We start from the raw sequence: 72089 nt of genomic DNA, 5'->3' as shown, positions 1-72089 counted from the left end.
AATTTTAAGGGTCCTGATTTGAAGGAGTGGAAATGCGATGGGGGGGGGGGGCTTTCATTTTACACCCTCCTAGACAGTTTGAGTTTTTATTATATCTTATTAAAAATAAAATTAAGACCAAAAAAACTCAAAAAAATCCTCAAAACCAAAAACTCAAGGAGCATCACTTTTAACTTTTTTGACAATGAACATAGCAAGCAATACATAGTAAGGAATACATTTTACATCATAGACCAGAACATATATATGTATCTATATCTATATCTATAACTAAAATAAGTTTCACAGAATACTACATAGTATGTGCTCTACTATCTTCTATCCTATTATATTCTACTCTATTTCATTTTTTTAAAAAAAACTTTGATTACTACCCACTAAAGTGATCTCATATCCCAAAGTAAATCCTGACTTGTCCTGCAGACATGGGTATAGGCCCAACTAGATAAAACTAGGAGGTAGCCCTAATTTACACAACAGACCATGTCCAGCTATCCTAGTGCTTACCTAAACCACAAACCCAGATATTCCCAGCCCAATTAACAAAAGACACTGCTTTCCTAAAATAGCACAGATGCAGTCTCAGATCTTTTCAGTTTAAGGGATTTATCCCATTCTTCCCATTCCCAGTCTCATATCCCAAAAGCTACCTAGACTTTACTGAATTGGGTTCCCTGTTTGGCAGTAATACTTTTTGACTCAGCTACCTGTAGTGTGACCTGATCTAATTCACTAAGGAGCCAAAAAAAGTTGTTTCTGTTGTTTGTTGTTTTTTTTTTTAAGATTTTATTTATTTATTTGAGAGAGAGAGAGAGTGCGAGAGAGAGCATGAGTGGGGGAGAGAGGCAGATGGAGAGGGAGAGACAGACTTCCCCACTGAGCAGGTAGCCTGATGCGGGGCTACATCCCAGGACCCTGGGATCATGACCTGAACGGAAGGCAGACGCTTTACCGACTGAGCCACCCTGGTGCCCTTGTTGCTCGTTTGTTTTAACATGACTTTTTTTGTTTTCTTCCCAGTGTACTACCAGTTCACATACCCAAATTCTTATTTCCCCTATTCATATAATGAATATTCATATAATCCATAAAATCATATTCCTGATTTACTTATTCTGAGATTGTGCAAAGTAAAGCCAAGCTTTCTTGTAGGCAGCAATAACACATTTTTTAAAAGCCCCACCGAACCCAAAGATGTGGGGAGAGTTTGGTTCACCAAAAAATTTAAGTGAGGCATTAGATTATTTAATGTGGAACCCAATTTTAAATTGTACATCATGTGGTTAAGAAAATGCTTACTTTTTGTGGTTCATGTGAGCTTATGTAAAACTGCCTTGTTAAACTATATAGGTAAAACAAAGTTAAATAAATAGAACACTGAGGAGAAAATACAAGCTATTTTACATTTTTAACATGCTTTTATCAATAAAGAGTACATTGGCACTATTTAAATTTTAAACAAATATGAAACAGTGCATAGTTCTTGAAATAACCATTCTGGGAGAACCGAAAACTTCAGTCACTCTCATGCCTAACCAATACATTGCTGCAACAGCCCTAGACTTTTTTTTTTAGTTAACAATTTTATTGATAATATAGTTCACATACCAAATCCACAGATTTAAAATGTACAATTGAATGCTTTTTTGCATAGTCACAAAATTGAACAACCATGACAATAAATTTTATAAATTTTTCATTACCTCAAAATTAATAAATAAATAAAAACGTATTAGGAATCACTCCCCATTTCCCCACAAACCCACCTCTAGCAACCAGGCTCTACCAACCATTATTCTGCCTTCTGTCTCTACAGATTTGCCTATTCTGGACATGTTATATGAAAGGAATTATATAACATGGGACCTTTACTGCCTGGCTTCTTTCACTTATCAGTTTTAATGTGAATCAGTACTTCATTCCTTTTAATTGCTGAATAAAAATCTATTGTATAAATATATCACATTTTGTTTATCCATTCATCAATTGATCATTTTGATTCTTTCCACTTTGGGGCTATTATAAATAATGTTACTATAAAAATTCATGCAATAAAACTAGACATTAATAACAAAGGATAAGTACCAGATCACATATATTTGGAAAAAAATTACATATTAATAAATAATCCTTTAGCTAAAAAAAAAAGCATAAAGGCAATTAAGAAATGTTAGAATAGAATAATAAAACTATGCATGTCAAAATTTGGGTGCCATACCTGAAAAAAGCTATATAAGTATACAGGCCAAAATTTATGACATTAAATAACTTGAACAGGAAACCAGAAAGATTAAAAACAAAAAAAGTTGAACATTCAAATCATAAATTGGGAAGAAGTGCATAGAGAAAATACTAGAAAAGAATAATAAGGATAAGGGAAAGAATGAAATAGAGAAGAGAAAAAACAACAGAGAAGATTTACAAAATGAATTGCTCCCTTAAAAAGATTAATAAGATAGAACTTGGGCAAAACTAATTGTTTTTTTTTTTTTTTTTTAAAGATTTTATTTATTTATTTGACAGAGAGAGAGCGACAGCAGGAACACAAGCAGGGGGAGTGGGAGAGGGAGAAGCAGGCTTCCTGCCGAGCAGGGAGCCCAATGTGGGACTCGATCCCAGGACCCTGGGATCATGACCTGAGCCGAAGGCAGACGCTTAACGACTGAGCCACCCAGGCGCCCCCAAAACTAATTCTTTAAAAACATTTCTCCAAAGAAGATATACAGATGGCAAACAGACACACAAACAGACATCACTCATCGTCAGGGAAATGCAAATCAAAATCACAATGAGAGGGGCACCTGGATGGCTCAGTTGGTTAGGCTCAGGTCATGATCCTGGAGTCCCAGGATCGAGTCCCGCATTGGGCTCCCTGCTCGGCAGGGAGTCTGCTTCTCCCTCTGACCCTCCCCCTTCTCATGCTCTCTCTCTATCTCATTCTCTCTCAAATAAATAAATAAAATCTTAAAAAAAAAATCACAATGAGATACCACCTCACACCTGTCAGAATGGCTGAAATCAAAAGAAACAGCAAGTATTGGTGAGAATATGGAGAAAAAGGAACCTTCATGCACTGTTAGTGGGAATGTAAGCTGGTGCAGCCACTGTGGAAAACAGTATGGAGGTTCCTCAAAAAGTTAAAAATAGAACTGCTGTATGATCCAGCAATCACACTACTGGGTATTTACCCAAAGAATTAAAAAACACTAATTCAAAGGGATACATGCACCCCTATGTTTATAGCAGCATTATTTACAATAACCAGGATATGGAAGCAACCCAAGTGTCCATTGATTGATGAATGGATAAAGAAGATGTGGTATATACATATACAATGGAATATTATTCAGCCACAAAAAAGAATGAAAATTTGTCATTTGCAATGATATGAATGGAGCTAGAAAGTATAATGCTAAGTGAAATAAATAAGTCAGAGAAAGACAAATACCATATGATTTCACTTATAGGTGGAATTTAAGAAATAAAATAAAGAGTAAAGGGAAAAAGGGGAAAGATAGAGACAAATCAAGAAACAGACTCTTAATTATAGAGAACAAACTGATGTTTACCAGAGGGGTGGAGGTGAGCTAAACAGGTGATAGGGATGAAGGAGTGCACTTGTCATGATAAACTCAGGGTGATGTGTGGAATGTTGAATCACTATACTGTACACCTGAAACTAATATAACACTGTATATTAACTAACTGGAATTAAAATAAAAACTTAAAAAAAGAAAATAATTCCATATACAATTTCACCAAAAATAATAAAATACTTAGGAATAAACATAATTAAGGACGTAAAAGGCCTATACTTTGAAAACTATACAACATTGATGAAAGAAATTGAAGATGACACAAAAAAATGAAGAGATATTCCATACTCATGAATTGGAAGAACAAATATTATTGAAATGTCCATACTATCCAAAGCAATCAACAGATTTACTGTGATCTCTATCAAAATACTAACAGCATTTTTCAAAGAACTAGAAAAAATAATACTAAAATTTCTGTGAAACCACAAAGACCCAGAATAGCCAATGCAATCTTGAAAAAGAACAAAACTAGAGGTATCATAATCCCAAATTTCAAGTTATATTACAAACCTGTAGTAATCAAAACAGTTTGGTACTGGCACAAAAGTAGACACATAGATCCATGGACCAAAATAGGGAGCCCAGGAAGAAACCCACAAGTATATTGGTCAATTAATCTTCAACAAAGGAGGAAAGAAAGTGAAATGGGAAAAAGACATTCTCTTCAAACATGGTGTTGGGAAAACTGGACATCTACATGCAAAAGAATGCAACTAAACCTTTAAGAAAAAAACTCAAAATGGATTAAAGACCATCATGTGAGACCTAAAACCATAAAAGTCCTGGAAGAGAGCACAGGCAGTACTCTCTTTGGTATTGGCTATGGCAACATTTTTCTAGTTATACCTCATAAGGCAAGGGAAACAAAAACACAAAGAAACTAATAGGACTTGATCAAAATAAAAATTTTCTGCACAGCAAGGGAAACAATCAACAAACCTAAAAGACAACTACTGAATGGGAGAAGATATCTGCAAATGACATATCTGATAAGGGATTAGTATACAAAATATATAAAGAACTTACACAAGTCAACACCAAAAAACCCAAATAATCCAATTTAAAAATTGGCAGAAGACATGAACAGACATTTCTCCAAAGAAGACATACAGATGGCCAACACACACATGAAAAAGTGCTCAACATCACTGATCATCAGGGAAATGCAAATCAAAACCACAATGAGATATCACCTCACACCTGTCAGAATGGTTAAATCAAAAACAGAAGAAATACAAGTGTTGGGTAAGGATGTGGAGAAAAAGAAATTTTCATGTGCTGTTAATGGGATTGCAAACTGGTGCAGCTACCATGGAAAACAGTGTGGAGGTTCCTCAGAAAATTAAAAATAGAATTACCATATGATCGGGGCGCCTGGGTGGCTCAGTTGGTTAAGCGACTGCCTTCAGCTCAGGTCATGATCCTGGAGTCCCGGGATCGAGTCCCACATCGGGCTCCCTGCTCAGCAGGGAGTCTGCTTCTCCCTCTGACCCTCTCCCCTCTCATGTGTTCTCTCTCTCTCTCTATCTCAATCTCTCTCTCAAATAAATAAAATCTTTAAAAAAAAATTACCATATGATCCAGTAATTCCACTACTATTTACTCAAAGAATATGAAAACACTAATTTGAAAAGATATATGCACCCCTATGTTTATTGCAGCATTATTTACAATAGCCAAATTATGGATAAAGAAGATGTGGCACACACACACACCTCCCCCCCACCCCACACACACCATGGACTATTACCCAGTCATAAAAAGAATGAGATCTTGCCATTTGCAACAACATGGATGGATCTAGAGGGTATAATGCTAAGTGAAATAAGCCAGTCAGAGAAAGACAAATACCATATAATTTCACTCATTTGTGGAAGTTAAGAAATAAAACAAATGATTAAGCAAACAAAGCAGAAGCAGACCCATGAATACAGAGAAGAAACTGGTAGTTGCCAGGAGAAGGGGAGTGGGGGATGGGCAAAATGGGTGAAGGGAAGTGGGAAGTACAGGCTTTCAGTAATGGAACAAATAAGTCCTAAGGATGGATGGTACAGCAAAGGGAATATTGTCAATGGTATTGTAATGGTATGGTGACAGATGGCAGCTCCACTTGTGGCTAGCATAACATAACATATAGAGTTGATGAATCACTATGTTATACACCTGAAACCAATGTAACATTTTGTGCGAAGTAAATCTCAATTTTTAGAAAGGTAAATTAACCTGAAAATAATGCACAACACCATTGGTTATAAAAAATGCAAATTAAAGTTTCAGTGACGTACTGCTACACACTTCCAAGAGTGGCTAAAATGAAAAGGTCTAACAAAAACAAAACAACAGTTAGAATAATAATTTACAGTCAATGGATTTAACAAGGTCATAGAACACAAGGTTAATAAGAACATTGATTGTATGTTTACATACTAGCAAAAGAAATGTGAAAATTTTTTTACAAATCCAAATACAGTAAATATAAGTGGCAAGAAATAAATTTTTAAAAAATATCTAAGATCTGTACATTATAATCTTCAAAAATATTGCTAAGGTAAATTAAAGAAGATCTAAATAATCTAAAAGCTATACTATATTCATGATTGAAAAATGTTTAATTATTTAATATTGTTAAGATGGTAATTTTCCCCAAATTGATCTATAGATTTAATGCAATCCCAATAAAAATTTCCACTGGCTTTAAAAATATAAGTTAAAAAGCTAATTCTAAAATTTTTTTTTTTTTTTTTTTTTAAAGATTTTATTTATTTGACAGAGAGAGACACAGCGAGAGAGGGAACACAAGCAGGGGGAGTGGGAGAGGGAGAAGCAGGCTTCCCGCGGAGCTGGGAGCCCGATGCGGGGCTCGATCCCAGGACCCTGGGATCATGACCTGAGCCGAAGGCAGGCGCCCAACGACTGAGCCACCCAGGCGCCCCTAATTCTAAAATTTATATGGGGGATGGGTGAAATATGTGATGGGAATTAAAGAGTATGCTTATCATGATGAAACAAAAAAATAAAATGATAAAAAAGGAAATAAAATTTATATGAAAATGCTAAGCACCTACAACAACTAAAGACATTTTTAAAAGGGACAAAGTTGAAGGACTTACCTTATCTGATTTCAAGATTGAATGTACAGCTACAGTAACAAAGGAGTTGGTATTGATGACAAAAAATAGACACATAGATAATAGAATGAAACAGACAGCACAGAAATAGATCCAGACATCTTTTATCAATGAATTTTTACAAGGTGCAAGGTGATTCAATGGGAAAAGGCAGAATTTAACAAATGGTTTTTAATCAATGAGAATTAAATGTGGAAAAAATGAGTATCTACATCATGCACAATTAGCTGAAAATAGATCATAGACATAAAAGAGCTGAAAACTATAAAATTATTAGAAGAAAATATAGAGGCAAATCTTTGTGACTTTGAGTTAGCTATGACAGCAAAAGGACAGCAACAAAACATTGGACTTCATTGAAATTTAAAGCTATTGTTCATCAAACAAAACTATCAAGAAAGTGAAAAGAAAACACATAGTATGGGAGAAAATATTTGTAAATTATATATCTTACAGGAAAAATGTATATATAATATGTAAATTACTCTTAATAACTCAACAATAAAAAATACAATAATTTTTAAATGGGCCAAAAGTTTGAATAGACATTACTTCAAAGACCATGGGTAAAATGCCAAAAAGGAAGTGAAAGATGTTCAACACCAGTAGTCCTTATGAAAATGCAAATCAAATCCACAATTAAATATCACTTCACACCCACTAGATGACTATAATACATATACAAAAAGTATATAAAATAACAAGTGCCTGCAAGAATGTGGAAAAATTTAAACCCTCATAAACTGCTGTTGGGAATATAAAATTGTGCAGCCATATTGGTGAACAGGGTGGTAGTTCCTTAAAATGTTAAACATAAAATTACCATATGACCCAGCAACTCTACTTTTAGGTATATAAAACTTATGTCCACATAAAAGCTTTCATGCAAAAGTACACAGCAACATCATTCATAATAGCCAAAAGAAATGGAAATAATCCCAATGTCCATGAACTGATGAGTGGATAAACAAAATGTGGCTTATCTATACAATATAATATTACTCAGCCATAAAAAAGAATGAAATACTGATACATACCTCAACACGGATGAAACTTGAAAACATATGCTAAGTGAAAGAAGCCCACATATTGTGTGATTCCATTTATATGAAATGTCCAGAAAAGGAGAATCTCTATAGAGAGAAATTAGGTTAGTGGTTGCTTAGGGCTGGGAGTGGGCAATGGGAAATTGACAGGTAATGGCTACAGGATACATGATTTCTGTTTGGGGTGATGAAAGTTTGTAAAATTGATTGTGGTGATGGATGCATAACTCTGTGAATATACTAAAAGTCATTGAATTATATACTTCAAATGGGTGAATTATATGATATGTGAATTATATCTCAATAGAGCTGTTACAAAAACCCTTGAGGGTTTTTTTTTCAATTTTTTCTTTTTAAGATTTTATTTATTTGCGAGAGAGAGAATGAGAGACAGAGCATGAGAGGGAGGAGCCCGATGTGGGACTTGATCCCAGGACTCCAGGATCATGACCTGAGCCGAAGGCAGTTGCTTAACCAACTGAGCCACCCAGGCGCCCAACCCTTGAGGTTTTAATAAAGATAATTTCAGACAGAAAATAGATGAAATAATTTATCACTAGTAGGCCTACACTACAAGAAATATTAAAGGAATTCCTTCAAATGGTAGACAAATGATACCAGTGGGAAACCTTGGGCTACACAAAGAAATGAAGAACACCAGAAAGGCAGAAAGGGTAAATATACGTATGAATATAAATAATTCCTTTCTTGTTATTTAAATATGTTTAAAGGATTATTGGCTGTTTAAAGAAAAACAACCATGTATGACAGAGTTTATAATATATGTAGAAGTAAAATATATGAAAGCAAGGGCACAAAGGCCAGGAAGAGAGAAATGGAAGTGTTATAAGATTCTCATACTGTAAATGAAGCAGTATACATTACTTGAATATATCACCTGACTGTGATATATTAAAGATATTTAATATAAACCTTAAAGCAACCACTGAACTAATAGAGCAAAAAATTATAGCTATTCATCCAAAAAAAGGATAAAAAATGGAATGATAAAAAACAGTGAATTAATGAGAAAGAAATCAGAAAAAGAAGAAGAGAGAAACAAAAATCAAATGGAACAAATAAAAAACAAATTGCAAGATGGTATATATAACACCATATATATCAATAATGGAAATGATCTAAATATATCCATTACAATACAAAGATTGTCTGATTAGGTAAAAAAGTAAGATCCAGCTGTATGCTATTTAAAAGAAAATTACTTTGAATATAAAAATCTATATGTTCAAAGTAAAAAGATAGCAAAAAATACCATGCAAACACTAACCAAAAGAAAGCTGGAGTACCTCTACTAACCTCAGAAAAACTAGACTTTAGAACCAGGAATACTATCAGGAATAAAGAAAGATATTACATAATGGTAAAACTGTCAGTTCTCCAGGAAGACATAAAAATCCTAAATGTGTATGAACTTGCAAAATATATAAGGCAAAAACTGATAAATCCGAAAAGAGTGATAAATAAATTCACAAGTATAATTGAAGACTTCAACACTCCTTTCTTAGTAATTGATAGAACAAGTAGGCAGAAAATATTAAAGAATATAGATTACATGAACAACATAATCATTCGGCTTGACCTAACATTTATAGAGCACTCCACTCAACAAAAGCGGAATAGACATTCTTTCCAAGTACACTTGAAGCAATCACCAACATAGACCATATTCTAAGTAATAAAACAAAAATTAAATTTTAAAAGGATACAAATCATGCAAAATATGTTCTCAAACTATAATGTAATTAAATAAGATTAATAACAAAGTATCTTGAGAAATTCCCAAATATTTGTAAATTAAACAACACACTTCTAAATATCTGGCACATCAAAAGGAAGAATCAGGGAAATTTAAAATATTTTGAACTAGGGGCACCTGGGTGGCTCAGTTGGTTAAGCGACTGCCTTCGGCTCAGGTCATGATCCTGGAGTCCCTGGATCGAGTCCCGCATCGGGCTCCCTGCTTAGCGGGGGCTCTGCTTCTCCCTCTGACCCTCCCCCCTCTCATGTGCTCTCTCTCTCATTCTCTCTCTCAAATAAAATCTAAAAAAAAAAAAAAAATATTTTGAACTAAATGAAAATAAAACATACCATTTTTTGTAGGATGCAGCTATCACAGTGCTTAGAAAGAAAATTATAGCATTAAATTCTTACATTAGAAAAGAAGAAAGACCTTATGGTGGTATCTTAAGCCTCTAATTTATAAAATTAGAAAAGAAAGAGCAGAAGAGAATTGAACCTAAAGCAAGCAGAAGGAAGAAAATAATATAGATTGGAGGAGAAATGAATGAAGCCAAAAATAGAAAAATAATAGTGGATATAAATGAAACCAATAGATGGTTCTTTCAAAAGATCAATACAATTGATAAACCTCAAGCAAATCTGAATAAGAAAAAAAAGACACAAATTACCAACATCAGAAATGAAAGAGATCTCTACTGATTGCACAGATATTAAAAGGATAATAAAGAAAAATTACTACAAACAACTCTATGCCCATAATTTAACAACTTAGATAAAATGGGCCAATTCCTTAGAAGAGATCAACCATCAAAAATCACTCAAGAAGAAATAGCCTAAATAGTCCTGTGTTTATTAAATAAATTGAATTTACAGTTTAAAAAAACCCCTTCTATCGGCCATCAAAAAAATGAAATCTTGGGGCACCTGGGTGGCTCAATAGGTTAAGTGCCTGCTTTCAGCTCAGGTCATGATTCCGGTGTCCTGGGATGGAGCCCCACAGCAGGGATCCTGCTTCTCCCTCTCCTTCTGCTGCTCTGCTTCTGCTCTCTCTCTCACTTGTGCTCTTTCTCTCTCAATTAAATAAATAAAAATCTTTTTTAAAAAATCTTTTTAAAAAACTTCCAAAAAAGAAAATTCAGGCCCAAATAATTTCGCTGATGAATTCTACCAAATACTGACAAAGAAATTATACCAATTCTAAACACTTCCCTACAGAAAATAGGATATTGCACACCCTATCTCATTTTATGAGGTCAGCATTCCTTTAATACCAAAGCATAAATATTAAAAGAAAACTGCAGATCAAAATCTTCACAAAACGCTAACATCAAATCCAGCAATATGTAAAATGGATAATACAATACCACTAGGTAGGTTTCATCTTAGGATAGCAAGACTGGTTCAACACTTGAGAAATCAATCAATGTAATTCATCATTTTAACCAGACTAAGTAAGAAAAACCACACGATCATGTCATATGGTGTGCATTTTCTGTAATCGATGCAGAAAAAATATTCAACAGAACTCAACACCTGTTCCTGATAAAAACTCTTAGCAAACCATAGACAGGAACTTTCGTAATCTACTAAAAGGCATCAGTGAAAAATCTACTCTAATGTCATACTTAATTAATTTATGAGGAAATCAAGGATGTCCTCTCTCACCACTCCTGCCCAATGTCATACAGGAAGTCCTATTATGTGCAAAAAGACAAGAAAAAGAAATGAGGCATCTAGATTGGAAAGGGAGAAATAAAATTGTCCTTATTCACAGATGACATGATTGTTCACCCAGAAATCTAAATAAATCTACAAAAATCTCCTAAAACTAACAAATGAGTTTAGCAGGATTACAGGATAAAAAGTCAATATAAATACTGGCAATGAACAGGTAGAATTTGATATTTTAAAAATACCATTTACAATAATGCTGGAAATGAAATGCTTAAGAATAAATTTAACAAAAATATGTACGCATTTTGCTGAAAACTAAAAAATATTGATGAAAGAAATCAAAGATGTAAATAAATAGATATATTCTTTTTTTTTAAGGTGTTTTTTTTTTAAGATTTTATTTATTTATTTGAGAGAGAGAATGAGATAGAGAGAGAGAGAGAGCACATGAGAGGGGGGAGGGTCAGAGGGAGAAGCAGACTCCCTGCTGAGCAGGGAGCCCGATGTGGGACTCGATCCCGGGACTCCAGGATCATGACCTGAGCTGAAGGCAGTCGCTCAACCAACTGAGCCACCCAGGTGCCCAATAAATAGATATATTCTATATTCATGTGTTTGAAGCGTCAATACTGTTAAAAATGTCAGTCCTCCCCAAGTTGACGTATAAATTAATTGCAATTCCAATTGAAATCCCAACAGGATTTTTGGTAGATATAGACAAGCTGTTATCATACCAAAATTAAACAAAACAAAATAAAACCATTCCTTAATCTCATCAAAAATATCATCAGTATTGAAACTTATCCAGATTGTCTCAAATCGTGTTTTTTTTTTTAACTGTTTGTTTTTTTGAATCACGATCCAAGTAAAATTCACGCATAGCAATTGATTTTTGCTTTTGAATTTATTTTCAAAGTTGGGACTGAAGAAATGTTGAGCTTTTGAGGATACACCACAAACAGGTTGTTTGTAGACTAGAGTTTCCCTAAATTCAGATTTTGCTGATTGCATCCCTATGGTAGCATTGAACATGTTCCTCTGCCTTCTGTATATCTTGTAAACAGGTAGCTAGATCTAAAGCAGGAATTGGCAAACTACAGCCTGCAAACAAAATCCAGCCTGCAGACTGTTTTTGTGCTGCTGCTTAAGTCAAAAATGGTTTTTGTGTGCTATGGTCTATAAGTTTGTGTCCCCTCCCTCGGATTCATATGTTGAAATTCTAACCCCAAAGGGGATGGTATTAGTAGGTGGAGCTTTGAGGAGCTGATTAGGTCATAAGTGTAGAGCCCTCACAAATGGGATTAGCACTTTTATAAAAGAGAATCCACAGTTCTCTTGTCCTCTCTGTACACTACTTATACTCACTGTGGGCTGGGGGGAGCCCCTTTTCAGCACGTCAGTGGCAGCCCCCCTCCAGTTTCAGTGTCACTGTTAATGTTTATCCAAAAGCAACTTCACTGGGGGTTTTCTTAAGGGGTAAATGTCTTTTCCCGAAGCTAACCCTTCCCCACATGTGGTAGAATATGCTGTTCTATATCTACTCCTCAATAAAGCATGTTCTCTGCTAAAAACAAAACAAAACAAAACAAAACAAAAAACCCACAGAGCCCTCTAGCCCATTCCACTATATGAGGACATAGTGAAAATGTGCCAACTATGACCAGAAAGAGGGCCTTGGTGCCAGTGCTTAGATCTTGGACTTCTAGCATCCAGAACTGTGAAAAATATATTTCTATTGTTTATAAGGAACCTAGTCTGTGGTATTTTGTTGTAGCCGTTCAAACAGGCTAAGACACTACATTTTTAAAGAGCTGTAAAAATTCAAAATAAAACAAAAAGAATATGCGAGAGAACCAATAGGTCTTCAAAGCCAAAAACATTTACTATCTGTCCTTTTACAAATAATATTTTTCAACCTCTGATTTATAGAACTGATTCTCTGACTATTTAAAGTATGTTTTTTAAAAAACTGGGGACCAATACTTAAATCATACAAAATAGACTTTAAAATAAAGACTGTAATGAATCTCACACACACACACACACAAATGTAGGTTTTAAAAAGGTGAAAATTTACTAAGGTCTGTAGTCTAGTTCTCTAGTTCTTGGTAGTCTAGTTCTCTGATGTCAATTTTCTGGTTTTGGCATTGTACTACAAGTATATAAGATACCACTCTGGGGTCAGAATTACCTAGGACTCTTTTGTACTTTGCAACTTTCTGTAAGTCTATACTCATTTCAAAATAAAAACAAAAAAAATTCTTTTTTAAAAAAATCACCTTTAGGGGTGCCTGGGTGGCTCAGTCTGTTAAGCATCTGACTTGGGCTCAGGATGTGATCTTGGGGTTCTGGGATGGAGCCATACATCAGGCTTGCAGCTCAGCAGGGAGTCTGCTTCGCCCTCTCCCTCTCCCCCACCCTCGCTCATGTGCTCGCTTGCTCTCTCTTAAATAAATAAATTAATTAATTAATTAAAAAATACTTTTTAAAAGTCACTCTTAAAAATGTTAGAAAACAAAGTGAAAAAGTAAACAAAAATAATATTTTAAAATTTCAAAATATTTAAAGTTGATAAAGTGACATCAGTTTAAGTTCACAATATTCATGGGATTAAAATGGGATTTGGTTGGATTCAGAGTGAAAAAGTGATCTGTCATCCCATCACTCAAAACCGCATGTTACCTACATGTGTGCACAAAATACATAAAATTAGCAATTAAAAAAAACTGTAACAAGAGACAAAGAAGGGCATTACATAAAGAGATTAATCCAACAAGAGAATATAACAACTGTAAATGTCTATGCAGCCAACATTGGAGCATGTGACTACATAAAGCAATTCTAATGGACATACAGAGACATGAATGATAATAAAATAATAGTAGGACAGTTTAACATTCCACTTCCATCAATGGATATTCAGGCAGATATTCAATAAATTAACAGTGTCTTTGAATGACACATTAGACCAGATGGACATAACAGATTTATATAGAACGTTGTATCCAAAAACAACACAATACATATTTTTTTAAGTGCACATGGAACATTCTCTAGAATAGATCATATGTTAGGCAACAAAACAAGTTTCAATAAATTTAAGGAGACTAAAATTATACCATGCATCATTTTCAACCACAATGATATGAAACTATAAATCAATCACAAGAAAAAAAACTGGAAAAAAACACAAACACATGGACATTAAGTAACATGTTAATAAAAAAACCAATGTGTAAATGAAGAAATTAAAGAAGAAATTAAAAAATACATGGAGAAAAATGAAATGAAAACACAAATGTTCTAAATCTTTGGAATGGGATGAAAGCAGTTCTAAGAGGAAAATAAATAGCAATACAGGTCTACCTCAAGAAACAAGAAAAATCTCGAATAAACAATCTAATTTTCCACCTAAAGGAACTAGAAAAAGAAGAACAAAAAAGGCCCAAGGTGAGTAGAAGGAAAGAAATAATAAAGATCAGAGCAGAAATAAATCACATAGAGTAAAAAAAATAAAAATAAAAAAATCAATGAAACCAAGAGCTGCTTCTTTGAAATGATAAATAAAATTGATAAATCCTTAGGTAGACTCATTAAGAAAAAAAGAAAAAGGACCGAAAAAAATAAAATCAAAAAAGAAAGAAAACAAGTAAAAACAGACACTACAGAAAAACAAAGAATTATAAGAGAATACTACAAAAAAATATGTCAGTATATTGGACAACCTAGAATAAATGGATAAATTCCTAGAAACACATAATTTTCCAAAACTGAATCAGGAATAAATATAAAATCTGAACAAACCAACTAGTAACAACTAAATTGAATCAGTAATAAAAACAAAACCAAAAACTTAGAAGTCCAGGACCAGATGGATTCAAGATGAATTCTGCCCAACATTTAAAAAAGAGTTAATACCTATTCTCCTCAAATTATTCCAAAACAGAGAAAGGGAAGGAAATCTCCAAATACATTCTGCAAGGCCAACATTACCCTGACACCAAAACCAAAAACATCACAAATGGAATTTATTCTAAGGATGCAAGGATTATTCACTACCTGCAAATCAATCATTGTGATACATCACATCAACAAAACAAAGGATAAAAATCATATGATCATCTCAATAAATGCAGAAAAGGTATTTGACAAAATTCAACATCTGTTCATGATAAAAAAAAAATTCTCAACAAAGTGGGTTTAGAGGGAAAATACCTCAATATCATAAAGACCACATATGAAAGAAAAACCCACAGTTAACATCATATTCAATGGTGAAAAACTGAGACCTTTTCCTCTAAGATCAGGAACAAGACGAGGATATTCACTCTCACCACTTTTATTCAACATAGTACCGGAAGTCCCAGACACTTTAATTAAACAAGAAAAAGAAATGAGGCATCCATGTAGCTAAGGAAACTGTCATTATTTGCAGATGACATGATACTATACATAGAAAACCCTAAATACTTTACCAAAAAAATTATTTGAAGTAATAAATAAATTCAGGAAAGTTGCAGGATACAAAATTAATACCCAGAAATTGGTAGCACTTCTATGCACTAATAATGAAGTAGCAGAAAGGGAAATTAAGAAAACAATTCCATTCATAATGCACCAAACAGAAGAAAATAGCTAGGAATAAACCTAACCAGGGAGGTGAAAGACTTATACTCTGAAAACTATAAAGCATCAGTGAAAGAAATTGAAGATGACACAAACAAATGGAAAGATATCTATGCTCATGGATTGGAAGAATTACTATTGTTAAAATGTCCATACTACCCAAAGCAATCCACAGATCTAATGCAATCCCTATCAAAATACCAACAATATCTTTCACAGAACTAGAACAAATGGTCCTAAAATTCTTGAATCTTGAAAAAGAAGAACAAAGCTGGAGGTATTGTCATCCTGGATTTCAAGATATACTACAAAGCTGTAGTAATCAAAACAGTATTGTACTGGCACAAAAATAGACACATAGATCAACAGAACAGAGTAGAGAGCCCAGAAATAAACCCATGCTTATATTTTCTTTTTTTTTTTTTAAGGTTTTATTTATTTATTTGACAGAGAGAGACACAGTGAGAGAGGGAGCACAGGCAGGGGGAGTGGGAGAGGGAGAAGCAGGCTTCCCGCGGAGCAGAGAGCCTGATGCGGGGCTCGGTCCCAGGACCCTGGGATCATGACCTGAGCCGAAGGCAGATGCTTAACGACTGAGCCACCCAGGCACCCCCATGCTTATATTTTCAATCTACAACAAAGGAGGCAAGAATATCCAATGGGAAAATTGGACAGTGACATACAAAGAATGAAACTGGACTACTTACACCATACACAAAAATAAACTACAAATCATTAAAGACCTAAATGTGAGACCTGAAATCATAAAAGTCCTAGAAGAGAACACAGGCAGTAATTTCCCTGACATCGGCTGTAGCAACATTTTTCTAGGCATGTTTCCTAAGGCAAGGAAAACAAAACCAAAAATAAACTATTGGGAATACATCAAAATAAACTTTTTCACAGCAAAGGAAACCAACAAAACAAAAAGGCAACCTACTGAATGGGAGAAGATATTTGCAAATGATGTATTCAATAAAGGCTTAATATCCAAAATATATAAAAATTTAATCAACTCAAAACCAAAAAACCTCACAAATAATCTGATTTAAAAATGGCAGACACTTAAATAGATATTTTGTAAAGAGGACAACAGATGTATGAAAAGATGTTTCACATCATTAATCATCAGAGAAATGCAAATTAAAACCATAATGAGATATTACCTCACACCTGTCAGAATGGCTAATATCAAAAAGACAAGAAACAGGGGCGCCTGGGTGGCTCAGTCGTTAAGCGTTAAGTCGTTAAGCGTCTGCCTTCGGCTCAGGTCATGATCCCAGAAGCCTGCTTCTCCCTCTCCCACTCCCCCTGCTTGTGTTCCCTCTCTCGCTGTATCTCTCTCTGTCAAATAAATAAATAAAATCTTTAAAAAAAAAAGACAAGAAACAAGTGTTGGCAAGGATATGGAGAAAAAGGAACCCTCATGCACTGTTGGTAGGAATGTAAAGTAGTGCAGCCACTGTGGTAAGATTTGTGGAGGTCCCTCAATAAATTGAACATAGAAATACCATACAATCCAGTTATTCCACTACTGGGTATTTACCAAAAGAAAATGAAAACACTAATTTGAAAAGATATATGCACCTCTATGCTTACTGCAGCATTATTTAGTAGCCAAGATATTGAAGTAACCTAAGTGTCCATTGAGATAAATATCGTGCAATGTCACACAGCCATAAAAAGGATGAGTTCTTGCAATTTGCAACATCATACTTGGACCTAGAAGGTATTATGCTACGTGAAATAAGTCAGACTGGGAAGGACAAATGTCACGTGATTTCATTCATATGTGGAATCTAAAAAACAAAACAAATGAATAAACAAACAAAAAACAGAATCAGACCTGCAAATACAGAGTATTGGTGGTTGTCAGAGGGAAGGAGGAGAGTGGGTTGTACAAAATGGGTGAAGGAGAATGGGAGATATAGGTTTCCAGTTACGGAATAAATAAATCACAGGAATAAAATAGCACACCATAAGAAATATAGTCAATGATATTGTAATAGCATTGTATGGTGACAGATGGTAGCTACCCTTGTGGTAAGCACAGCATAACATATAGAGAAGTCGAATCACTATGTTGTACAACAGAAACTAATGTAATACTATGTGTCAGCCATACTCAAGTAAAATATTTTTTAAAAATACAATATGTTATTACAAAGGTATTGTTCTGACAAGGTTTTTTAAATCCTCCTGGGGCAGTTTCGATTTATATTTTCCTAAGAATCTATCCATCTCTTTGATGTTTTTAAACTTGTTTACATGGATATGTATATAGTATTCCTATATAAATTAAAAAAAAACTTCATTATTACTCTTGGCCTTAATTTTAAGCCCACTTTTTTTTTTTTAAGATTTTTATTTATTTGACAGAGAGAGACACAGCGAGAGAGGGAACACAAGCAGGGGGAGTGGGAGAGGGAGAAGCAGGCTCCCCGCGGAGCAGGGAGCCCGATGTGGGACTCGATCCCAGGACCCTGGGATCATGACCTAAGCCAAAGGCAGACGCTTAACCTCTGAGCCACCCAGGTGCCCCTTAAGCCCACTTTTATCACTACAAAATTTCTGAGCAATTTGGAACAAATCACTTATCTTGTTTTAGTCTCATAGTCTCATAAAATGGGAAGAATAATAAAACTTACCTCACAGAATTTTTGTGAGGATAAGATGCAATAATGTATGTGAAATTGGTTTCTAAAATAGTTGAGCGCAAGTTGAGGCTAGTTGTTATTTTTAACCTGCTAGGTTATTTGTTATTTTAACCAACTCATTTCATTTATGTAGACTTTTCCTTTTAACTTTGACATGTTGCCTTTGAGTGGGAAGATAAGGGATTGGATCTAGTACACGAGTGAAGGGGGTTAGCCTTATATAATAATGATATTTGTCAGGAGCAAGGGCAGAGAGTGTGGTTACAGATGTTTATAAGTGGGTAGTTGTGGTGGTGAAAGTCCGTAGAAGTTCTCTTTTTATTGCTTTTATGTTAGTCAAGTTGAAGGCAAAGTTGTCGTGTGAAATTCAGGACTAGAGAGAAAATGTTGAGGAGACAGAGGTATAATAAAATACTCGTCTAAGCGATTGGGTGAGTGACTGGACTTACAAAATATGTGTGATCACCAGGCAGCATTAACCAGTCCATAAAGCTTTGTGGTCATTTAAAGTGAGACCAGTCAGCATAGTTGCATGCTTTACTCCAATCACACTTAGCTGACTGTGGCAGGCACCAAGGAGATCTGGTGTTGCGTTCAACCGGGGCTAGACTTTTGCCACATAGATATGATGAAGCGAAACAGGGCCAAAGGAGTTGAGAGTTTTGCAAGGGAGTGAGTATAGTGATCATCAATGGAGTTTGAGCCGTATAAGTAGGGAAGAGAAGACATCAGCGGGATGTGGGACAGTGAAATATCAGTAGATCAATTAATTTTAAGTCCCAATCAAATCAAAGAATAGAAGGAGTGAGGTGGTTTTGTTTCTCCCTGAGCTTGTTTCTTGCTCATCTCACATACATTAAAGCAGTGGGCTTTTCTAAGAATTCACACATAAACAGAGGTAGGAAATAATTTGGTGGGCTGAACTAAAGAATTAACTATATTTTAAGTTCTCATACAAGTAGTTCAGATATTAGTGGATTATGTATGCTTCCTTAGGGACTGCAAGATCTAGGAAAATCAGTGGCCTCAGCCTCACTTTGTCATGCCCACTCACACCATTTTCCTTTTCCAACCTTCTTATAGAGGAAACCTACTTCAAAATGATTCCAAATGGTGTTTTCACATTGCAGTTTACTTAAAGAAAGGGAAGTGAAGCTGTTCCATACTCCTCAGAGTGTTCTTTCCTTTCCTATCCTTCCCCCTGCTCTCCTTATTTACAACCTCCCTTTTTGAAAAAGAGATGTTGGGGAAGGGTGGGAAGAAGAAATGTGTAGTCCAGCAGACACATTTCTCTTTGCTCTGTGTGTAATTTCAATGAAAGTCTAATTGCAAATGTTTTGTTCACTTTTGAAAAGTACACTTTTCAGATGAACTTATTCAGAACAAACATTGACCAGACATTCTACATTTTTAGTTCTTGTGGTCCACTGAGCCAAGAAATTCTCCCACAGTAGTCCCATGTCCTCCTTCTTCCTAGCTACAAAAGCGAAGGGCATTGCTGCTAACAAGCAAGATACTGAAGGACGAAAAAAATAGGCAGAAGGAATAACCAAAGGAGGTAAGGGGAGGAATACTCCTCCTTGGCTAGCTAGATACTAACACTCACCACTCAATTTACCTGCTTTGCTTTCCACTCCTCAGTTTCCCTCAACACTTGACCTGACCTGACATTGCTGACAGAATATTTTGTGTCACCTTCCAATTGCCTAAGCCCGAGACTTCCTATCTCAATATCCCATCCGTGTCCAATCCCTCCCTGGCAGGGTGGTTTGCTTTTCTTTCACTTGAAAACAAAAGCTTTCTAACAGATACAGGACACTTTGTGTTTTATATACGTATGTATTTTGATTCTTCACAACAAACATGTATTTTCATCGTCAGTATTAATAGCTAACGTTTAACTCATAGTACTTACAACTCTATAAGTCAGCTATTGTTATTGTCTCCATTTTACGGATGATGAGTCTGAGGCACAGAGAGGTTTAGTAACTTGACAAAAGTCAAGTAAAAAGTAAATGAGTAAATGGTGGAGCTGAGTTTCATACCCAAGTGTTCTGGTTCCAGAGTTTATGTTCTTATTCATTTCACTAAGTTGCCTCTCTTTTTATAAATGCAAGTATAAAAATAAAGAAAAAAGGAAAACAAAATTGCTCCTTTGGCATTCCTACTGCCACCACTATTTTTCAGATGTCCATCATCTTGTGTTTAGACTAGGCATCTGCCTCTCAGGCCCAGCCTCACATCCTCTGAGCCCTCCATTCTGCCAGGCCGAACCGAAAAGCACTTGTCTATGCTGTGCTGTATCTCACCTTCTGTCGTAGGCCTATGGAAATCTCTTCTGCCATTCTGAAATGCGTGCATGTTTGGAGGTGCAAGAGACTTAACACTCCACATAGTGACCTTTGACAACGGGATGTGGGAGCTGTAGAGAAATAGTTCCCTCTTCTGTCTCTCCAGGGACAATTGTAAAGCACATTCTCCATGGCTCCCCAGTGGTATCTATCCCCAGTTTTGCAGCTTGAAAATGTACCCTTCTAATGAACTTCCTTCCATTTCTGCTTCACTCTTCCCAGTTCCTACTGTTGCCTGGGATCACTTCCCAACATCAACATGTATATAAAAGTCCTTGTCTCAGGCTCTGCTTTCTGAAGGAAATGCAGGGTAAGACAGACTACTCTTCCAATAGAATATATTTAACTTTAACTTTAACTTTAACTTTATTGTTCACACTTTGCTACTTTCTCATTTAAGCCTCCGAAATTTAGTTTGAATTAAGTGTTGATAGTATATCTCCATTTTCATAGAGATTTACTTATTCATATATTGCAATAACATGTGATGATTCTTTAAAAAAAAATTACATAGAATATGAAAAGACCGTTCTCAGCCCATGACAATTTGTCCATATCTTTGTCTTCTCTTAGTTGCAAGTTAGCCGCTACACCTCCAGACATCATACCTGCATTCAGGGAAGGAGGACTGGGGGAAGCTGCAAGCCATGCAAGCTGAATCTGTTTCTTCTATCTTACAAAGCAAATGCTTTCCCAGAAGCCTCCCTGGATGACTTCTTTTTGTTCTCATTAGCCAAAACTGGATCATATGGTCATCCATGTCAGCAAAGGAAGTTGGAAAGATTGCCATGATTGACTTGAATTGATCATGATTCAATACTTGGGTCTGGACACATTGCCAAACTGAACAAAAGTGGGGTCTATCAAGAAGGAATAAGGGAAAAATGGATATTGTTGAGGCAATTAAATTCCTGTCTGCATTAACCTCTATACTTAACACAAATCATGTTTTTTATATGCTGCTTTTTTTCTTTTAATATATCACGGACATCTTCATATGTCAATACACAAAGACCTATTTTTCCTTTTCCAAACAATGCATGCTTAAGTGTTTAAGCATGAGGTATACTAATGTCTTTGCTTTGAAATGTATAAAGAATGAAATGAATGATGCATGAAGAGATTTGTTGGATGGACAGATGGATAGAGATGTATCCACGTATGATGGCAGAAATAGTGAAATGTGAATTGTAGAAATCTAGGTGGGGGCTCACTGTACTATTCTTTCAATTTTTCTATATATTTGGATATTTGGATATATTTGGATATTTTCATAGCAAAATTTTGGGGAAGTATGAATCAAATTGAATAATATGGACAAATGTACAAATATTAAAAATAAATTGTAAAATTATTTCTTTTGCTACAAAATTATAATTTGTCACATGTTAAGGGTGTGAATGTAATTTTATGGATTAAAAAAATCATATGTCAACTGCTCTATTGAAAATATCCATTTTTTTAAAAAGATTTTATTTATTTATTTGACAGAGAGAGAGAGAGACAGTGAGAGAGGGAACACAAGCAGGGGGAGTGGGAGAGGGAGAAGCAGGCTCCCCGCAGAGCAGGGAGCCCAATGCGGGGCTCGATCCCAGGACCCTGGGATCATGACCTGAGCCAAAGGCAGATGCTTAACGACTGAGCCTCTCAGCCGCCCCAGAAAATATCCATGGTTTTAAAAAGAATAATTAATGTAGGTATACACAATCATAAATGTTGCTGGATATGCTTGTAACAGAAAAAAAAGCGATGGCAATTCCTATTCTGTGAGTTGTTTCTGTCCTTTACATCTTTTCACTTTTAGAGCGACTCTGAAATTTTGTGGAGTGCTCATCCAAAAATACACAGCACTCTACTTCATCTCATACCAATCTCCTACCTTATTTGGTAAAGAGGGAACGGGTATGTGTAGCCTGGAAGGGCGCCCAGGTAACCTTAATACTGACTGAATCTACAATTACTTTATAGCCTGACCTCCTCCTAGCCCAGGGGCAAGGCAATCCTGAGTCAGAAGCGCTGAGAAAGCCCAGGGATGAGGTACATGGTAGAGGAGTCAGAGAAATAACCTAGTTTGGAGATAGGTGTGAAAATAAAAGGTATAAGAAGCCTCGGTTGGGGCACCTGCGTGGCTCAGTCAGTTAAGCATCTGCCTTCAGCTCAGGTCATGGTCTTGAGGTCCTGGGGTTCTGGGGTCCTGGGATCGAGCCCAGCATTGGGCTCCCCGCTCAGCGAGGCGTCTGCTTCTCCCTCTCTCTCTGCCCCTCTCCCCCGCTCATGCTCTTCCTCTCGCTTGCTCTCTCACTCACTGAAGTAAATAAATTCTTTTTTTTTTTTTTTAAAGCCTCTGAAAGTGGAAAAGGACTGGAGGAGAATGGGGTAAGGGAAGGGCTGGGCCAAGGCAGCAACTGGGAAAGAGGTGGAGGCAGATAGGCTAGGGAGGGGAGTTATCAGTAATTCTTTACAATAGGAGAGGGAAGAAACTATGTTTACACCAGGAAGGGTGGAGTGTTTACACAGAGAAGTGCTATACTTTGGGAGAGGCAAGTGCCAAGAAAAGAAAATACTGGAAGTGGGAAACAGACTTGGAGTTTCTAGGGTTAGAAGTTTGCTTGTGTATTAGAGAGAGAGGGTTAAGGTGGGGTTTATGGGTGAGAATATCCAGGGGGACCAATGGCCTCAAAGAGAATGAGCAAGGCTACCCCCGGCCCCCATTGGAGGAGGAGTCTAATTGCACTGCCTGGCACTTCCAGAACAGTGTCAAATGATAGTGGTGATAATAAGCATTCTTCTCTTGGTCTTGGCTTAAATAGAATGCCAGGTATAGCAAGATGCTGACTTTTGGTTTGAGACAGCTTTCTTTATGAAATTAGGTATCCTAATGTAGTTATTATATAGTTATTATTAATAATGTATTTTCAGGAATGAAGTTTGAATTTTCAGCCTCGAGATGATGGTTCTTTTCTTTGACATGTTAAAATGGTCAGTTATCACTATTGCATTTCCTGTTTCTGAATGAACTTTACATTTCTGAGAAAAACTCTACTTGGTCATGGGATATTATTATTGTATTATTTTGCCAGATTTGATTTGCTAGTGTAAAGATGTTTGTACCTAATATTGATAGTGAGACTGATACAGTTTTCTCTTTTAGTACTCTTTGTCAGGATTGATACCATGTTTATACTGGGTCCCTAGAATAAACTTGTAAATTTTCTTTTTCCCTCTCTGGAAAAAATTATGTAATGTAGAAATGATCTGCTCCTTGAAGGCTTGAATGAATAGCCTGTGAAACCATCCAGCACTTTGTGGGTGGGAGGGAAGGATAGATTTTGGCAACTTTATGTTAAAGTAATACATGTCTATGGTAAAAATTTCAAACTGCATGAAAGGTTATACAACAAACAGTCCTCCCTTGAAAGTCATTAAGTAGTCCCTCCCACCTCTTACTGCCAGTCCCTCCGTTTGTCTCCTGAGGCAACCACTGTTACCAATCTCTTGTGTAGCCATTGGGACATAGTCAGTGAAAATTCAAGTATATGAATATATATTCCCTCCCCCTTACTTTTTCCCCAGATGGTAGCATACCATACAAACTGTTCTGTACTTTGCTTTTTATATATTTCATTTTTCATTTCCAAAATTTTATCCCAATGAAATTCCCTACTTCCTTTTTGAATTAATTTTGACCATTTTTCTAGGAAACTGCCTGTTTCCTCAATATTTTCTAGTTGTTTTCTTAGAGTTGCGCTTTGTATTGTTCTGTAATTTAGAACAACTAAAAAAGTTCTCCATACCTATTGGCCTAAATATTAATCTCACTTCCACCACTTACAAAGTTTCTGGGCAACTTTGGGCAAGTCATGTTGAGACCTGCTGCACTGTAAATGTTCATAGTCTAACAGAGGGTAATGACTGAAAGTGTGTTAAAGAATACCGAGCTTGGCAATTTTTAAGATATATTTGCAACTAAAAACATAAAATAATTCTGGGGCGCCTGGGTGGCTCAGTCATTAAGCGGCTGCCTTCAGCTCAGGTCATGATCCCAGGGTCCTAGGATCAAGTCCCGTATCGGGCTCCCTGCTCGGCGGGAAGCCTGCTTCTCCCTCTGTGTGCTGCTCCCCCTGCTTGTACTCTCTCTCTCTCAAATGAATAAATAAAATCTTAAAAAAAAATAAAAACATAAAATAATTCCTATTTTAGGAGCATGTCCCTGTGCCACCTGCCTCCTCTACAACCGTCCTGAGTTTTTTTCTTCACAGCATATTACCTCATATTCAACCTGTACCCTATTAGTTAAATGAGGAAAACTGACATTTTAGCCGGAACTAATTAATCCCTAGGGAACCTGAACACTGCCTGAACAATTGTTTCATGGCCTGTCCTCTTCTTAACCCAGCATCAGAGCCATCTTGAAACCAGTAGCAAAGAGGCCAAGAGATGAGGTTAGGTGGCAGAAGTTGGAGCTTGGGGTTAGGGAGAGAGAACTTAATTTTGGAGGTTGGCAAGGAAATAGAAGAGATTATCAACGGCCTCAGGAAAACGGGAAGGGACTTGGTAAGCCGATAACAAGTGCCGGAAATCTGGACTGGGGTGGAAGCGGGAGGGGTAGAGTGGGTGGCGAAGCTGGGGCTGGGGAATTTACCTAATATTCTCTTGTAAAAAAAAAAAAAAAAAAAAAATGTTTCAGGGACTCCTGGCTGGCTCAGTCATGAAGTGTCTGCCTTCCGCTCAGGTCATGATGCCGCTGTCCTGGGATCAGCCCCACGTGGGGCTCCCTGCTCAGCGGGGAGCCTGCTTCTCCCTCTCCCTCTGCTCCCCTGCTCCTGCTCTCTCGCTCTACCTCAAATAAGTAAAATCTTTTTAAAAAAATGTTTCAAAAGATGTTTCATATCTATTGGCCTCAATTTTAATATCACTCCCATCAGTACTTGAGCAAGTACTGAAAATGTGCTTGAGCTGAAGAATTGAGAATAAACAAACAAAAAACCCCACACAAGCCCCCTACACCCCCCACCCCAACATTTGAGAATTTCGTCCCACCATATTCCACATTCTTTCTTCTTAAATTTAAGACTTGATTTCTTTCTGGATTGCCTATCCAAAAATATAAAGCACTTTATTACACACCCATCCCTACCCTGTTTGTTAAAAGCGGAAACCTGATATTCATACCACCGAAGGACACTCAGGTATCCTGAATCCTCCTTGCATCAAAAATGATTGTATTACCTGATCGCATTTTAACCTGGGGCCGAGGTAAAGTGGAGTGAGAAAGACCCGGAATTAGGTAGGGAAAAGAGGTTGGGACATGCAGGTTTTTTTTTTTTTTAAGTTATTACTACAATAATCACCCTCTTTTAGACCTTAAACATCTTTAGTACTTGCTCCACATCACTTAGCAATTTTAGAAGTTGTAGTGAGATTAACATTTTGGCCAACGTATATAGAGAAGCTAGCTTCGCCCCCCCTCAAAGGGGGTGAGGGAGAAAGAAAAGTAATCTTGTACAGTTTATAAAAGCTGAGAAGTGGAAAGCGGCTGGTAGCGGGGGGGAAAAGCGCAAGGCAGCAGCGACGGCGGAGGAAGCAGTTGGTCAGGCGGCCTTGATCTCTTTATTCAGGAGCACGGAAACGCGAATTTCTTCTGCGGCGCGGGGAGGCGCAGGCTTTTTCCGTGAAGTGCTAGCTCTGCGGACCCGCCCTGAGAGCGAGAAACGGGTGCGCGGGTGCGATGGATTAAAAAAAGGCAGCCGTGGAGCGGTCTCAGGATCGGGGTTGAGTATGAAAGGGGGAGCATGTCTAAAGGGACCTACGGTCCCTAAGAAGCGAAGCGAGGCGCGGCGACTCGGACCGCTCCCGGACACCCGGAGGACAGGGACAGCAACGAGCGACGGGACCGACAGCCGTTACCAGGCGCCTTTCGGTGACGCGACCGCCGCGCGATGACGCGCTGACCAGCGGCGGCCTCCACGTCTCAGGTTCCGCAAAGGCCTGTGGGAGCGACCGGGGAGAAGGAGGGCCAAGATGGCGAAAGCGGCCGAGTCTTCAGGAGACCCGGGGACAACATCGCCCAGGCCCCTGGTGAGCTTGGGTTCTGCGGCAAAAGGGACTGAGGGTGAGGCAGAGTGCACTTAAGGAAGTCGGGTGACGGGCTCCTGGCCTGAGAAGGCCGGAACTCCTTCCTCCCGGTAGGCCCTTCCTATACCCGATGCCAGAACCAGTCTCAACACTGCACCTGCTCTTTGGGCTAACCGCTTTCCCCCTGTCCTCCTCGTTCCTTCCACGCCTTCTTGTGAAACTCCTATTCATTTTCCTGTCCCATACTCTCAGGGCCTGTCCTCCTCCCGTACATTGTGTTAAATGCCAAGCTTTAGGTGATTTCTTAAGTACTTTTGCTTCTGCTGTCCTTCATGTTATCAAGTTCTGTCACTAGTTCTTGTTGGAGTAGCAGTATTCTTGGATTCATGAGATTGCATCCCAAAGGACGTTACAACTTGATTATTGATTTGTTCAGTGACCTCAGTAGTCTTGATTTAATCCCTGCCCTCCCTGTTGCAGTTCCTTGCAATGCTCTTCATGATGCCCTGCTCTTCATGATGCTGTCTTGCTCCTGTCTCTACAGGGGGTACGATTTCCATTGCAAGTACAAGCCCAAAGCCTGGACAAGTATTTAAGAACACAGGTTTTGGAGTTAAACCTATTTGGGCTGGAATCACCCGCTCTGCCTCTTATGAGAGTTTGGGCAAATCATTTCATGGAGAGTGTTTCTTCATCCGTAAAATGGATATAAAAATACCTGCCTCAAAGAGTTTTTAGGAAGATGAAATGATATAATTTATGTAAAGTGTCAAACACAATCAGTGTCATGAACTGAGGAGTGTAATTATTCAACATTCTGCCCTAAGATCCCTCTTCCCAAACGGTGTTCAGTTTTATAGCAGTTGTTTAATAAATGGTACCTCCCTTTCCTCTGTTTTAAATTGGCAAATTAACAGCAGAGGACTGAACTGGGAGTCAGGTGAAATTGCTTCTAGTCCTGGTTCTGCTTACTAGCACTATTTTTTCATCTCTTCAGTCACTCAACAAATATTTATTGAGCATCTACTGTGTTCCCGGCACTCCTTTAGGCACTGGGGATACAGCAGTGAAAGAGAGTGAGTGGCTCCAAGTTCTCATGGAACAATTGTGACCTTGAGGAAGTCACTCTCAACCCCCGTTTCCTCATTTGGAAAATGGGATAGTAACTCATCACAGACTTAATGAGAGTACTAATGAGCTATTATACACACAGTGCCTCGTGTGACATAGTTACAGGTGCTTAGCTGTTTTTAGTTCCTGTTCCACCTCTTTTTTATGAAGTTTTCCCCAATTAATTTTTTTTTTTAAAGATTTTATTTATTTATTTGACAGAGAGAGAGATAGCGAGAGCAGGAACACAAGCAGGGGGATTGGGAGAGGGAGAAGCAGGCTTCCCGCCGAGCAGGGAGCCCGATGTGGGACTCGATCCCAGGACCCTGGGATCATGACCTGAGCTGAAGGCAGACGCTTAACGACTGAGCCACCCAGGCGCCCCTCCCCAATTAATTTTAGTGGTTCTGGTCATTCGTTACTCAATGTCCAATCCACTTCTACTCAGTAATGTTTATTGAACTCCCACAAATGTGCAATGCATTATGCTAGCTGTTTTAGGGCTTGCCCTTATGGTGCTTACAGTCTAATACGACACAAGTACAATGCTAAAATAAGGTAGTAAATCAGAGACAGTTACACATAAAATATTAACAAAATTTAAAGGAAGATGCTATCATGTCCAGTTGGGGTGACAAAGCAAGCTACACAGTAGAAGTTTGAGAGGGCGTCAAAGGGTGGGTAAGATTTGAAGTTTCAGGTGAGCATGAGAGCTGTCAATGATTGAGCACCTGCTATGTGCCAAGATTGTACTAGACATCCTCTGCATATTTTCTAAACTTCACAGCAACCATTTCAGTTAGGTGGTTTTTAAATTGTGTTTTACTTGCAGATGAGGAGAGGAGACTCAGAGAGGTTTGATCATCTCCCTAGGGTCTTAGAACCAGTTAGTGGCCAGGCCTAAAACTTGAAACTATGTCTGCTTCTGAAGCCCAGATTATTTCCATTAAGACTGCACAACCTCTCAGAAGTTGGGAAGTGTTAATGTATTTATAGAACAACAGGAAGATCACTTTGGCTAAAGTACAGGGAAGTCTTAGGAGTTAAGCCTTAAAAAAAATAAGGCCACTGAATTAGGGAGCAGTATGAAACAGTGGTTAGGAATTTGTGCATTGGGGTCAAATTGCCTAGGTTTGATTCCCAGCTCTGTCATTTAACCTCTCCATGCCTCCGTTTCCCCATCTGTAGAATGAAGATACAGTAATAATTAGCTCATAGGGTTGTTAGGTGGATTAAATGAGTTAAGACATGTAAAATACTTGGTAGAGTGCCTGGCACGTAATGATCATACAATAATAATAATGATCATACAATATTTCTTCTTATTGACTACTAAGCTTGGAGGTTTAATAGGCAATGAGGAGCCAGTGGAAATTTTTGAGGAGGGAAGGGTTTAAAGTCATGAATTTGACAACGTAATTGAGGGAGAGTTACCATGAGGAATGTTTGGAAGCTAGACTAGCGAAACCAGTAGGTTCTAGGAACAAGTGATTGCTACCTGGACTATAGCAGTGGTGGGAGCCATGAAGACTGGACACAGGCAGGCTCCTTGAGGGTTTGGAGTGCTAGGGAGACTGTGTCTTGGATCAGAGTTTTTCGAACTGTAATGTGCATAGCAGTCACCTGGGGAATCTTGTTAAATGGCAGATTCTGATTTGGTAGGTCTGAGAGGACACCTGCGATTCTGCATTTCTGACAAGCTCCCAGGTGATACTGCTGCCGCTGCTGCTCCCAGTACCGCGTTTTATTTTATTTATTTTTAAAGATTTTATTTATTTATTTTGACACAGAGAGAGAGACAGTGAGAGAGGGAACACAAGCAGGGGGAGTGGGAGAGGGAGAAGCAGGCTTCCCGCTGAGCAGGGAGCCCGATGCGGGGCTCGATCCCAGGACCCCGGGATCATGACCTGAGCTGAAGGCAGACGCTTAACGACTGAGCCACCCAGGTGTCCCCCGGTACCACATTTTGATGCCCTGAACAGAAATACGTAAGAGGAGGATGAGGACCCTAAAAGTTGATTAATTCACTTTGGGACATGTTTAGTTTGAGATACTGGCAGACCATCCAGTAGATACCCAGCAGGCAGTTTGTCTAAAACCTGGACTTCAGGGCTCAGAAGTCAGGACTAGGTTTAATTAGGAGTCATTTGCATAGAGTTGAGAAGACAGTCTTTGGTAATGCTTATCTATTGTTTGTCTGTTTAGGGAGCAGGAAAAAGAGTTATAATAATGGCTTTAGCCTGAGGGCTGGAGGGATGTTGGCCTCAGGTAAAGGGGCTAGCTGGAGACCACACCACTAGTCACCCCTCCCCACTTCTTGGAGCCAGGCCTCTTGGACTGAGCTGGTTTCTGCTTGATGCCCCCCACCCCCCAACTTGTCGACTCTTTGCTCCAGGATTTTGGTCAGTAGTATAACCCATCTGGTCCCAGCTGCTTTCTTAAGTCTGCAGTCCCTGCTTCTACTGTATCTTTTTGGCCCTGCCTCTACCTGCTCCCCTCCTTGGCCCAAGCCAGGCAGCAGAGTGTACACATGGGTTTCTGTGCACACGTGTGCATATGTGTGCATGAGCCTACCTGCAGAGGGAGAAGGGAAGAGACATTGCGTCCAAGGCACCTTTCATCCCCCCTGAGAGGCTAGTCAGAGAGCAAGGTCCACTAGACCTGACTAGCTGAGGGCCTAGCAGTCCTGTTTGTCATATGTGGGGCTTGAAGTCCACAGATCCTGGCTCAGCTCTCTGAACCGTATCACTGATTCTCCTGAGAAGAGATATTAAGGAAATGTTGGGATGGGGGAATAGGATAGGAATCACATGACACTTTAGTGACTGCAGTGACTTCTAAAACCAATTAGCTGGAGTTAGGCCAAACTTCACAGGTTAAGGGCACAGTCTTCCACAAGACTGCCCTTACTTCAGACACCAGCCACAGGTTTGAATGTTCCCAGGACCACCCTTACTTCTGACCTACTGGCTGCAAATTCAGGGGTTCCCATGATCCCCTCAAGCTCCATACTTGACTAGAATGGTTCATAGAATTCAGGACAGCACTATACTTAAAATTACAGTTTTATTATAGCAAAAGGATACACTCCAAACCAGCAAAAGGGGGAGATGTATAGGGTGAGATCTGGGAGGGTCCCCCTAACACAAAGCTTCCTTGTCTTCTCCCTGTGGAGTCAGGACCCTGTTAACCCCCTGATACATCAATCTGTGACAATAGGCAGAATATTGCCCACCAGTGAAGTGCAGTCATGTATCTAGAGTCTTTATTAGTGTTTCTTTATGCAGGCATGATTGACTAGATCATTGACTCCTCCCCTCCCCAGAGGCCAGGTTTATCTGCGTTGGTGGTATAGTGGTGAGCATAGCTGCCTTCCCAGAGGCCAGGTTTATGTCACAGGAGTCAAAGCTTCAACCCTCTAATACTGTGTTTTGTCTGTCTGGAATGGTTTGCCCCCATGCTGAGTCATCTCATTAGCATAAACTGTCTAGGGGCCTACCATGACTCACCTGTTAGCTAAACTGTTAGGGCCCACCATGAATAACAAAAATAACACTATCATTTAGGAAATTCCAAGGGTTTAGAGGCTACCTTGCAGGAACAGGAGACAAAGGCCAGCCAAATTCCCCATTTTATACAAGGGACAGAACTGGAATTGACCCCCTGGGAATCTTGAACTAGAGCTAACCTGTATCTAGCCCCTGCTGTGAGCCTCTTACTAAGTGCTTTACACACAGTAATGCATTTCTTCGTCACAACAACCCTGTGATGATGATACTATTCTCAATTTTATAGATGAGGAACTGAGGTATGGAGAGGTTAAGGAACCTGCTCAGTGTCACATAGGTAGTAAATGATAGAGTTGAATGGCTTCCAGCAGCACACTTAACCAATACGCTCCAAATATCGTATGTTGAGCATTGACCGTGTGCTAGGTGCAATGCTGGTGTTACCTAATTCTTACGATGGTGTTGTCTCCAAGTGAGGGCAGAGCCCAATTTGGCTTTGAAGCTCATTCCTTCTGTACTGCTTTGCCTTCCCTAGCAGTTGCAGGCAGCATGAAAAGTCAAAACAGCAATCCTGGAGCTTGAAAGGTCAGTGTCATAGTAGTGAGAGAATACAGCTTCAAAAGGGGTGATTGACATATTAAGTGCTGAAGAATATTCAGAGGGCGAAGGGATCCTTGTACTTCTTGGTTATGAGATCACTGTTAACAGAGCTGTGGGGAAAGTAAAGTTGTGGGAAGGCCAAGTGCCAAGTTACAAAGGATTAAGGGAGTGGGCGAATGCAGAGCAGTTTGATCAGGGAGGAGGAGGGGAAGGAGAGTAGTTTGAGGGAATGGCAGAAACAAGGAAATGATGTATTTAAGAATTCTATTACAGAAGTTTTTAAGTATATAAATAAAATAAAGAGTGGTATAATGAACCCAGGTACCTATCAAAATTCTGCTGTTCTTATTTCATCTCCCCACCACATTTTTTTTCTGGAATACGATTTTATTTTTTTGTTTAATCTTTTTTTGTTGTTTATTTTTTAAGTTCACGTATGTATAACATACAGTGTTATAATAGTTTCAGGTGTACAATATAATGATTCAACAATTCTATACACATCTCAGTGCTGCTCATCACAATAAGTGTACTCTTAATCCCCTTTATCTTTTTCACTCATCCCCCCAGTCAGCCTCCCATCTTGCAACGACAGGTTTGTTCTCTATGTTTAAGAGTCTGGTTTTTTGGTCTCTTTTTTTCTTTGCTCATTTGTTTTTGTTTCCTAAACTCCACTTATGAGTGAAATCATATGGTACTTGTCTTTCTCTGACTTATTTTACTTAGCATTACTTACCCTCTAGATCCATCCGTTTGTTTGTTTGTTTTATATTTTATTTATTTGACAGAGAGAGACACAGCGAGAGAGGGAACACAAGCAGGGGGAGTGGAAGAGGGAGAAGCAGGCTTCCCGCCGAGCAGGGAGCCCGATGTGGGGCTCGATCCCAGGACCCTGAGATCATGACCTGAGCCGAAGGCAGACGCTTAACGACTGAGCCACCCAGGCGCCCCTAGATCCATCCATGTTGCTGCAAATGGAAAGATCTCAATCTTTTTTATGGCTGAATAATATTCCATTGTGCATATATACCACATCTTTATCCAATCATCTATCAAAGGACACTTGGTATGCTTCCATATCTAGGCTATTGTAAATAATGCTGCAGTAAACATAGGGTGCATATATCTTTTCAAATTAGTGTTTTTGTTTTCTTTGGGTAAATACCCAGTAGTGGAATTACTGGATCCTATGGTAATTCTCTTTTTAATTTTCTGAGGAACCTCCATAGGTTCCAAGCCACCACAGTGGCTTGCACCAGCTTGCATTCCCACCAACAATGCACAAAGGTTCCTTTTTCTTTGGAATATGAGTTTTAACCTGTTTATTTTTAACTAATTTTATACCTACAGAAAAGTTGCAACAGAGAGTTCCTATATAGCCCTTACCCAGTTTCCTCTAATGTTAACATTGTACATAACTATAGTACAATGATCAGAATCAGCAAATTAACATTGACACCATACTATTAACTAAATCACAGATCTTACTTGAATTATACCACATTTCTACTAATGTTTCAGGATCTTATCCAGGATCTCACATTGCCTTGAGTTGTTGTTTTTCCTTAGTTCCCTTCAGTCTTTTTTTTTTTTTTTAAGATTTTATTTATTTATTTGAAAGAGAGCAGATGAGAGGGGGGAGGGTCAGAGGGAGAAGCAGACTCCCTGCCAAGCAGGGAGCCCGATGCGGGACTCGATCCAGGGACTCCAGGATCATGACCTGAGCCGAAGGCAGTCGCTTAACCAACTGAGCCACCCAGGCGCCCTCCCTTCAGTCTTTAATGGTCTTTCATTGTCTTTCATGATCTTTTCTGAGTGTTTAAAAGCAAATCCTAGACATATCACTTCACCTGTAAATACGTCAGTGTGTTTCTCTAACAGGGAAGGACGTTTTCTTTGTTATCACAATAACAAGACTAATAATTTCTCAGTATCATCTAATCTCTCCTCATCATCTCACAATTTTCTAAAAACGTGTGTTTTTATAGTTTGTTCATATCAGGATCCAAAGTCAACAAATTGCATTTGGATAATAAGTCTCATAAGTCTCTTTTACTCTTAAACATTCTCCTGTTTTTAATGTACTTTATTTGTTTAAATTCAGTCATTTGTCTTGTAGAACTCTCCACTTTCTGTATTTGGCTGATTGGTATTCTCATGGTATTTTTAGTATGTTCCTCTATCCACACATTTCCTGTTAACTCTAAGATATAGAGGCTTGATTGTATTCAGGTTCATTTCGGTTGGAGGAGGGGCAAGAATAAAAAGAACTCAGATAGCCCCTAAAATTAGGAATGTTTTTTTTTTTAATCCTTTATTTTTTTTTAAATTTTTTTATTGTTATGTTAATCCCCATACATTACATCATTAGTTTTAGATGTAGTGTTCCATGATTCATTGTTTGTGCATAACACCCAGTGCTCCATGCAGAATGTGCCCTCTTTAATACCCATCACCAGGCTAACCCATCCTCCCACCCCCCTCCCCTCTAGAACCCTCAGTTTGTTTTTCAGAGTCCATCGTCTCTCATGGTTCGTCGGAATGTTTGTTTTTTTAACTGTTTATTAAGAAAAGTTTAAGAGGTATACAAAAGTACAATGGTAAAATATACCCTTATGTACCTAACCTTCAGTACTTACCAATTTATGACAAGTCTTCTTTTTTCTATAGCCCTATCCATTTCCCTTCTATACTATTTTGAAGCACATCTTAGGCATCATTACTTTAGTAAATATTTAACATGTATCTCTAAAAGAAAAGGAGTCTGTTTTTAAAGAACATAACAGTATCATTAGTACATCCAAAAAATTAGTAATTCCCGAATATCAAATATCTTGTCAGTGTTCAAAATTTCCAGTTATCTCCTAAATGTCATATTTTTATGATTTAAAATCTGGCCCACTACCTATTTTTATAAATAAAGTTTTATTAATTGTTTATGTCTTGTCTTGGACTGCTTTCATGCTACAGCAGCAGAGTTGAGTAGTTGCAACAGAATCTACATGGCTCTCAGAGCCTGAAACACTTACTTTTGGCGCCCTTTACAGAAAAAGTTTTGTGACCCTTGCTCTAGGCAATCATCTTTTAGAATAATTTAAAACAAGAAAAAATATTTTTTATAATTATCTTCATTTTAACCACTTCTGGAGATCTTCTTTTCCTGTGTTAGTCCAAGTTTCATTCTGGTATCACATTCTTGAAGATCTTTCTTTAACATTTCTTGTAGTGTGTGTCTCAGCTTTTGCTTGTCTGAAAAAAGTATTTTGCTTTCATTTTTGATAGCTATTTTTCCTGGGTTTAGAATTCTGGGTTGACAGTTTTTTGCAGCATTCTAAAGGTATTTCCATTTTCTTCTAGCTTGGGTAGTTGTGGGTGAAATGTCTGTTATTTATCTTTGTCCCTCTGAATGCAGTGTCTTTCTCTGGCGGCCTTCAGGATTTTCTTTATTTTTGGTTTTCAGTCGTTTGATTGTGTCCAGGTTTGTGGATTTTTGGTTTTCTTTTGTCTTTAGGTATTTATCTTGAGTGAGGTTCTCTGGGCTTGGATCTGTCATTTGATGTGTGTCATTAATTTTGGAAAATATTCAGCCATTCTTTTTCCAAATATTTCTTCAGACACATTTTCTCACTCTTCTGGGATTCCAATTATATCTATATTAGACCATTTAATATTGACCCACAGCTCTTGGATGCTTATTCTGTTTTGGGTTTTGTTTGTTTTTTCTAGTTTTATTGAGATATAATTGACATAATAACACTATATAAGTTTAAGGTGTACAACAATGATTTGATATATTTTTTCTCCTTAAAATTTTCTCTTTTTGTTTTAGTCTGGATAATTTTGACTGACCTATCACTGATTTCTTTTTTTGGCTGTGTTGAATCTACAGATAAAGCTGTCAAAGGCATTCTTCATCTGTTACTGTGTTCATTTATTTCTGGGATTACCATTTGACTTTTACAGTTTCCATCTCTTTGCAGAAATTCACCATCGTTTGTGCATATGCCTTTTCTACTAGAGCCTTTAACATATTAATCATAGCCCTATTAATTTTCCTCGGGTAATTCTAACATCTGGGGCATCTCAGAGTCTGTCTGGTTTTATTGATTGCTATGTCTCATCATAGTGGGTTGTTTCTTCATTGTTGGGGGGAGTAATTTTTTTATTGAATGCTGGCCATCATGTATAAAACAGTAGAGACTGCCTGGAAGTGGCACATCTTTTCTGCCAAGGTTTTCCTGTGGGGATTAAATCAGTCTGGTCAGGAGTTGAACTGTGCTTGGGTTTTTTTTTTTTTTTTTTAAAGATTTATTTATTTATTTGAGAGAGAGAGAGAATGAGAGAGAGCACATGAGAGGGGGGAGGGTCAGAGGGAGAAGCAGACTCCCCACTGAGCAGGGAGCCCGATGCGGGACTCGATCCCGGGACTCCAGGATCATGACCTGAGCCGAAGGCAGTCGCTTAACCAACTGAGCCACCCAGGCGCCCTGTGCTTGGGTTTTATCCTTGCTATGGGAACCTTCAGTGTGTCCCCAGCTTCAAATTCCTCTTCCATTACATTGTGCTTGGGGTGAGTGCTAGTTCATCCCTGTGTTTTTCCTAACGTTCCTGTTCTATTCTCAGCTCTCTGCATTTTCCCTTTGCCCTTGCATAAGATCGTGGTTCTCTCTCCAACCTCTAGGCCCTCCCCTAGCAGTAGACTGCTGTTGGTTTTGACTCCATACTTGCTAGCCTGGGCGGTGGGGCTAGCAAGGGAGGGGGGATTCTTTGCCGTGTTGGTCCAGCCTCAGCCTTAGGTAAACCGTGTATCCCTGTGTCTCCTGAGTGGGACTTGCTCAGTGATTCTGTTTCTCCCCCCAGCTGAAGGAGACTGTTGTGGTCTGGCCTCAGGATGTTTTCCTATCCCTCCCCCAGGAGTAGAGAGATTTGTCTTTTCCCTTTCCCCTTTCTTCATTGTTGGGGGGAGTAATTTTTTTTATTGAATGCTGGCCATCATGTATAAAACAGTAGAGACTGCCTGGAAGTGGCACAGCGGGTCTTCGCCTGTGCCCTGGAGACAACAGAGTTCTCCCAGTAGCCCTAAGGCTCTTGTTCTGTAGGGGAGAAGGGTCTGAGCAGGGCTCTTTGCTTTTCTCAGAGTTGGCAGCTCCTCCCTTCCCCAAAACCCACACCCAGTGGAAGTCGATGGAGAAGACTCTGCAAGTGGGTGTGAACTCCCCTTGTGTCTGATGCTTCCAGGGGCTCTGTACCCTCGTATTAGTCCATGCTTGGCCTTTAGCAATTAATTCTAAATTTAGGAGAATTCTTAAGCATCTGTGTGATGCCTAGTGTCATTCTCTGTGTTATGATACAATGTGCAAAGTGGTGCTCATGTCCCATGTTTTCCTGGAAGTACCTCTCTTTTCTTAGATTTTAATCAGGCTGCTTGGTTGCTGTACAACCTCAACTCTCTGATGGGTTCGAGGAAAGTTATGATTTTGTAGTTTATCTAACTTTTTCTCATTGTTCTAGTGGGAGGGGTATTCTTTCCAGCTTTCTACATTCTAATCACAAGTCAAATTACAGTGTATTAAAGTCACTTGAAATAGTTGCTGTGTGGTTGTGCATTTAATTCAACATACAGTAGGTTTATTTGTTTCATTTTTCTTTGTCTTAAGGACTTCTTTTAAGTTTTAATTTTGTTTCATAATTATTGCAACTATTTATATGATTTCAAGCTCTCAAGTCATATATATAGAACAACTTGTATTTGAAGAAGCCTAACTTCTCTCCCTGTCTCCTCTACCTTATTCCCCACTTTCCTTAATAGGAAGTCTCTTTAAAAAAAAATCATATGACTTACTTCTTTTTTTTTTTTTTTAAGATTTTATTTATTTATTTGAGAGAGAGAATGAGATAGAGAGCATGAGAGGGGGGAGGGTCAGAGAGAGAGGCAGACTCCCTGCTGAGCAGGGAGCCTGACGTGGGACTCGATCCCGGGACTCCAGGATCATGACCTGAGCCGAAGGCAGTCGCTTAACCAACTGAGCCACCCAGGCGCCCCATATGACTTACTTCTTACATACGACTTACATCACACTGCATGATTTATCTCTTACACATTTCTTACATTTAAAAGATAACATTCAGGTGCGAGAGTGTCTTATTTGTATTCCCTCCTTTCTTAGATAAATGGTAGCATATTATACAAACTTTTCTCCACATTGCTTTTTTATTTAACACTCCATAAATAGTTCTTTGGAGATACTCCCATTCCTTTTACAGCTGCATAGAACTCTTATGTGCATATCCCATACTTTATTCAAGTAGTCTTCCGTTGATGGGCATATGGATTATTCTCAGGATTTTGCTTTTACAAGTAGTGTTCTAATGAGTAGTTTTGTTTATATGTCCTTTTGTGTTTTTGCCACTTTGTCTTTAGACTCCTAAAAGTGGCATTGCTTAGTCAATGGGCAATCCATATATAAATTTGCTAGATATTGCCAGATTCATCTTCAGTAGACTGTAGTACCAGATGTGTGTGAATGCTTCACCTGCAGAGTATGTTGTCAAACTGTTGGATTTTTGCCAGTCTTAACAGGGAAAAATTTTTATTACAAGTAGCTTTAATTTGCATTTCTTATTAAAAGTGTGTTTGAGAATTTATTTTTCATAAGTTCTTTAAGCAGCTTTATTCTTCCTAAAATTTCAGTATACTGTCTTGTACTTGGTTTACCTACAACTGCTACGCTCTAAATATTGTGCCTGTTGGGCCAAAATCCATGTGAGAAGGGATTGCTTTTGTTTTCTTAGGAACTTGAAGATTTCAGAGTTTTAGTTAGAATAATAAAATTTGGCAGATGAACGTGAGAGTTTATAAGCTTGCAATCTCATAATTCACTTTGGAAATGTTATTTGATCTGGTTTGCTAGGTAACCTGGTAAAAAGAGTAGAAATCAAGATTTATTTTGCTATTTCCCTGTTCTTCCCAGTTTCCCGTTAGGCTTCACCTAATGCTCCTTTCTAGCCAGCAGAGGCCACCGGAGCCTACCAAGGAGCAGAAGAGCTACAGAATTGTGGCTGTGTGAAGATGTGATTGCCGAAAGGTCGCTTTCAAATAGCTTTGCAGTCTTGTTAGCTTGTGCCATGTGAAGGTTTCATGCTTGAAAGAAAGCAAATATTTGAGGGCAAGAAAGTGTCTATGCCATTTACTTCGCAATTTTTTCCATCATATGCCATCTCCTTCTTTAAGTTAAAAGAAATAAGCATTTGAGAATTTTAGTTGACCATATTGTTTAATGTCTGGTAAACTAATACGTTACTTGAAAAACTGTGTAAAACCCTACAAAAAGACGTAGTCCCTACTCACTAGGAAATGATGTCTTTGAGGAATGCTGCAGTTGATTATAGACTTTACTTTTTTTTCCCAACTCTTCTCAGTTTGCAGGCCTTTCCGATATATCGATCTCACAAGACATCCCCGTGGAAGGAGAAATCACCATTCCTATGAGATCTCACATTCGGGAATTTGACAGCTCCACATTAAATGAATCTGTTCAGAATACCATTGTAAGTGAGACTAGCTGAGAGAACTTCTATTCAGTATCATGGGACTAAGTAACTATAGTAATTATTTTTATTTGGCTAACTGATTTTCAATATATCTTATTTATTGAAATTTAAGATTTTCCCCTAGAGAATAATTTGGTACAGGCTTTTTGGAGAGCAGTTTGGCTATAATGAGTATTAAGAATCTTATACTGTTCGAATATTTTTAAGCTGATAATTCTCCACATACAGTATATGGAATTTTTTTAAAAAATATTTTTCAAAATACAGAAGAATATTAATATACAAAGATGTTTATTACAACATTCCTTATGATAAGGAGAAATTGAACAACAGAGGGGATATCAGTTAAGTAAATTATGTTACATCTATGTAATGGAATACTAAACAACTGTTAAAAATGTATTTACAAAGAACTGTTAATGACATGAAGAAATTTCTAGGTAAAAAAGTCAGGACAGAATTATCTCAACTATATTTTGACAGGTTATATTTGTAATACTGTACTCTTCCTCAAATGTCATGATTTTTTTTGAAGGTTTTTTTATTTATTTGAGAGAGAGAGGGAAAATGAATGGGGTGGAGGCAGGGAGAAGGAGAAGGAGAAGCAGACTCCCTGCTGAGCAGGGAGCCCAACAGGGGGCTCTATCCCAGGACTGTGAGATCGTGACCTGAGCCACCCAGATGCCCCTCAACTGTCTTGATTTTTAAAAATCTGGCTTTTAGGATTCACTTACCAGTTAAATTGGGAATGTTGGAGATTAATTTGTCTTATATTGTATATAATGTGGTAGCTGGGGAGCAGGCTAATTGGCCCTTAGGACTTTCATCAGTTATGAACTGAAAGTCAGATGCCATGTGTTGCAGAGTAGATTTTAATAGTTATATTATTTTAGTTTCTTTAAGTAACATATTGGGACAGCTATATTTCTCTTTTACAGAGCTTTAAAAAAACAGAGCTGGTGGGTGTGGTAAAGAGTTAAATGTTGGCTTAAAGAGTTAATAAAAAAGTTAATAGAGCACTGGGTAGTATATAAGACTGATGAATCACTGACCTCTACCTCTGAAACCAATTATACATTATATGTTAGTTAAGTGAATTTAAATAAATTAAAAAAAGAAAAAAGTTAATAAGAAACGCACTATCTTTCTGTTTGTTTGTATAGTGAAGGAGTTAAACTGGAATTGTAGCTCCCAAATTCAATGAACCCAAGAGGTTAAAATAAAAGAAATTTGAGCAAATTAAGTGAGGGAACTATTGGTAACCTTGGTCATGACAATACAACAAGTTGTTTCTGTCTTTCAGATGCGTGATCTAAAAGCTGTTGGGAAAAAATTCATGCATGTTTTGTACCCAAGGAAAAGTAATACTCTTTTGAGAGATTGTAAGTATACGAGTTTTTTGAGGATTTGCTATTTTTCAGCATACCTTATCGTAAATACTTTTATATGGCTAAATTTCTGTGATAAGAAAACTGACATTTTGCAGAATGAAAAAATATATAAATGAACATGCAAATGAACATTCTGAAGAATTTAAACATTTAGAATGGAATTTCAGAGATTGGAAGATTTTGCTTAATATATTGTCTTCATCAATAAATATAGACTGTATATCTTCACCTGCCACTGAAAAAAATATTTCTGGAAGGTGCAAACACATAGGGACTTTATTCAACCACAGAGCTGACAGTCTCCAAGGGAAAGGCAAAATGTTTGAATATTAAATTAGAGTAACAGCTAATACCCATTAAGGATTAACAAATTAATACCTTTATTGACATTTCTATTTGCAGAACTATTACTTAGTCTGATGACTGCTTTTTTTTGTCCACGAGGTCTATCAAAACAGTGTTTGCAATAAATTATGCTCTTATTTAGAATTTATTTATTTATTTTTTATTTTTATTTTTTTAAAGATTTTATTTATTTATTTGACAGAGACAGAGACAGCGAGAGCAGGAACACAAGCAGGGGGAGTGGGAGAGGGAGAAGCAGGCCTCCCGCTGAGCAGGGAGCCCGATGTGGGACTCGATCCCAGGACCCTGGGATCATGACCTGAGCTGAAGGCAGTCGCTTAACCAACTGAGCCACCCAGGCGCCCTTTATTTAGAATTTATTATTAAAATTGTTAGACCTTTTATTTTTGCTTTCATAGTACCCTTTATCAGAAAAATTGAATCAGTTGTTTGAGAGTAGTAACAATGATGTTGCACATGAGTGTACCTTCTATTTTGGCAGCATTTCAGTAGGGATGTCAAATATGTGGCACATGGATGCAGTGTCAGAATCTTTTTTAACATACACTGTGGGTTGGAGCTGACATGATTTGCTACTGCGGGTATGTAGTGGAAAGAGCATGGACAGATCTGGGTTTGAATAGTGGTTCCATCACTACCTATGTGATCTTGGATAAGACAGTTAACTCTTCTGAGGCTCAAGTTTCTTCCTCTGTTAAAGTGGAGATAATACCGTGTATCTGCTGGTGAGGCTTAGAGATAATGCGTATCAGCCACCTCGCACAGCATCTGACATTTCGTAGGCACCCCATAAATGGTAGCTGTTACTCTAGTGCCTTGCCCTCCCCCTACACACACTTCTTTTTTAATCCTTACAACAACCTTGTGAAGTAGGAGTTATTGCTCCTGTTTTACAGATGAAGAGAATGAGTCTCAGAGAAGCTGAGTGTCTGGTCAGGATGACACAGGCAGGACTAGCACCCAGTTTTCAAGTTCATTGCCCTTTCCATTCTACCACTGCTATCCCAGATGTGAGGATACCCCTTCAACTGCTGCTGTGGCTCAGTCCAAAGCAAGTTTGCTTCAGTGACAATGCAGAACCAGTGTGTTATCTTGCCGATTAGTGATGATGATTAGCTATGTCATGTGTTAAGGTCCATTCCCAGACCTTGTGGGGATAAACACATAGGCTGGCACAAAGGGTAAGTCAGTCATGGCCCAAATTTGCACTTCTGCCCTGCCCTGTTAGCATAGCCCTTGGCAAAGTGGCAAGGAAAAAATTCACGACTTAAAAATAAATTAAAAAAAAAAAACACAATGTGATATCACTTCACACCCAATAGGATGACCATTATCAAAGAAACAGAAATCACAAGTATTGGTGAGGATGTGGAGAAATTGGAACCCTTGCGCATTGCTAGTGGGAATGTAAAATGGTGCAGTTGCTGTGCAAAATAGCATGGTGGTTCCTCAGAAAATTAAGCATAGAATTACTATATGATCCAGCAATTCTACTTCTAGGTATATACCCAAAAGTTGAAAGCAGGAACTCAAGCAGATATTTGTGCACCCATGTCCATAGCAACCTTATTCACAATAGCCAAAAGGTGGACGGATGGATAGACAAATTATGGTATATACACCATGACATATACCATATACTAATAGACTATGACTCAATTTTCTTTTTTTTTTTTAGATTTTATTTATTTATTTGACAGAGACACAGTGAGAGAGGGAACACAAGCAGGGGGAGTGGGAGAGGGAGAAGCAGGCTTCCCACTGAGCAGGCAGCCCGATGCAGGGCCCGATCCCAGGACCCTGGGATCACAACCTGAGCCGAAAGCAGACGCTTAACATCTGAGCCACCCAGGCACCCCTATGACTCAGTTTTAAAAAGGAGTGAAATTCTGATCCATGCTACAACATGGATGAGCCGTGAAGACATTGTGCTAAGTAAAATAAGCCAGTCACAAAAGGACATACGTTTTTTCACTTACATTTGGTTCCTAGAGTAGTTGAATTGATAGAAAGTAAAATGATTGCTGGAGGCTAAGTGGGGAATGGGAGTTATTATTTCAGGGTTGGAGTTTTAGTTTGGGAAGATGAAAAAGTTCTGGAGGTGGATGATACAAAGGTTGTACAACAATGGAAAAAAAAAAAAGGTTGTACAACAATGAATGTACCCAAAGCCTGTACACTTAAAAGTGACTAAAATGGTAAATTCCTTAATAGAATATATATATATATTCTACTAAGTAGAATATATTCTACTAAAAATAGAATATATTCTACTTTTAGTAGAATATATTCTACTAAAAATAGAATATATTCTACTAAAAATATATATATATTCTGCTAAAATAAGAAAATGTTCTAAAATGCTGTTACAGATTTTTTATGAATTAAAAAAAAACTTAAGTGTATTTTTTTAAAAGCCAGTGTATTAATGTCAGTTGTACTTGAATTCACTTTTTTAGTTGATAAGTTCAAAAATTTAACAAGAAAAACAATATTTTATCAGAGTGGTAGGATTATAATTTTTCCTTATACCTTTTCCAAACTTTCCTCAGTGGTGTCAAAATTACATATATAATGTGAAAAAAAAAACCAATATAAGTATGTACATATGCATACTTCTTTAAAGTTATGTACATAAGAGGTTAAAGTTAGAAATGGTATATATATCTTTTTTCATATTAGTGGAGGAAGGTAATTTTGCTGTAGGCTGTATGTAACTGAACTGTTGGCTGATTAATTTACCTAACAGCTATTAATTGAGAACCGCTGTGCTTAGACCTGATGTTGGCAGAGCCTTTTATACTTTTCCAAAAGCTTTCATGTTATTTGCTAAGGTTTGACCTTATGAAATTACCAATATTGGCCTGTTTTTTCACCTATAAGAACAGCAATTCCATACTAGTTCAGTGTAATGATTATAGAAGGGAAGCAGTGTGGCAGAGTGGAAAGAACTTTGGAGTAGGACTCAGAAGACCAAGGGTCTGGTCCCCCCTCCATACCTAACTATTTATATAAACTTGGGGAAGTCACTTCCTTCTAAGCTCCATTTCTCATATTCTTGAGGTGAGCCTGATTATACTTGCCTTGTCTAATGTAGTCTCAGTTTGGTGGAGTGACTTGGCTCTAGTCTTTCTGAGGGTGGGGCACCTAAGTCTTTGGACTCCCGGCCCCTTGGTCTTTACAGCATGCTGGAATGTGGCTTAGTAGGTGGTAGAGAGAGGTGATTTGTGGTCTAAGAAGTCAACAAAATTTAAAGGATATATGAAGAAGGGCATTCAGAATTGGGGAGCAGGGAGGGCAGGTAGAGGGGTAGGAGAAGTGGGAACGCTTGGGCAGGCAGAAGGAGCCTTGATGTCTGAATTCCAAGAGTGGGAGAGGTAGATAATTGGAATAAAGTTAGAAAATACTACATAGTTGTTTCTTAATAGTCTTCTGTTTTTTCTTGCCTCATAGGGGATCTGTGGGGCCCTTTGATCCTTTGTGTGACACTTGCATTGTAAGTACTTACATTTCCTTCCTTTGTCATTTGAGATAGACTATACTTTTTTTGTGTGGAGTTTCAAAATTGAGGGGAATTTTGAATATTTAATTTAGGACTTCTATGACATACTGTACTCCTTATGATTTAAATCTAAAACGTGAAGAGGTTTCCAGATCAATTCAAAGAGTGATGGAATTAAAGTATGAAAATTGCGCTCCTCTCTGTTTACCAATAACTTCTTAGCCTGTTTTAGCCATTTCTGTTGAACTGACATTTGTTTATTCTCATGCACCTCCCCATCATTAAACTAAGTGAATTAAATATCTATAGGTTTAAGCACTGTTTATTTGTGAACATAGTTCTTTTTAAATCTTAATAATAATAAAGATGAGAATGAGAATAAATTAGAGTAGAACTGGTAGAGTTCAAAGCAAGATCATGTTTCAAAGTGTTAGGCTTTCCATATACATTGTACTTAAAGGGAGAAGACAGAAGAGCGAAGTTCCATTGGAAAGGGGAATATAACCATTGGTAGCATGGAAAAAAATACTGCATTAGGATTCAGTTCTGGGTTCTCATCCTGACTGTGCTATCAGCAAAGCGATTTTGGGATACTTAGAACCCTAAAATGTGTATAATGATTTTTCCCGGTTTACAGAAAACTTTTAAATACCTTCTCTTTATTTTATCCTCATAGCAAGAATATTATTTTCTTTTCTTTTTTTTTTTTTTTTTTTTGACAAACAAGCTTAGGTTCAAAGAGATTGGGGACTGAACCGAGATCACTACAATCAGTGGTAGACCTGGGATTCAACCTCAGATTTCCTTGATTGCCCATTTTCTTCCTCTGTGATTATTATACGTCTCTTCCCACCTCACCCCTCTCGGTCTCCTCTTCCATATCTATAAAAGGAGATGGCTAAGGATCCCTTCCAGGCTTGACCTTTGATGATTCTAAATTCAGCAAATTTCTAATGACTTCTCTGCCCATATTTAATGTGGTAATTTAGGTAATAACATCGAGTGCTATTTCTTATGCCTTTAATAACCGCATCAAGGGCAATACTCAGTGCCTTGACGGACAGGTTTATAGTAGAATCACTGAGCATATACTTTTTTAGTTTTAAAAGGTTAACATTAGATATTATGTAGTTTAACCCAATTTATTTGCAGAGAGGACAACTGGAGTCCCAAGACATCAAGTGATTTACTCTAGTTTATACACCTAGTGACAGAACTAGGATCACTTTCTGGATCTCCTGCCTTCGAGGCCCATTAATGTTCTCCCATCATACCATGCTGAAGCAGTAGAGATTCTAGACAACAAGTGATGAGTGCCAGCATTCCTTGCATTGGATTGTCAGGACTCAGAATGGAGTACATACAACTGTAGAATACAGAAGCCTGTCCCGGCAAACAGCATAGCAGGGCGAGACTTACTATGTGATTCCTCTATACTATGTAATAAAAAGAGACTGGGAGCTTGGTGTTACTATTTTTCTGGGGGAAAAAATGACACTCAGTCCAAGTGTTCTAGTCCACAATTCAAAACAGTTTATGTCTGTAAAATTCTTAGACAAAGAAAATATTTCAGTGACTGTTCAACTACTCCATTTTAAAGCAAAGTCTTTTAGTAATAATCTGTGTTTTGATTCAAAAAAATCACCTAAATAGGTTTATAGACTGTTTCCATTTTGAAATTTCAGAACTAGGGGCACCTGGGTGGCTCAGTCAGTTAAGTGTCTGCCTTGGGCTCAGGTCATGATCCTGGGGTCCTGGGATCCAGCCCCGTGTCGTGCTCCCTGCTCAGTGGGGAGCCTGTTTCTTCCTCTCCCTGTGCTCCCCGCTGCCCCCCGCTCATACTTTCTCTTTTGCTCTGCTCTCTCTCTCTCAAATAAAATCTTAAAAAAATAATAAATGTCAGAACTAAAGCCTTAACCAAAGGATTACAAATGCAAATGTGTCTAGGGGCTAGAGAAGTAACCTAAATGTGTGCATGATTTGGTGACCTGAAGCCCCTTGTGTAGGGACCTGCTTCTATGTCAGTCAACTGCTCCCAGTTGTTGCCATGTAGGAATGTAAGCCCACTGTTAGAAAGTCTTCAGGTTTTTCAGGAAAATCCAGAAATACATATTTTTAGGTGAAACCTCCCAATTTTAAAAACTGTCACTTGAACTTAAACCCATTTTAAGTCTTGTACGGACTGACAACCTCATGTCTGTGAGTCACATTTGACCCTTCAATTTATAACCTCTGCTTAACCAAAAAGGTCTTCAGTAATCCATTTACACATCCCAACAAGGCCAAGTGAGGTGACCCTTGTAGTCCTGAGGCATTTGGAATTGGAAGTAAGGGAACCTTGCCAAATAATTCTGGCATTTTACTTTCGTACAACCTATATGTTACAGATCTTCAGGTAAGGTTTAGGACAGCTCCCTGATTCAAAGTTTGCCTTAACTTTATTGCTCTAAATAAAAGATGAAGCAATTCTCATGTCATTTCCTTGTCACAGAATGCTTCAAAGAAGCTCTATAGATAGTGAAAAGGATGGAGGGCCCCAGTTTGCAGAAGTGTTTGTCATTGTCTGGTTTGGTGCAGTTACTATCACCCTCAACTCAAAACTTCTTGGAGGAAACATGTGAGTATTATTAAAATGTACTTTTTCCCTTGCCAGGTAGCATATCAGATTTTTAAGGAAGTCTGGCTAGTTAGGTATTTTTTTAAAAGAAAAATGAAAATAAATGAGGGCTAAAGAGAAAGTTCTCTTAAACCCACTGAACAGAGATAACCTAGTTTAACTTACCTTAAATTATCTAGGGTCCTATGATAAGCCTCAGATGCTCTCTCCAGCTCCTGAAATTATATGGAGACTTTTTTTGTGTTAGAAGATTATGTCCATTTTGCGGAAGAGATGGTCTGTAGCTTTCAACAAATTCTCAAATAGGTCTTTAAACTAGAAAAGATTAAGAACAACTGTCTTAGAGGTTCAGTGGGAGAAGGAAGTCTCTAGGAATTAGAGTAGATCATCTGGTACCCTAGATGGTTGACTCTCAAGGAGTTTGAGAGGAAAGGAGGAAGAGTACGGGGAGAGAAAAATTAAAGCATATGCTTAATACAGAAGCCTCTCCTCATAAAATCAATGTTAGGGTATAGGTATTATGTATTTGAAGGAAGGTAACAATCCATGATATATAGAAATCTGTGTAATAAACTGTATCATGATACAGATCAACTATATTTATGATCTTTACAGATGTATGTTATTTTTTAGATCTTTTTTTCAGAGCCTCTGTGTGCTGGGTTACTGTATACTTCCCTTGACAGTGGCAATGCTGGTTTGCCGGTTGGTGCTTTTGGCTGAGCCAGGACCTATAAACTTCATGGTCCGGCTCTTTGTGGTGATCGTCATGTTTGCCTGGTCTATAGTAGGTAAGAATGTACTTATCTCTACGGTAGCAAAGCAGACAAAAACATGAGTTAGAGATGAAGACCGGATGAGGTGCAGTGTAACTCGAGTCATATGTGAGTGGTAGGATTCTTGCCGGTATCATCCATAGAACCCTCTTCTCTAAGTAGGCAATGATAGGGATGCTGTCCACCTTATCTGAGTTGGATATCTGGACTTCTGAGATGTGGACAGTCATATCCTTTCTTTTTTATTCTTAAATAATGGATAGGGTCGGGAAAGGAGATTACACTAGACCTAGCTCAGAGCCTAGCATATAGGATGAGGCATAGGTGACTTGAGAAATGACTTGGGCTTTTTCCTGACAAATTAATCATGATGAGAATAGTAGCCAGCATTTACAGATTGCTTATTCTAGGCAAGCACTGTTGTGAGTGCTTTATATGCATTATCTCACTTAACCCTCACAACTCTAATAAATAAAAACTAGTATTATTAGTCCCATTTTTACAGATGAGGAACAGACCCAGTGAGGTTAAGCAACTTGCCCTAGGACACATAACTAGTGAATACGGAATGAAGTTTCAAACCCAAGCAGGTGACACACCTGTTTAGAACTGTATTATACTACCTCCCAGTATAGGTTGTTAGGTATATCATCTACACTACTTTGCTGCTTCAGTAGAAAATTCTGCCAAAGATTAGGAAGAGCCTATAGCGGTGGCAGTGAATGCTATGTGCTCGTTGTTGTTGCATTCCTAAAATTCTCTTAAAATTCTACCTTCAACTAGAACTGTTCACTGGCTTCTTACTTCATGGGACAGACAGACTGCCTAATATTTTTAAGTGCATTAACATATCTTTGCTCTGGAACATGGTTAAAATCCAAGAAGTAACCCAAAAATAAGGTCTGAGAATGCCACAATTGATATTATGAAGACTGTGTGTTAAGCTCGAGTGCTTTACCCATGGGAGAACCCCCTCATTCCCTCGCTTAGAGTCTGATAATTTACCATACTTGTAGTTCTAAATATCCAGTGTCCGGGCTCATGGCAGTTCAGAAAGTAGAATTTTAGAAGAGAGAGAAAGGCATTCCATTTTTTAACTCAGCAAATATTTCTTGAGCACAAACTATGTGTCAGGCATTTTGCTAGGCATGGTCTCTATCCTCAGAGTTCAGAACTTAGTGGAACAGCCAGACAGGGAAACACTTAAGGGCAATAGGCATCCCAGGTGGGAGATGGAAGTTTGTGCAGGGTATGGTAGGGACACACAGGAGGTAAGTGGGCAGTTCCGCCTGGGATGGCGGGATACAGGATGGGTGTTCAGGAAAGACTGCCCATGAAGGGTGATCACTGATGAGTAAAAGGATGAGTCTCATTTCCTGGGTGGACAAGAAGAATGGCATCTAAAAGAGCCAATACGTCTTTCTCAGTGTATTCGGCACAGGTCAGTAACTTCTCAGAAAAGGGTAGGAAGCTCCTTTTAGAAAGATTCTCATGTGAAATGGTCGAAAACTTTCAAAGTTTAGTATTGGAAACAAGTAGCTCTCAACTGTCTGGACAACTATGCTGCAGAATGCCTTTTTCTCTGAAGATCACAAATATAACTGAGCTTTTTGTGTAATTCTGTGTTCCAGACTATGCCAAGCACATTAAAGTATAGTAAATGTTAGCGGTTGTGACAATCTTACTATATTAAAGGTTCCATTTTGTTTTGTTTGTTTTGTTTAGCCTCTACAGCTTTTCTTGCCGATAGCCAGCCTCCAAACCGCAAAGCCCTGGCCATTTATCCCGTTTTCTTGTTCTATTTTGTCATCAGTTGGATGATTCTCACATTCACTCCTCAGTAAATCAGGAAATGGAAACTAAAAACCAGTGAATTGAAAGCTCATCTGAAAGATGCAATTCACCATGGAGCTTTGCCTCTGGCCCTCTTTTGTCTAATTTTGGAGGTATTTGGTATGTGAGGAGATTTAAAAGGGAGCCATAAAGCACCGTCACTGCTTATGTAAAGGAACCGATGTTTGAAAGGCTGTCCTTTGCCTCCTGATGTTATTTCTTCAAAATGCGTAGTATATGCAGTATACTGCCTCAAGGCATGATAGGATCACTGTGGTCCTTTCGAGTGACAGCCAATGATTTGGGAAGCACATGGATACATCCTGCAAGTTGAGTGGACTTAGCAACTGTATTTTCAGTTTTGAGAATACCAGTTCAGGTGCAGCTCTTAAACACATTGCCTTATGACTATTAGAATATGCCTCTCTTTTCAGAAATAGGAATGGGTAGTCTCTCCATGTTGTTTCCTTTCTTTCTTAGGCTTAAAAAGGCAATGACAGACGTTGGGAAGGGGCTTCATAATTGGGGAGGAGAAAACATGCATTAACCAGTATTCAGATTTTGACCGGAGAAAATTCTGCACTCATAGCTTTTTAAAAAAGCAAAGGACATCTAAAGAATCAGCTTCTTTAGTTGTTCTGTATAGTCCCTTTTCCGCCATGCTTATTAACAGCTGCACTGATACTCTAGTTTTTAATCTTACTCCCTAGCTCTGAATATGTAAGCTGTTAGCAGTCAATATGTAATTTTCCTTTCATTAAAGTTCTCAGTGGACCAGTGCTTGAACTTACCTGAGTGGAAGACCTCAGAAATTTAGATTGGTTGGTCCTTAATGCATATTATCATTTGGGCACTTGTTTCTTCTTCAGGGTAGAATGAGGCAGTTTGGATACAGCATAGCTCTAAGGAATTCTTCATTATTCTGTGTAATCTGGCCTCTAACTAGAAAGTAAAGCTAAATCTGAAGCCTGCATTTAACCATGTGCACATGGAGGGATTCAGTGTTCTGCTGGCTGGTTCACAGAACAGCTAGATGCTTAGAGCATGACGTTGGGTGACGTGCGTTTACAGCTGCCACCTCTCCATAGTGGGCTTAGCAGTTTTTTCATTAGATGTGCTTTTTGGGTTGGGGAATAGCAATTTGTTTTCTTGGTTTTAGACTTTATTTGTAAAGCTACTTAGCTTTTCTTTAGACAAGTACTTTTTTTGCACATGTGCACCTCTACTTGTATCCTCAGCTATTTATACACACAAGTGTGAAGGCTTTTCAGCGAGCAGAGTGTCTGGAAAGGCTGATTCTAAGCTAAACAGGGCTCCTTTAAGGTAATACGAGCTACTGCCTTCTATAAATTGCACATTGAAGAACTCTTAATAGACAAAAGATTAGGAGTCAGGCAGAAAACATTCATTGTATATACAGTTACTTACAAAGATAGGAATTTATTCCACGGTCTTTCTTTATCATGGACTCTAAATATTTATTCATTTTCTATCTAAAGACTATCTACACATAGATATGTAATTTTAAAAACATATTTTCTCCATTCCCAGATTAACTAAGAACACTACTAGGGCAAATGAGTTCTTGGAGTGATACTAAATTAGTGAGCATTACAAAGTTGGTCCCTTCTGTCCCAGCCTTGTCCAGAGGTTTTGGTTATATATTTATATTCATTTCAGTTTCCCTTCTAATTAAAATAAACCTGGTGAGCACAAAGCCGATTTTTCAATCTTGAATTGGTAAAGACAATATTTTGAAACTGGTTTTGATTTGAAATTGGTCCTTAAGTTATCATCCATTTGTATTGTCTGAAATTTCCTAACCTTTACTAAAAACATCTCTCTTCCGAAGTTATTTCATAATCTGTCCCAATGGTTATAATGTAAAAATTAAAGAAATGATCATGTTTCTCAAAAGGGAATTGCCTACTGAATTGTACTCAGGCTAAATATTTTGGTCAGAAATTTTTAAGGCTACAACAGGGGTGGGGGTTGTGTGGGTAGAGGGAGGGGAGAGGGGGTTATCACATTGGGTATTAAGGCAGCTTGTTCTGTGTGTTAATCTGTTGCTCTCGGGTGACTTAAGGAGTGGTTTCATTTGATTTAAATGAAGATGTAAAATGGAGATTATCTTTCTGAAAATGAATGGTCAGTTTTATGGTATAAATGATTATTTTCTTAATATATGCAAAAAAAAAAGTGCATTGCTCTCTGTGGCAAGAAGACCTGATTATCTGGAAGTTGTAACCCTCAACACAGCTTTCCCTGGTTTGCTGCAAAGACACATGGCTAATTTTAGAAAGAAAGACTAGAGGAGAAGGGGATTTTAACAAAGGAAACCCTGTTCCAGGAATTGGGAAGTTTCATGCTTTAGATGAAACTCAAGTGTGTGAGCATCATTACCAAATGTGGTATATCACTGTCATGGCTTGTCATTTGCTGCTCCTCCTTCTGAGATTGAGCCTCCGTTGTCACATTCTTTAGCAATAGGAAAGGTGAAGACTGGATGTAATTGCTGTTCAGATTATAAAAACTGATGCAAACATATTTGAATGTGCAGTGTAGTCTTAAATGTCAACCATTAACTGTCAAGTCTTTTGCCTCTTAGGAGTCTTATTACATGAGCTGAATAGGATCTTTTTATTGTGATGGGTTTTTTCTGTTGTTGGGCAAGGTGGGCTTGTCACAGGGCATAGGACCAGTCTGCATTTTGCTCTTTACTATATTTGTCTTTTTATGAAGTATCCGCCGGATGTGATTAGAAGGCTAGCAAGCCTGTATTTGAAGATTTAATTGTATACTTCTTATAATCTAACTACTTACTGTACCTGGACTTCCTGTTTTTTCCTGAAGATGAAAATGAAAATCTTCGGTCATTTCAAATCCTAGGGTGACATCAAGTCATTGAAATTTATTTAAATGCTATAATGATATGATCAGACATCCATTGCATGAGCTGTTTTATTCCAGAGTAAAACACTGAAATTGTTATTCTTAGTTAGACTGTTAATTTCTGAGACAATTTGGATAGAAATAAATGTGTGAATGTTAATTCGTGTATGTAAATTAGAAATACTTTTCTAGATTCTGTGGGCTTTTATTGAAAATAAAGGATTTCTAGGGATTTACTCAGGCCATAGGATGGCCAAGTAAAAATAATGACAATAATATTACTACTAATAATGGCTTAACATTTATTGGGCACTTACATTGTGCCAGGCAATATTCTATTTTTTTAAGAATTTTTATAACTGCTTTATTGAGATATACTTTTACCATAAAATTCACCCTTTTAAAGTGATGTACAATTAAGTAATTTTTCAGTATATTCACATAATTGTGTAATTATCACCACTAGTTCATTTTAAAACATTTTCATCACATCACAATAAAATCCCATATCCAGTAGCATCACTTCCTTTTCCCCTTCTCCCCAGCCTCTGGCAACCACCAATCTGCTTTCTGTCTCTGTTGATTTGGCCAGGCACTATTCTTAAGTGCTTTTTATGTATCTCCTCTACTCCTTAACATAAAGTGCTATAATTCTCATTTTACAAGTAGAAAATTGAGTCACAGAAGGGTTCAGTAAATTGCCCAAGGTCACACAGTAAATTGATTTAAAATAGGAAAACACTGTAGATGGGAGCATAGTAAGACAGTTTTGAATTGCATTGTTATATACATGAAATGAATGTACCCCTTTCCCAGGGTATGCTCCCTGTCATTAGCCATTACACCCTACAACTGACTGGAGATAGATAACTCTCATGCTTTTTTTTTTTTTCCCTGAGTAATAGAACACTATATTAGCATCTGCGGAAAACACAAGAGCAGTTGTACATTGGAAAGAGTTAGGTTTGCTGCCCTCTCCCACCTTGAGCCCCTTTTTTCTCCTTTCCCCCCACCCAACACACACACACAGACTCTCTCTTTCTCTCTCCTCTCCTTTTTCCCAAAGTCTTAAGAGTCAAGCGACTTCTGCCTCTTTCATTTTTATTCTCCTAGAGGGATGGTTAATGCATCAAAATTTAACCTGTTTATTCAGGTGTTTATAGTCAGGGGATGCATCTAGTCACTTATCATACCAGTTATATTTCTAAGACCTCAGAGAGCAGTAGTGTGAGAATAAAATCCTTTTTTTACTTGGGTTAAACTAGGTGGGGGAAATAACAGAGTAAAGGCTTTGCCTTAATGAAGTCAGTGGTTCCGCCTGGTAGGAAGTGGCCACATGCTGCTCTTGTCCACTCTGTTGTGTTTATTTCAGAGCCTTTGTACTCTATGCTATCACTGCTGGTAATTTCTTGGTTCTCTTCAATACTCCATTTTAATCCTGATCTTTCCTGTAAATAATGAACCTGTGGAAAGAATAAATCTGTAAAATGATTTGTGAATGTTAAATGTGCAAATAAAAACACTGGAAAAGGAGATTGTGTACGTGCCTATTCTTGAGCTGAAAGACGCAGACATATTTCCTGCATACTGTTTTCAGATGTAATATATTGTGATCAGACAATACTGAATGCTGTGTAGGATTGCACAGGCAGCAAGTAAAAAGGGAAATCACATTTACTGAGCAAGTAATATATACCAGGTGTTATGTTAGCTACTTTATAACAGTATCTCCTCTAATCACAGCAGCCTTTTAAAGTTTTGGTATTATCCTTATTTCAAAGTTTTGGAACCTGGAAATTGGGGGAGGTTAAATAAATTGCCCAGAGTCACAGTGAGTGGTGCAACCAGGGTTCAAACTCAGGTTTTATGACTCCATAGTCTTCTATATTAGTTCCTTGCCAAACTAAAATCATATCTACCTACTTAACCTAAGCCACATCAATCAGGTAGCTTAATAATATGGTGGGAAACTGGGTTTTCACCCATCTGCTGGGGACTGTACTAATTTCTGCCTTCAGTTTACGATCTACTTGGAGAAACCAAGTTCCGCACCATCTGTACACACTAATAGTTGAAATGCATTGTGGTTCTTATTTTTGGTACCACATAAGCCCTCAGGATGGTCAATGAGTACAGGAAAAAGTCTTTGAAATATTGGGAGAATTTGTATCATCCAAGAGGAGAGGGGGGACATTCCAGATGGTAGAGAATATTTAAGAACAAAGGTGAGAGGGAGCAGGCAAGTCTAAAGCCATCTATCTGCACATGTGCAAGTGTCCCGTTGTTGTCCTGTACATAGTCAAAATTTTGTGAAATTTTCTAGCTGCCTTTATATATTTTATTTCACTTTGCAAGGTAGGTAAAACGTCTAAGCTTATAGCTAAGGAAGTAGGCTCAGATAAGTGAAGTAATATGCCTTGGGTGATGAAGCCAGTCTCAGGAACACAATTGGAAAGTTGTTCTTCATGTTAATATTGATCCTTTTCTAATGATAGCTTGCATACTGAAATGAATTCAACTAACTTTGGGAAATAAAGTTGGTGGATAAGATGAGACCAAGTTACTGAGGGTAGATATTGAAAAGTAGGAAATTGTGAGTGGGTGTGGTAGGAATAGTGAGTACTGTGGTAGGAAATAGGATGTTTTCAAAAGTTCTGGAGCAGGGGAATATCTTGAAGAAAGTTACTTATAAAGGAATAAATGAGGACATATTGAAAAATCGGAATCCAAGTAGGGTAGAGAGAAGAAAGGAGTGCCAATATATTTCTAACCACGGGCCTGGAAGAATGGTGTGTTTCTGAGAATAGTTGGGGAAGTGCTGAGTTTGGCTATCAAAGTGGCCATATCCTAAGACAACTGGAAATATGAGTCTGAAGTGTAGTAAAAATCATAGCCAGAAATGTAAATTTGAGCTTGCAGATGCGATGCATGTTGAGAGAATGTATTGTTTCAGTCTTGTTGACAGGTATAGTTGCTAAAGGGCAGGACTGGATAAGAATCAAAGATGAGAAGGAAGGAATGAAACTTACTTATGTGCTGTGGATTTCTACATGCTACCTTTATCTTACATTAACCTTTTGAGGTAGTTTCCTTCATTTTTAGAGGAGGAAGCAGTTTGGCTTTGGTCAGTGGCAAAGGCAGAATGTGAACACAGCTCTGTCTTAACTCAAAAGCCTATGCACTTTCTGCTATGCTCTGCTACCCTTATAGAAAGTTTTGTACGCGGACAGCCTAAGAACGAGTGCCTTGCACAAAGTAGGTGTTCAGGAAATGTGTTGAATTAGTTAGAAGAAAAGTAGGCAGTAAATAGGTACTACATGCTGAGTGTGGAGGCATGATGAGAAGCAAGAATTGAGAAAATATATTTGGCTAGAAGGCTATGGTAAATTGATTGCATTAGTGTCCCAGTATTTTACTCCTCTCTGAATCCCTGCCCTTTGCCATGTGACTTTGGAGTTCCTCTCAGTAAAAGGCAGAACGTATTCTCTACCCCTTCTTTCTAGGTGGTCTTGGTAGCCTGCTTTGCCTAATAAAATCTGGCAAAAGTAATGGTATGCCAGTTCTGACCCTGAATACCTGAGACTTTGTGTGTTTTTTATTTGTCTCTGATTTCTCGGCCATATCTGTGAGAACATGCCTGAGTTTGCCTGCTGGACATATGGAACATAGCCCAGTCATTCCAGCCGTAGCTATTCTAGATTAGCCCAACACCAACTGACAGATAAATGAGTGAGTCCTCTAAGACTAGAGGAACTTCCCAGCTGTACCCAACCTAAGTTGCCAATCTGCAGACTCAAGGACTTGATAAATGCTTATTGTTTTAATCTACTGAATTTTGAGTGGTTTGGTATGCAGCATTATAGTGGCAATAGAGAACTGGATACAGAAGCCATTCTTTAAAAGAATTTTTTGATGTTTCCAAAGTTATTAGGAGATGGAGGCACTGAGTATTGGTTTCTTATTTGTAGAGTCATATCAGGCACAGAACATTAGAGATGAAAGGAATTTTAGAGATAATTAATTCCATTTGCTCATTTTATAAAATGAAAAGCTGAGGGCCAGAGAGAGAGAAGGTTACTTACTCAACACTATTGAAAGGAACCAGAATAAAACAGTTTTCATTTCCAGTCCACTGCTCTTTATATAACATAACACAGTAGAGTAGCTGAAAGGGCCATAACCTAATGCAAAAAAAAAAAAAAAAAAAGTCACCAACACTTTGTCAGTGGATATGTGCATATGTAACAGTGTAAAAGGAAGAAGCTCATGAGAAATAGTGATAGGCTCCAAGTAAAAGGGTTTATTAAGGGAGTAACTACCCAAAGGAGATGAAAAGGATTCTGAATAGAATTGGTAGATTTAGCCTTGGAGAAAGTAGAGAAATCTCTTGTCAGGTGAAAGGGAAGAATGAGTGATTAGATGCATGGGTGATTAAATGTTCACACATTCAACAAACTGGTTGACCATTACATTATGCTAGATCTTGAGGATTCAGAAATGCCTCAGGGTAGTGATATCACCAAGATGGTGGCATAGATTACTCCTAACTTTGCTCCCCCCTCACAAGAAGAAAACTAACAACTATTCAAGAACAAGACACCACTGGAAGAACCCTAGAACATAGGGGTGAAGCTGAAGCATCCCCCTGTACCACAGAGACCAAGACAGATGGAATTAGAAGGGCAAAAGAAGTACCTGCATGTTGACGACATTGCTCCTCCCTCAGGCCAGCACAACACCATGGGGAGAAGTCTCCCCTAAGCTTCCGGTTCCTCCAGTGGGACAAGATAGCCCAAGGGGGACAACCAGCCCCTCCATCATTGTGGGTTGCTCTGCAGGAGCCCCTGCTCTGATCTCACACCATTGGGATTGTAGGGAAATTTATGGGGCTCAACCACTTGGAATCTGATGGAGAAGGGAGAAGCTTGCAACAACCAGCACATGGATCTTGGCAGACCAAATTCATATCTACAATACCTGTGTAGTAATCCCACCTAGCAGTTTTGCTCACCTACAGAACCAAGTTGGAGGCACACCCTGCCTAGGGAACTTGGTGGGGTGCAGGTGTGCCTGATTCAGATCCTCAAATGAGATATGCTGGCCCTAGAACCCATGTTGCCTATGCAGAGGCAAGGAGCTGAATCCCAGCTCCACCCACCGTGGAGGGTCTTCCAGCCCCATCTGACCATAAGGGCTGGCAACAATTCCTGGAAGCTGTGCTGGCCCAGTGGAGCTTGAACTGAAATGCAGGAAAGCAGGACTGACCACCCCCTGAGCAAAGCCAGTATTGGGCATGGAGCATTCCTGTGTTATGCACAGGCAGGGGGATTAATTCATAGCCAAAGCTGAGGATAGCTCCTAGCCCCTTCCAATCCAAGAGACTGAGAAGTTGAGAGTAGCCTAGAGTGCCCCTACCCCCAGCCAGGTCAGGGAGCTGAGACCTAGGCCCACTTGCTGTGAAGAGTGTCTTCTGGTCTCATCAGACCAGAAAAGCTGGAGACAACTCCTGGAAGCTGTGTGGCTCAGCAGCACTTGAGCCAAGAGGTAGGCAAAGCCAATAATTTTCAGAGGAAAGACAGTGGCCTTGTTCAGTCAGGGAATTGGGGTGTAGGTTGACGTGACTTAAGACAACAAAGAGCTTTTGCCTTTAGAGGTGCTTCTCCTGCTGTGCCAGGGCAGGGACTCTAATTCATAGCCCTACTTACCGCCGAATACAGCCCTCAGCCCATCCTACCAGGGAACCTAACCAGAGCACACAGGAAGTTGCATAGCCCATTCAACAACGCTATATATAATAGCACTTGAAAAGAGAGCACAGCTCATGGCTTACATAGTCTGCCAAGCAAGGCTAGTGTCCTCCCAAGTACTCCTTGCAGTGGAGTAAGAGGGCACTAGGCTCATCTCGTCCCACAAACACAGATAACTATCAAATCATCCTAAATACCCCACAAATTTACCTGAAGACTGACAAAATAAACTCCACAACTAAAGGGAGAAAAGAGACCACATCAAGGAACTTAAGACCTGTGGACATGGTTTAGGGAAGAAATGGATCATGGGTGCTGCAGAGGGGAGGGAGTCATGGTCACAGAGAAGGACGAGAGACGGGGGCACACAGGGGAACACAAAAGGAGAACGTTTCCCCAAAGGTTTTGGCTGGGGAAACAGAGGGGCTGAATTTTGTGAGTTCTTGGGAGTTTTAAAGGTCAGCAGACTTGGCTGGGATAGTGCCTGGTGGGCACTGCCCTGCTCCTGGAGAGAAGGCAAACAACCCAGGGGCAGATAGCATGGAAACAGTGATCTAAGGAATGCCTGGGGCACACAGTGGGGAGATTATTTGCTCTGCTTGGAGCCTGTCCCTGAGAGGCAGCTTTCACCCAGACACCTCTTGGAAAACAAAGGAGCTGGCTGGCACCATCTCTCTCCTCCACCCCTCAGCATAAACACAGAGCCACCTGCTGGAAGCAGCACACTGCATACACTGGCTGCCTAACTTGCATACACCAAGCCCCAAACCCCTGCTGTCTGGTGGAACTGCCCTTCTCAGACATGCTAGCCTCAGTCCCAGCATGGCAAGCCCCTCCCCCAGAAGACCAGCACAAACCCCTGCCCACACCACATCTCCTGATCAGAGAGTTCTGCAGGGCCCCGTTCTGCTGGAAGAAGTATGGGATCCCCTTTCACAAGCGGACCAGAGCACACATAGTTAAAACTTGCAACATTCAGTCCAAGGACCAAATACTGCCCACTGCAGGCAAGGAGATCCTCTACAGGCAACTGGCCTGAAGGATGGAGCAGCCATAGCACAACAGCAGAGTGCGTGGAACAGACACTGTGTGAAGCGCCAGCCCTGGGCGCTATATGACCTCTTCTTCGTAAAGCTATTACTTTCAGAAGCAGGAAACATAATTAGTGTTCCTAACACAGAGAAGAAGGCGGAGAGTTAGACAAAATACCAAGATGGAGGAATTTATCCCAAATGAAAGAACAAGATAAGGACTTGCCTAGAGATCTAAGCAAAACAGATATAAGCAACATGCCTGATGGATAATTTAAATCGACAATCATAAGGATACTCACTGGGCTTGAGAAAAGAATAGAGGACATCAGGGAAACCCTTAATAGAGATAAAAGGGTTAAAAAAGAATCAGAGATGAAGAGTGCAATAAATAAGATTGGAAACAGCCTCGATGCAATGAACAGTAGGCTGGAAAAAGCAAGGGAATGAATTAGTGATGTAAAAGACAAAATATATGGGGCACCTGGGTGGCACAGTCAGTGGCACGTCCAACTCTTGGTTTTGGCACAGGTCGTGATCTCGGGGTCATGAGATCAGGCCCCATGTTGGGCTCTGTGCTCAGCATAGAATCTGTTTAAGTTTCTCTCTCCCTCTCCATCTGCTCCTTCCCCCTGCACTCTCTCTCTCTCCCAAATAAATAATCTTAAAAAAAAGACAAAATAATGAAAAACAATTAGCCAGGGGTGCCTGGGCTGCTCAGCCAGTTAAGCATCTGACTTTTGATTTTGGCTCAGGTCATGATCTCAGTCAGGGTCATGAGATCAAGCCCCACATCAGGCTCCACACTGGACATGGAGCCTGCTTAAGATTCTCTCTTCCTGTCCCTCGGCACCTCCCTCCAACTTGTGCGCACTCTCTCTAAAAAAAAAGAAGAAGAAGAAGAAAAAGAAAGAAAAATAATGAAGCTGAACAAAAGAGAAGAAGAAGAATTATGAACACAGGAATAGACCTGAGGAACTCAGTGATTTCATCAAATGTAATAACATTTGTATGATAGGAGTCCCAGAAGAAGAAGAGAGGAAAAAGGGGACGGAAAATTTATTTGAGGAAATAATAGCTAAAAACTTCCTAATCTGGGGAAGGAAACAGACATCCAGATTCAAGAGGCACAGAGAACTCCCATCAAAATCAAACAAAGCAGGCCAACACCAAGACATATTATAATTAAATTTGTGAAATATATTCATAAAGAAAAAAATCTTAAAAGCAGCAAGACAAAAGAAGTCCTTGACTTACAAAGGAAGACCCATAAAGCTATCTGCAGCTCTCTCAATAGAAACTTGGCAAACCAGAAGGGAGTGGCATAATATATTCAAAGTGCTGAATGCAAAAATCTGCAGCCAAGAACACTCTATCCAGCAGGGCTATCATTCAGAATAGTAGGAGAGATAAAGAGTTTCCCAGACAAAGAAAAACTAAAGGAATTTGTGACCACTAAGCCAGCCATGGAAAAAATATTAAAAGGGACTCTTTGATTGGAAAGGAAAGACAAAGAATGACAAAGACAAGAAAGGATCAGAGAGAATCTCCAGAAATAATGACAAAACAAGTAATAAAGTGGCACTAAAAATATATCTGTCAATAATTACTCTGAATGTAGGGGCACCTCGGTGGGGCAGTTGGTTAAGCATCTGACTCTTGGTTTCAGCTCAGGTCGTGGTCTTGGGGTCATGAGATTGAGCTCTGCATCAGGCTCCCCACTCTGCACCGAGTCTACTTTAAGACTCTCTATCCCTCTCCCTCTGCCCCAACCCTCTGTGCTTGCTCTCTCTCTCTCAAAATGGATGGATAAGTCTTAAAAAAAAAATTACTCTGAATGTAAAGGGACTAAAAAATCAGAATACATAGGGTGTCAGAATGGGAAAAAAACCCAAAAAAACCCAGGCCTCTCTATATTCTGCTTATAAGAGACTTATTTTATTTTATTTTTTAAAAATATTTATTTTAGGGAGAGAGCACGAGCAGGGGGAGGGGCAGAGGGAGAGGGAGAGAATCTCAAGCAGGCTCCCCACTGAGTGTGGAGCCCAACGTGGGGCTTTATCCCACCACCCTGACATCATGACCTGAGCCAAAACCAAGAGTCAGATACTCGACCAACTTAGCCACCCAAGCACCCCAAGAGACTCATTTTGGATCTACATACACCTGCATGTTGAAAGTGAGGGGATGGGGAATCATTTATGAGGCAAATGGATGTCAAAAGAAAGCTGGGCTAGCAATACTATATCAGAAAAATGAGACTTTACAACAAAGACTGTAATAAGAGATAAAGAAGGGCACTATATCATAATAAAGGCTACAATCCAACAAGAAGATACAACAATTGTAAATATCTATACACCCAAGATGGGAACACACAAATATATAAAATAATAACAAACATAAAAAGTCATTGATAATAAAACAATAATAATAGGACTTTAACACCCCACTTACATCAATGGAATAGATCATCTAAGCAAAAAATCAACAAGGAAAGAATGGCTTTGAATGACCCACTGGACCAGATGGACTTAACAGATATATTCAGAACATTCCATCCTAAAACAGCAGAATGCACATTCTTTTCAAGTGCACATGATCATTCTCCAGAATAGATCACATATTAAGTTACATATCAGCCCACAACACATAGAAAAGATTGAAATCATACCATGCATCCTTTCTCACCACAACACTAAGAAACTAGAAGTCAACCACAAGAAAAAAATTGGAAAGACCACAAATACATGGAGGTTAAGCAACATGCTACTAAACAATAAATGGGTCAAACAGGAAATCAAAATAACAGACTTTTAACTATAGAGAACAAACAGAGGGTTGCTGGAGGGGAGATGGGCAGAAGGATGGGTTAAATGGGTGATGGGTATTGAGAAGGGCACGTGTTGTGATGAGCACTGGGTGTTGTATGTAAGTAATGAATCACTAAATTCTACTCCTGAAACTAATATTATGTTATATGTTAACTAACTGGAATTCAAGTAAAAACTTGAAATAAAAAAAAATAAGAAAACACATGGAAACAAACGAAAATGAAAACACAATGGTCCAAAACTTAGGGATGCAGAAAACGCAGTCCTAAGAGGGAAGTATACAGCACTACAGGCCTACCTTAAGAAGCAAGAAAATCTCAAATAAACTAATCTTACACCTACAGGAGCTGGAAAAAGAACAACAAACAAGGGCTAAAGCCAGCAAAAGGAAGAACATAATAAAGATTAGAGCAAAAATTAATGATACAGAAACTTAAAAACCAATAGAACCGATCAGTGAAACCAGGAGCTGATTCTTTGAAAAAATTAATAAAATTGCATCTAGTCAGACTTATCAAAAAGAAAAGAGAAAGATCACAAATAAAATCACAAATGAGAGAGGAGAAATCACAACCAACACCACAGAAATACAATTTTAAGATAATATTATGAAAGACTATATGGCAAAAAACTAGACAACCTGGAAGAAATGGATAAATTCCTAGAAACATATGAACTACCAAAACTGAAACAGGAAGAAATAGAAAACTTGAACAGACTGATAACCAGCAAAGAAATTGAAACAGTGATCAAAAACTCCCACCAAAGAAAGGTCCAGGACCAGATTGGCTTCACAGGCCAATTTTATGTTTGGTAGAAGAGTTAATACTTATTCTCAAAGTACTCCAAAAATTAGAAAAGGAAGGAATACCTCCAAATTCATTTTATGAGTCCAGCATTACCCTGATACCAAAACCAGATAAAGACTCCACTAAAAAAGAGAACTACAGGCCAATATCCCCGATGAACATGGATGCAAAAATTCTCAATAAAATACTAGCAGACCAAATTCAACAATACATTAAAAAAGGCATTCACCTCGATCAAGTGGGATTTATTCCTGGGGTGCAAGAGTGGCTCAATATTGGCAAAACAATCCTTGTGACACATCATATCAATAAGGAAAGGATAAGAACCTTATGATTATTTCAGTAGACACACAAAAAGCATTTGACAAAGTACAACATCCATTCATGATGAAACCCCTCAACAATGTAGGTTTAGAGGGAACATACCTCAACATAATAAAGCCCCATATGTGAAAAACACACAGCTAACATCATCCTTAATGGTGAAAAACTGAAGATTTCCTTTAAGGTCAGGAACAAGACAAGGATGTCCACTTTCATGACTTTTAATCAACACAGTACTGGGACTCCTACCCACAACAATCAAGAAATGAAAGGCATCCTTTGTAATATAACTTGAAATCCAGAATTTTGATGCCTCCCATTTTCTTTTTCTTTTTCAGAATTGCTTTGGCTATTCAGGGTCTTTTGTGGTTCTGTACAAATTTTAGGATTGCTGGTTCTAGCTCTGTGAAAAATGCCGGTAGTATTTTGATGGGGATTGCATTAAATGTGTAGATGGGGGCGCCTGGGTGGCTCAGTTGGTTAAGCGACTGCCTTCGGCTCAGGTCATGATCCTGGAGTCCCGGGATCGAGTCCCGCATCGGGCTCCCTGCTCAGCGGGGAGTCTGCTTCTCCCTCTGACCCTCCTCCCTCTCATGCTCTCTGTATCTCATTCTCTCTGTCTCAAATAAATAAATAAAATCTTTAAAAAAAAAATGTGTAGATGGCTTTGGGTAGTATAGACATTTTAACAGTGTTTGTTCTTTGAATTCATGAGCATGGAATGCTTTTCCATTTATTTGTGTCCTCTTCAATTTCTTTCTTAAATGTTCTATAGTGTTCAGAGTATAGATCTTTTACTTCTTTAGTTAGATTTATTCCTAGGAATCTTACTGTTTTTGGTGCAGTTGCAAATGGGATTGATTCCTTGATTTCTTTTTCTGCTGCTTCGTTATTAGTATATAGAAGTGCATTGATTTTATGTCCTGTGACTGCTGAATTCATGTATGAGTTCTAGCAATTTTTTGGAGTCTTTTGGGTTTTCTGCATAGATTATCATGTCATCTGTACATAGGGAAAGTTTGACTTCTTCTTTGCTGATTTGGATGCCTTTTATTTCTTTTTGTTGTCTGATTGCTGAGGCTAGGACTTCCAGTACCATTTTAAATCAAAATGGTGAGAGTGGTCATCCCTGTCTTGTTCCTGACCATAGAGGAAAAGCTCTCAGTTTTTCCCCATTGAGAATGATATTAGCTGTGGGTCTTTTGTACATGGCCTTTATGATATTGAGGTATGTTCCCTCTCTTCCTACTTTGTTGAGGGTTTTTATCAGAAAAGGATGCTGTATTTTGTCAAAAGCTTTTTCTGCATCTATTGACAGGATCATATAGTTCTTATCCTTTCTTTTATTGATATGGTGTATTATGTTAATTGATTTGTGAATATTGAACCACCCCTGAAGCCCAGGAAAAAATCCCACTTGATCGTGGTGAATAATTTTTTTAATGTACTGTTGAATTCTATTTCCTAGTATTTTATTTTATTATTTATTTTAAAGATTTTATTTATTTATTTGACAGAGAGAGACACAGTGAGAGAGGGAACACAAGCAGGGGGAGTGGGAGAGGGAGAAGCAGGCCTCCTGCAGATCAGGGAGCCGGAAGCGGGGCTTGATCCCAGGACCCTGGGATCATGACCTGAGCTGAAGGCAGATGCTTAACGACTGAGCCACCCAGGCGCCCCTGCTACTATTTTATTGAGAATTTTTGCAGCCATGTTCATCAGGGATATTGGCCTGTAATTTTCCTTTTTAATGGGGTCTTTGCTTTTGAGATCAAGGTAATGTTGGCTTCGTAGAATGAGTTTGGAAGTATTCCTTCCATTTCTATATTTTGGAACAGTTTGAGAAGAGGAGGTATTAACTCTTCTTTAAATGTCTGGCAGAATTCCCCTTGGAAACCATCTGGCTCAGGACTTTTGTTTGTTGGGAGATTTTTTATTACTGATTCATTTTTTTTTGCTGGTGAGGGGTCTGCTCAAATTTTCTATTTCTTCCTGTTTCAGTTTTGGTAGTTTATAAGGTTCTAGGAATTTGTCCATTTCTTCCAGGTTGCCCAGTTTGTTGGCATGTAATTTTTCATAGTATTCTCTTATAATTGTTTGTATTTTTGTGGTGTTGGTTGTGATCTCTCCTCTTGCATTCGTGCTTTTATCTTTTTGGGTCCTTTCTCTTTTCTTTTTGATAAGTTTGGCTTGGTGTTTATCAATTTTATTCTTTTGAAGAACCAGCTCTTAGTTTCACGAATCCCTTCTACTATTTTTTTTTGTTTCTATATCATTTATTTCTGCTCTAATCTTTATTATTTCCCTTCATATGCTGGCTTTAGGTTTTATTTGCTGTTCCTTTCCTAGCTCCTTTAGGTGTAAGGTTAGGTTGTGTATTTGAGACTTTTCTTGCTTCTTGTGGCCTGTACTGCACTGTACTTCCCTCTTAGGACTGCTTTTGCTGCATCCCAAAGGTTTTGGTCTGTTGTGCTTTCGTTTTCATTTGCTTCCATGTATTTCTAAAATTTTTCTTTAATTTCCTGGTTAATCCATTCATTCCTTATTAGGATGTTCTTTAACATCCATGTATTTGAGGTCTTTCCTAATTTTTTCTTGTGGTTGACTTCCAGTTTCATAGTGTTGTGGTCTGAAAATATGCATGGTATGATCTCAGTCTTTTTGTACTTGTTGAGGGCTGATTTGTGATCCAATATGTGATCTATTCTGGAGAATGTTCCATGTGCACTTGAGAAGAATGTATATTCTGCTGCTTTAGGATGAAATGTTCTGAGTATATCTGTTAAGGACATCCAGTCCAGTGTGTCATTCAAAGCCATTGTTTCCTTTTTGATTTTCTGCTTAGATGATCTTTCCGTTGCTGTAGAAGTGATGTTAATTGTCCCCTACTATTATTGTATTATTATCAATGAGTTTCTTTGTTTGTTATTAACTGATTTATATATTTGGGTGCTCCCAAGTTGGGGGTATAAATATTTACAATTGTTAGATCTTCTTGATGGGTAGACCCCTTAATCATGATATAATGCCTATCTTCATCTCTTTTTACAGTCTTTAATTTTAAAATCTAGTTTGTCTGATATAAGTACGGCTACTCCGACTTTCTTTTGACTTCCATTAGCATGATAGATGGTTCTCCATCCCCTCACTTTCAATCTGCAGGTGTCTTTAGGTTTCAAATGAGTGTCTTGTAGGCAGCATGTAGATGGATCTTGTTTTCTTATCCATTCTGATAATCATGATAATCTGATAATCATGTCTTTTGATTGGTGCATTTAGTCCATTTACATTCAGAGTGATTATTGAGAGATACGAATTTAGTGCCTTTGTGTTACCTGTAGAGTTGGTGTTTCTGGTGATGTTTTCTGGTCCTTTCTAGTTTTTGTTGCTTTTGGCCTTTTTTTTCTCCACTCAGTGTCCCCCTTAACATTTCTTGCAGGACTGGTTTAGTGGTCACAAATTCCTTTAGTTTTTGTTTGTCTGGAAAACTCTATTTATCCTTCTATTTTGAATGAAAACTGTAGTCACAGAAACAGACACACAGATCAATGGAACAGAATAGAGAACTCAAAAATGGATCCACAACTATATGGTCAACTAATCTTTGACAAAGCAGGAAAGAATATCCAATGGGAAAAAAAGACAGTCTCTTCAACAAATGGTGTTGGGAAAACTGGACAGCAACATGCAAAAGAATGAAACTGGACCACCTTCTTACACCATATACAAAAATAATTCAGAATGGATGAAGACCTAAATATGAGATAGGAAACCATAAAAATCCTAGAGGAGAACACAGGCAGCAACCTCTTTGACCTCAGCTATAGCAACTTCTTACTAGACATATCAGCATAAGCAAAGGGAAAAAAATGAACTATTTGGACTTCATCAAGGTAAAAAGCTTCTGCACAGCAAAGGAAACAATCAACAAAACTAAAAGGCAACCTACAGAATGGGAGAAGATATTTGCAAATGACATATCTAATAAAGGGTTAGTATCCAAAATTTATAAAGAACTTATCAAACTCAATACACAAAAAACCAAATAATCCAGTTAAGAAATGGGCAGAAGACATGAATAGACATTTTTCCAAAGAAGACATCCAGGTGGCTAACAGACATGTGAACAGTTGCTCAACATCACTCATCATCAGGGAAATACAAATGAAAACCACAATGAGACACCACCTCCCACATGTCAGAATGGTTAAAATTAATACAAGAAACAACATGTGTTGCAAGAATGCAGAGAAAAGGGAACCCTCTTACACTTTTGGTGGAAATGCGAAGTGGTGCAGCCACTCTGGAGAACAGTATGGAGTTTCCTCAAAAATATAAAAATAGAACTAACCTACCATCCAGGAATTGCACTAGTAAGTATCTACCCAAAGGATGTAAATATAGATCTGAAGAGGTACATGCACCCCGATGTTTATAGCAGCATTATCAACAATAACCAAACTATGGAAAGAGCCCAAACGTCCACCGACTGATGAATGGATAAAGATGTGGTGTACAGACACACACACACACACACACACACAGAATGGAATATTAGTTGTAAAAAAGAATGAAATCTTGCCATTTGAAATGACGTGGATGGAGCTAGAGTAGATTATGCTAAGTGAAATAAGTCAGTCAGAGAAAGACAGATACCATATGATCTCACTCATATGTGGAATTTAAGAAAGAAAAGAGATGAACATATGGGAAGGGGGAAAAGAAAAAAAGGAGAGAGGGAAAGAAGACATAAGAAATTCTTAACAATAGAGAACAAACTCGGGGTTGATGGAGGGAAGTGGGTGGGAGATCAGCTAGATGGGTGATGGGTATTAAGGAGGGCACTTGTATTAAAAGAAAAACACAACGCTCGGTATTGTATGTAAGTGATGAATCATTGAATCCTACTCCAGAAACCAATATTGCACTGTATGTTAACTACCTAATATTTAAATTAAAAAAATAATAAAGTAATTTAAAAATAAATAAAAATAAAAATTAAAATTAAAAAAGAGAGAAATAAAAGGCATCCAGATTGGTAAGGAAGAAGTAAAACTTTCACTATTTTCACCTGATGTCATACTATTTAGGGAAAACCTGAAAGACTCCACCAAAAAACTGCTAGAATTGATAAACAAATTCAGTAATATCACAGGATACAAAATCAACATACAGAAATCTGTTGCATTTCTATATACAAATAATGAAGCAGCAGAAGGAGAAATTAAGGAATTAATCCCATTTCTTTTCTTTTTTTTTTTAATTTTTTTTTTAAGATTTTTATTTATTTATTCATGAGAGACAGAGAGAGAGAGAGAGAAGCAGAGGGAGAAGCAGGCTCCCAAGGAGCAGGGAGCCTGATGCGGGACTCGATCCCAGGACTCTGGGATCATGACCTGAGCCGAAGGCAGACGCTTAACCGTCTGAGCCACCCAGGCGCCCCTGGAATTAATCCCATTTCTAATTGCACCTAAACAATAAGATACCTAGGAATAAACCTAACAAAAGAGGTGAAAGACCTGTACTCTGAAAACTATAAAATGCTGATGAAAGAAATTGAAGATGACACAAAGAAATGGAGAGACATTCCATGCTCATGGATTGGAAGAACAAATATCGTTAAAAATGTCTGTAATGTATGGTGATTAACCGAACAAAATAAATTTTAAAAAAATGTAGTACTCAAAGCAAGATATATATTTAATGCAATACCTATTAAAATACCACCAGCATTTTTTACAGAACTGGAACAAACAATCTTAAAATTAGTATGGAGCCACAAAAGAGCCCAAATAGCCAAATCTATCTTGAAAAAGAAAAACAAAAGTAGAGGTATCACAATTCCAGACTTTAAGTTATATCACAAAACTGTAGTAATCAAAACAGTATGATACTGGCATAAAAATAGACACATAGATCAGTAAAGAGAATAGAAAACCCAGAAATAAATCCACAATTATATGATTAGTCTACAACAAAGGAGGCAAGAATATACAATGGGAAAAAGACTGTCTACTCAACAAATGGTGCTGGGAAAACTGGAAATCTGCCTGCAGAGAATGAAACTGGACCACTTTCTTTCACCATACATAAAAATGAACTCAAAATGGATTAAAGACCTAAATGTGAGACCTGAAACCATAAAAATCCTAGAAGAGCACAAAGGCAGTAATTTCTCTGAAATTGACCCTAGCAACATTTTTCTAGATTTGTCTCCTGAGGCAGGGTTAATAAAAACAAAAATAAATTATTGGGACTACATTAAAATAAAAACCTTCTGCACAGCAAAGGAAACAGTCAGCAAAACTAAAAGGCAACCTACGGAACAGGAGAAGAAATTTGCAATTGACATATCTGATAAAGGGTTAGTATCCAAAATATATAAAGAACTTCTGCAACACAACACTCCAAAAAACAAACAATCCAATTAAAAATGGGCAGAAGACATGAATAGACATTTCTCCAAAGAAGGTATGCAGATGGCCAACAGACACATGAAAAGATGCTCAACATCACTCATCATCAGGGAAATACAAATCAAAACCACAATGAGATATCAATTCACACCTGTCAGAATGGATAGAATAAAAAAAAAAAACACACAAGAAACAGCAGGTGTTGGTGAGGATGTGGAGAAAGGGGAACCCTCTTACAATGTTGGTGGGAATGCAAAGTGGTGCAGCCACTTTGGGGAACAGTATGGAGTTTCCTCAAAAATTTAAAAATAGAACTACTCTATGATCCAGTAATTGCACTACTGGGTATTTACCCAAAAAATACAAAAACACTAATTCAAAAGGATACATGCACCCCTATGTTTATAGCAGCATTATTTACAGTAGCCACATTATGGAAGCAGCCCAAGTGTCCATTGATAGATGAATGGATAAAGATAGGGTATTGTGTATATATACATATATATATATATATATATAATAAAATATATAATGGAATATTATGCAGCCATGCAGAACTGCAATCTTGCCATTTGCTACAAAATGGATGGAGCTAGAGAGCATAAGTCTAAGCAAAATAAGTCAGAGAAAGACAAATACCATGATTTCCACTCATGTGGAATTTATGAAACAAAACAAACTTGCATTAGAAAAAAAAAAGAGAGAGACAAACCAAGAAACAGACTTTTAACTGTAAAGAACAAACTGATGTTTACCAGAGGTGAGGTGGGTGGGGGGATGGGTGAAATAGGTGATTTGGATTAAAGAGTACACTTAGTGGGGCACATGGGTGGCTCAGTCGGATAAGTGACCCACTCTTGATTTTGGCTTAGGTCATGATCTCAGAGTCCTGGGTCGGGCTCCATGCTCAGCATGGAGTCTGCTTCAGGATTCTCTGTCTCCCTCTGCCCCTCCCCCCACTCATGCGTGTGCTCTCTCTCTCAAATAAATCAATCTTTAAAAAAAAATAGAGTACACTTATCATGATGAGCACTGAAGAATGCATAGAATTGTTAAATCTATATTATACACCTGAAACTAATATAACACTGTATGTTAACTATACTGGAATTAAAATTAAAAAACTCAATAAGAAATAAAAAATAAAAACAACTCACAGATACACAAAACAGATTGGTGGTTGCCAGAGTTGGGGGTTTGCGGGAGGGCCAAATGTGTGAAAGATGTAAAATGGCACAAAAATCCAATTAAAAAATAAATCAGTCTTGGGAATGAAATGTACAGCCTGTTGACTATAGTTAATTAATACAGTATCACATATGTGAAAGTTGCTGAGAGTAAATTCCAATGTTCCCATCACATAAAAAAACATTCTGTAAGCTTGTATGGTGATTTATGTTAGCGAGACTTATTTCGCAATATGTACAAATATCAAATCATTATATTGTAACCTGAGACTAATATAATGTATGTCAATCGATTGTATCTCAATAAAAAGTTGAAAGTTTGGGCATCATGAGAATTCTTTTGGTAAAAAAATTTTAAAATAAAATGTATTCCTAAGCATTTCATTGTTTTTCAAGAGTGATGTAAATGGAATTGTTTCCTTAATTTAATTTTGAGATTGCTCATTGCTATTATATGGAAATATGATTGATTTTGTGTATTGATCTTGGACAACCTTACTGAACTCATTTATTAGTTCAAATAGATTTTTGTGGTTTTATATATAAAAGATCATGTTTTGTGCAACTAGAGATTGTTTACTCTTTCTTTCCAAACTGGATACCTTTTAATTTCTTTTTCTTGCCTAATTTCTCTGATTAATACTGCCATTACAATGTTAAATAGAAATGACAAAAGC

The 72089-nt window shown here is 38.2% G+C and overlaps 1 protein-coding gene across 1 annotated transcript; it reads left to right on the top strand.

The window, feature by feature from the left end:
* The first annotated feature begins 26838 nt into the window (after positions 1 to 26838).
* On the top strand, positions 26839 to 52151 carry YIPF6 (Yip1 domain family member 6). The gene is made up of 7 exons (XM_021680091.1): positions 26839 to 26920; positions 39556 to 39684; positions 40991 to 41069; positions 44898 to 44940; positions 47438 to 47563; positions 48197 to 48354; positions 50065 to 52151. Exons 1-7 carry the CDS (start codon positions 26864 to 26866, stop codon positions 50181 to 50183), a joined length of 711 nt encoding a protein of 236 aa, XP_021535766.1. The 5' UTR covers positions 26839 to 26863; the 3' UTR covers positions 50184 to 52151.
* Positions 52152 to 72089: the final 19938 nt, after the last annotated feature.

Source organism: Neomonachus schauinslandi, chromosome X (assembly GCF_002201575.2).
Source record: "Neomonachus schauinslandi chromosome X, ASM220157v2, whole genome shotgun sequence".
Classification (NCBI taxonomy): domain Eukaryota; kingdom Metazoa; phylum Chordata; class Mammalia; order Carnivora; family Phocidae; genus Neomonachus; species Neomonachus schauinslandi.
Note: the sequence above shows the minus strand (reverse complement) of the source record. Positions and strands in the feature narration are given on the sequence as shown.

Bases quoted from the DNA above. Each gene is read 5' to 3' on its own strand.
- YIPF6 (XM_021680091.1), top strand. From the start codon at position 26,864: ATGGCGAAAGCGGCCGAGTCTTCAGGAGACCCGGGGACAACATCGCCC. The intron at 26,921-39,555 runs GTGAGCTTGGGT...AACTCTTCTCAG, and splicing joins CAACATCGCCCAGGCCCCTG to TTTGCAGGCCTTTCCGATAT. The intron at 48,355-50,064 runs GTAAGAATGTAC...TGTTTTGTTTAG, and splicing joins GTTTGCCTGGTCTATAGTAG to CCTCTACAGCTTTTCTTGCC.